Genomic DNA, 72,089 nt, shown 5'->3' with positions numbered 1-72,089 from the left:
GGCCCTCATGACATGCGGCATGCATTTGGGGCCCCCATGACATGTGGAATGCCTGCGGGGCCCCTATGACATGCGGCATGCATTTGTGGGCCCCAAGACATGCGGCATGCATGTGGGGCACCCATGACATGCACCAGGCACGCGGGGCCCCTATGACATGCGGCATGAATTTTGGGCCCCCAATAAATGCGGCATGCACGTGGGGCCCCCCTGATATGCGGCATGCATTTGGGGCCCCCATGACTTGATGCATGCATTTGGGGCCCCCATGACATGCGGCATGCATGTGGGGCCCCTTGAAATGCACCATGCACGTGGGGCCCCTATGACATGTGGCATGAATTTGGGGCCCCCAATAAATGCGGCATGCACGTGAGGCCCCCATGATATGCGGCATGCATTTGGGGCCCCCATGACTTGAGGCATGCATTTGGGGCCCCCATGACATGCGGCATGAACATGGAGCCCCATGACAAGCGGCATGCACGTGGGGCCCCCATGATATGCAGCATGCATGTGAGGCCCCCATGACTGGCGGCATGCATTTGGGGCCCCCATGACATGTGGCATGCATGTGGGACCCCCATGACATGCGGCATGCATGCGGGGCCCCCATGACATGCGGCATGCACATGGAGCCCCATGACAAGCGGCATGCACGTGGGGCCCCCATGATATGCAGCATGCATGTGAGGCCCCAATGACATGCGGCTTGCATTTATGGAACCCATGACATGTGGCAAGCATTTGGGCCCCCATGAAATGCGGCATGCATGTTGGGCCCCCATGACTTGCGCCATGCACGTGGGGCCCCTTTGACATGCGGCATGAATTTGGGGGCCCCATTACATGTGGCATGCATGTGGGGCCCCCATGACATGCGTCATGCATTTGGGCCCCCATGACATGCGGCATGCATGTGGGGCCCCTATGACATGCGGCATGCATTTGGGGCCTCCATGACATGCGGCATGCATTTGGGGGGCCACATGACATGCGGCATGCACGTGTTGCCCCTTTGACATGCAGCATGAATTTGGGGGCCCCATTACATGCGGCACGCATGTGGGGCCCCCATGACATGCGTCATGCATTTGGGCCTCCATGACATGCGGCATGCATTTGGGGCCTGCATAACATGCTGCATGCATTTGGGGTACCTGAGACATGCGGCATGCACGTGGGGCCCCCATAACATGCTGCATGCATTTGGGGTGCCCGAGACATGCGGCATGCACGTGGGGCCCCTATGACATGCAGCATGCATTTGGGGCCCCCATTACATGTGGCATGCACATGGGGCCCTCATGACATGCGGCATATGCTTGGGGCCCCAATGACATGCGACATGAGTTTGGATCCCCCATGACATGTGGCATGCACGTGGGACCCCCATGACATGAGTCATGCATTTGGGGCAGCCATGACATCAGGCATGCATTTGGGCCCCCCATGAAATGCGGCATGCATGTGGGGCCCCCATGACATGTGGCATGCATGTGGGGCCCCATGATATGCGGCATGCAGCTGGGGCCCCCAATACATGCGACATGCACGTTGGGCACCCATGACATGCGGCATGCATTTATGGCCCTCATGACATGCGGCATGCATGTGGGGCCCCCATGACATGTGGCATGCATGTGGGGCCCCCATGACATGCGGCATGCATATGCGGGCCCCATGACATGTGTTATGCACGTGGGGCCCCTATGACATGCCGCATGCATTTGGACCCTCATGACATGCGGCATGCATGTGGGACCCCCATGACATGCGTCATGCATTTGGATCCCCCATTACATGCTGCATGCAAGTGGGGCCCACATGACATGCGGCAAGCACGTGGGGCCCCAATGACATGCAGTATGTACGTTGGGCACCCATGACATGCGGCATGCATGTAGGGCCCCCAAGGAATGTGCCATGCATGTGGTGCCCCTATGACATGCGGCATGCATTTGTGGGCCCCAAGACATGTGGCATGCACGTGGGGCCCCCATGACATGCTGCATGCATTTGTGGCCCCCATGATATGCGGCACGCATTTGGGGCCCCCATGACATGCGGCATGAATGTGGGGCCCCCATGAAATAAGCCATGCATGTGGGGCCCCTATGACATGCGGCATGCATTTGTGGGCCCCAAGACATGCTGCATGCATTTGGGGGGCCCCATGACATGCGGCATGCAATTGGGGCCCCGATGACATGCGGCATGCATGTGGGGCACCCATGACATGCGCATTGTACGTGGTGCCCCTATGACATGCGGCATGCACGTGGGGCCCCAATGACATGAAGCATGCACGTGGGGCCCCCATGACATGCGGCATGCATGTAGGGCCCCCATGAAATGTGCCATGCATGTTTGGCACCTATGACATGCGGCATGCATTTGTAGGCCCCAAGACATGTGGCATGCACGTGGGGCCCCTATGACATGCGGCATGCATTTGATGGCCCCAAGACATGCGGCATGCATGTGGGGCACCCATGACATGCGCCATGTACGTGGTGCCCCTATGACATGCGGCATGCACGTGGGGCCCCAATGACATGCGGCATTCACGTGGGGCCCCCATGACATGCAGCATGCATTTGAATCCCCCATTACATGACGGATGCACGTGGGGCCCCCATGACATGCGGCTTGCATTTGGGGCCCCCATGACATGCGGAATGCCTGCGGGGCCCCCATGACATGCGGCATGCATGCGGGGCCCTCATGACATGCGGCATGAATTTGAGGCCCCCATGACATGTGGCATGCATTTGGGTGCCCTTGACATGTTGCATGCATTGGGGGCCCCCATGACATGCGGCATGAATGTTGGTCCCATGACATGCGGCATGCATTTGGGCCCCCATGACATGCGGCATGCATTTGGGGCCTGCATAACATGCTGCATGCATTTGGGGTACCTGAGAGATGCGGCATGTATGTGGGGCCCCTATGACATGCCGCATGCATTTGGGGCCCCCATTACATGCGGCATGCACATGGGGCACCCGTGACACGCGGCATACGCTTGGGGCCCCAATGACATGCGGCATGCGTTTGGGTCCCCCATGACATGCGGCATGCAGGTGGGGCCCCCATGACATGAGTCATGCATTTGGGGCCCCCGTGACATGCGGCATGCACGTGGGGCCCCGTTGACATGCGGCATGCATTTGGGGCACCCATGACTTGCACCATGCACACGGGGCCCCTTTGACATGCCGCATGAATTTGGGGGCCCCATTACATGCGGCATGCACGTGGAGCCCCCATGACATGCGGCATGCATTTGGGGCCCCATGACATGTGCCATGCATTTGGGGCCTGCATAACATGCTGCATGCATTTGGGGTACCTGAGACATGCGGCATGCATTTGGGGCCCCAATGACATGCGGCATGTCTGTTGGGCCCCCATGACATGCGGCATGCATTTGGGGGCCCCATGACATGCGGCATGCACGTGGGGCCCTCATGACATGCAGCATGCATTTGGGGCCACTATGACATGCGGCATGCATTTGGGGCCCCCATTACATGCGGCATGCACGTGGGGCCCCCATGACATGCGGCATGCATTTGGGGCCCACATGACATGCGGAATGCCTGTGGGGCCCCCATGACATGCGGCATGAATTTGGGGCCCCAATACATGCGGCATGCACGTTGGGCCCCCATGACATGTGGCATGCATTTGGGCCCCCATGACATGCGGCATGCATGTGGGGCCCCCATGACATGTGGCATGCATTTGCGGGCCCCATGACATGTGTTATGCACGTGGGGCCCCTATGACATGCGGCATGCACGTTGGGCCCCCATGACATGTGGCATGCATTTGGGCCCCCATGACATGCATCATGCATTTGGGGCCACTATGACATGCGGCATGCATTTGGGGCCCCCATGACATGCGGCATGCATGTGGGACCCCCATGATATGCGGCATGCATGTGGGACCCCCATGATATGCGGCATGCATTTGGGGCCTCCATGACTTGAGGCATGCATTTGGGGCCCCCATGAAATGCGCCATGCATGTGGGCCCCTATGACATGCGGCATGCATTTGTGGGCCCCAAGACATGCGGCATGCACGTGGGGCCCCCATGACTTGCAGCATGCACGTGGGGCCCCCATGACATGTGACATGCATTTAGGGCCCCCATGACATGTGGCATGCACGTGGGGTCTCCATGACATGCGGGATGCACGTGGGCCCCCATTATATGCAGCATGCATGTGTGCCCCATGACATCCAGCATGCATTTGGGGTACCCTTGAAATGCGGCATGCAAGTGGGGCCTCCATGACATTTGGCATGCAGTTGGTGCTCCCCATGACATGCTTCATGCATTTGGGGCCCCCATGAATAGCTGCATGCATTTGGGGCCCCCATGACATGCTTTATGCATTTGGGGCACCCATGACATGCTGCATGCACATGGGACCACCATGACAAGCGGCATGCACGTGGGGCACCCATGACTTTCGGCATGCATTTGTGGCCCCCATGACTAGCTGCATGTATTTGAGGCCACCAAGACATGCGGCATGCATTTGGGGTCCCCATGACATGTGGCATGCACGTGGGCCCCCATGATATGCAGCATGCATGTGTGCCCCATGACATGCAGCATGCATTTGGGGGTACCCTTGACATGCGCCATGCACTTGGGGTCGCCTTGAAATGCGGCATGCACGTGGGGCCCTCATGACTTGCCGCATACACTTGGAGCCCCGATGACATGCGGCATGCTTTTGGGGCCTCAAAGACATGCAGCATGCATTTGTGGCCCCCATGACATGCGGCATGCACGCGGGGCCCCTATATCATGCGGCATTCATTTGGGGACCTCATGACATGCCGCATGCACTTGGGAATCCCATGACTTGGTACATTCATTTGGGACCCCTATGACATGCGGCATGCATGTGGGGCCCCCCATGACATGTGGCATGCACAATGGGCCCTCATGACATCCAGCATACATTTGGGGCCCCCGTGACATGCGGCATGCATTTGGGGCACCCATGACATTCGTCATGCATTTGGGGCCCACATGACATGCGGCATGCATTTGGAGCCCCCATGACATGCGTCTTGCACGTGGGGCCCCCATGACATGCGGCATGCATTTGGGGCCCACATGACATGCGACATGCAAGTGGACCCCCATGAAATGCGGTATGCATGTGGGGCCCCCATGTCTTGCGGCATGCAAGTGGGGCCCCCATGACATGCCGCATGCCGTTGGGACTCCCATGAAATGCGGTATGCATGTGGGGCCTCCTTGACATGTGGCTTGCACGTGGGGCCCCCATGACATGCCGCATGCATTTGGGGCCCTCATGACATGCGGCATGCTCATGGGGCCCCCATGACATGCGGAATTCATTTGGGGACCTCAAAACATGTGGCATGCACGTGGGATCCCCAAGACATGCGACATGCATTTGGGACCCCCAATGCATGTGGCGTGTATGGGGGGCCCCATCACATGTTTCAAGCAAGTTGGGCCCCCATGACATGCGGCATGCATTTGAAGCCTCCATGAAATGCGGCATGCGTTCGGGGCCCCATGACATGCAGCATGCACTTGGGGCCGCCATGACATGTGGCATGCACGTGTGGCCCCCAATGACATTTGTTATGCATTCAAGGCCCCCATGACATGCGGCATGCATGTGGGTCCCCCATGACATGTGGCACGTATTTGGGGCCCCCATGTCATGCGGCATGCATGTGGTTCCCAAATGACATGTGGCATGCATGTGGGGCCCCCATGACATGTGGCATGCATTTCGGGTAGCAATGACATGCGGCATGCACGTGGGGCAACCAACACATGAGGCATGCACAAATTCATTTGGGGACCTCAAGACATGCGGCATGCATTTAGGGCCCACATGACATGCGGCAGGCATTTGGGGACCTCATGACATGCCGCATGCATTTGGGACCCCATGACATGTGGCATGCATGTGGGGCCCCCCATGACATGTGGCATGCACGTTGGGCCCCCATGACATCCAGCATACATTTGGGGCCCCCGTGACATGCGGCATGCATTTGGGGCCCCCATGACATTCGTCATGCATTTGGGGCCCACATGACATACGGCATGCATTTGGAGCCCCCATGACATGCATCTTGCACGTGGGGCCCCCATGACATGCGGCATGCATTTGGGGCCCACATGACATGCGACATGCAAATGGGCCCCCCATGAAATGCGGCATGCATGTGGGCCCCCATGTCTTGCGGCATGCACGTGGGGCCCCCATGACATGCGGCATGCCATTGGGACTCCCATGAAATGCGGTATGCATGTGGGGCCCCATGACATTCGGCATGCATTTGGAGCCCCCATGACATTTGGAATGCATTTGGGGCCTCATGACATGCACCATGCATTTGGGGCACCCCATGACATGCGGCATACGTTTGGGCTCCCCATGACATGTGGCATGCACGTGGGGCCCCCATGACATGCGGCATGCATTTGTGGCCCCCACGACATGCGGCATGCACGTGGGGCCCCCATGACATGCGGCATGCACGTGGGGCTCCCATGACATGCGGCATGCACGTGGGCCCTCATGACATGCGGCACGTCTTTGGGGCCCCATGACATGCTGCATGCATTTCGGTTCCCCATGACATGCGGCATGCACGTGGGGCCCCCATGACATGCGGCATGTACGTGGGGAACCCATGACATGAGTCATGCATTTGGGGTACCCATGACATGAGGCATGCACGTGGTACCCCCATGACATGCGCAATGCATGTTGGGCCCCATGAAATTCGCCATGCATGTGGGGCCCCCATGACATGCGGCAAGCACGTGGGGCCCCTATGACATGCCGCATGCATTTGGGGCCCCCATTACATGTGGCATGCACGTGGGGCCCCCTTAACATGCTGCATGCATTTGGGGTGCCCGAGACATACGGCATGAGTTTGGATCCCCCATGACATGCGGCATGCACGTGGGGCCCCCATGACATGTGGCATGCATGTGGGGCCCCCAGGACATGCAGCATGCACGTGGGGCCCCCATGACATGTGGAATGCACGTGAGGCCCCCATGACATGCGGCATGCACGTGGGGCCTGCATAACATGCTGCATGCATATGGGGTACCTGAGACATTCGGCATGCACGTGGAGCCCCCATGACATGCGGCATGCATTTGGGGCCCCTATGACATGCGGCATGCATTTGTGGGCCCCAAGACATGCAGCATGCATTTGGGGCCCCCATGACTTGAGGATGCATTTGGGCCCCAATGACATGTGGCATGCATGTGGGGCCCCCATGAAATGCGCCATGCATGTGGGGCCCCTATGACATGCGGCAGGCATTTGTGGGCCCCAAGACATGCTGCATGCATTTGGGGGCCCCATTACATGCGGCATGCACGTGGAGCCCCATGACACGCGGCATGCATTTGGGGCACCCATGACATGTGGCATGCATGTGGGGCCCCCATGACATGCGGCATGCATTTGGGCCCCCATGACATGTGGCATGTATTTGGGGCCTGCATAACATGCTGCATGCATTTGGGGTACCTGAGACATGCGGCATGCACGTGGGCCCCCATAAAATGCTGCATGCATTTGGGATGCCCGAGACAAGCGGCATGCACGTGGGGCCCCTATGACATGCCGCATGCATTTGGGCCCCCTATGACATGCGGCATGCATGTGGGACCCCCATGAGATGCGGCATGCATTTGGATCCCTCATAACATGCTGCATGCAAGTGGGGCCCCACATGACATGCGCCATGCATGTGGGGCCTCTATAACATGCGGCATGCTTGTGGGGCCCCCATGACATGCAGCATACATTTGGGGCCCCCGTGACATGCGGCATGCAAGTGGGGCCCCCATGACATGCAGCATGCATGTGAATCCCCCATTACATGCCGGATGCACGTGGGGCCCCATGACATGCGGCATGCATTTGGGGCCCCCATGACATGCGGAATGCCTGCGGGGCCCCCATGACATGCGGCATGCATGTGGGTCCCATGATATGCGGCATGCATTTGGTCACCCATGACATGCGGCATGCATTTGGGGCCTGCATAACATGCTGCATGCATTTGGGGTACCTGAGACATGCGGCATGCATGTGGGGCCCCCATCACATGCTGCATGCATTTGGGGTGCCCGAGACATGCGGCATGCACGTGGGGCCCCTATGACATGCCGCATGCATTTGGGGCCCCCATTACATGCGGCATGCACATGGGGCCCCCATGACACGCGGCATACTCTTGGGGCCCCAATGACATGCGGCATGAGTTTGGATTCTCCATGACATGCGGCATGCACGTGGGGCCCCCATGACATGAGTCATGCATTTGGGGCCCCTGTGACACGCGGCATGCACGTGGGGCCCCCATGACATGCAACATGCATTTGGGGCCCCCATGTCATGCGGAATGCACATGAGGCCCCCTTGACATGTGGAATGCATGTGGGGCCCTCATGACATGCGGCATGCATTTGGGGCCCCCATGACATGTGGAATGCCTGCGGGGCCCCTATGACATGCGGCATGCATTTGTGGGCCCCAAGACATGCGGCATGCATGTGGGGAACCCATGACATGCACCAGGCACACGGGGCCCCTATGACATGCGGCATGAATTTTGGACCCCCAATAAATGCGGCATGCACGTGGGGCCCCCCTGATATGCGGCATGCATTTGGGGCCCCCATGACTTGATGCATGCATTTGGGGCCCCCATGACATGCGGCATGCATGTGGGGCCCCTTGAAATGCACCATGCACGTGGGGCCCCTATGACATGTGGCATGAATTTGGGGCCCCCAATAAATGCGGCATGCACGTGAGGCCCCCATGATATGCGGCATGCATTTGGGGCCCCCATGACTTGAGGCATGCATTTGGGGCCCCCATGACATGCGGCATGAACATGGAGCCCCATGAAAAGCGGCATGCACGTGGGGCCCCCATGATATGCAGCATGCATGTGAGGCCCCCATGACAGGCGGCATGCATTTGGGGCCCCCATGACATGTGGCATGCATGTGGGACCCCCATGACATGCGGCATGCATGCGGGGCCCCCATGATATGCAGCATGCATGTGAGGCCCCCATGACAGGCGGCATGCATTTGGGGCCTCCATGACATGTGGCATGCATGTGGGACCCCCATGACATGCGGCATGCATGCGGGGCCCCCATGACATGCGGCATGCACATGGAGCCCCATGACAAGCGGCATGCACGTGGGGCTCCCATGATATGCAGCATGCATGTGAGGACCCAATGACATGCGGCTTGCATTTATGGAACCCATGACATGTGGCAAGCATTTGGGCCCCCATGAAATGCGGCATGCATGTTGGGCCCCCATGACTTGCGCCATGCATGTGGGGCCCCTTTGACATGCGGCATGAATTTGGGGGCCCCATTACATGCGGCATGCATGTGGGGCCCCCATGACATGCGTCATGCATTTGGGCCCCCATGACATGCGGCATGCATTTGGGGCCTGCATAACATGCTTCATGCATTTGGAGTACCTGAGACATGCGGCATGCACGTGGGGCCCCGATGACATGCGGCATGCATTTGGGGGCCCCATGACATGCGGCATGCATGTGGGGCCCCTATGACATGCGGCATGCATTTGGGGCCTCCATGACATGCGGCATGCATTTGGGGGGCCCCATGACATGCGGCATGCACGTGTTGCCCCTTTGACATGCGGCATGAATTTGGGGGCCCCATTACATGCGGCATGCATGTGGAGCCCCCATGACATGCGTCATGCATTTGGGCCCCCATGACATGCGGCATGCATTTGGGGCCTGCATAACATGCTGCATGCATTTGGGGTACCTGAGACATGCGGCATGCACGTGGGGCCCCATTACATGCGTCATACGCTTTGGGCCCCAATGACATGCGGCATGAGTTTGGATCCCCCATGACATGCGGCATGCACATGGGGCCCCAATGACATGCAGCATGCACGTGGGCCCCCATGCCATGCGGAATGCAAGTGAGGCCCCCATGACATGCGGCATGCATTTGGGGCCCCCAATATATGCGGCATGCACGTGGGGCCACCATGATATGTGGCATGCATTTGGGGCCCCCATGACATGAGCCATGCATTTGAGGCCCCCATGACATGCGGCATGCACGTGGGGCCCTCATGACATGCAGCATGCATTTGGGGCCACTATGACATGCGGCATGCATTTGGGGCCCCCATTACATGCGGCATGCATTTGGGGCCCCCATGACATGCGGAATGCATGTGGGGCCCCCATGACATGCGCCATGCATTTGGGGTGCCCGAGACATGCGGCATGCACGTGGGCCCCCATAACATGCTGCATGCATTTGGGGTGCCCGAGACATGCGGCATGCACGTGGGGCCCCTATGACATGCCGCATGCATTTGGGGCCCCCATTACATGTGGCATGCACATAGGGCCCTCATGACATGCGGCATATGCTTGGGGCCCCAATGACATGCGACATGAGTTTGGATCCCCCATGACATGTGGCATGCACGTGGTACCCCCATGACATGAGTCATGCATTTGGGGCAGCCATGACATCAGGCATGCATTTGGGCCCCCCATGAAATGCGGCATGCATGTGGGGCCCCCATGACATATGGCATGCATGTGGGGCCCCATGATATGCGGCATACAGTTGGGGCCCCCAATACATGCGACATGCACGTTGGGCACCCATGAAATGCGGCATGCATTTATGGCCCTCATGACATGTGGCATGCATGTGGGGCCCCCATGACATGCGGCATGCATGTGGGGCCCCCATGACATGCGGCATGCATATGCGGGCCCCATGACATGTGTTATGCACGTGGGGCCCCTATGACATGCCGCATGCATTTGGACCCCCATGACATGCGGCATGCATGTGGGACCCCCATGACATGAGTCATGCATTTGGATCCCCCATTACATGCTGCATGCAAGTGGGGCCCCCATGACATGCGGCACGCATGTGGGCCCCCCATGGCATGCGCCATGCATGAGGGGCCCCCATGACATGCGGCATGCATGTGGGACCCCCATGGCATGCGGCATGCACGTGGGGCCCCATGACATGCGGCATGCATGTGGGGCCCCCATGACATGCCGCATACATTTGTGGCCCCCATGACATGAGGCATGCACGTGGGGCCCCCATGACATGCGGCAAGCACGTGGGGCCCCAATGACATGCAGCATGCATTTGGGGCCCCTATGACATGTTGCATGCATTTGGGGCCCCCATGACTTGAGGCATGCATTTGGGGCCCCCCAGACATGCGGCATGTATATATGGCCCCCATGACATGCGGCATGCATTTTGGGGCCCCCAAGACTTGAGGCATGCAAGTGGGGCCCCCATGACATGCACCATGCATGTGGGGCCCCTATGACATGCTGCATGCATTTGGGGCCCCTATGACATGCTGCATGCATTTGGGGCCCACATGACATGCGGCATGCATTTGGGGCCCCCATGACATGTGATATGCATATGGGGCCCCCATGACATGTGGCTTGCATGTGGCGCCCCCATGACATGCGGCATGCATTTGGGGCCCCCAAGTCATGCGGTATGCACGTGGGGCCTACATGACATTTGGCATGCATTTGGGGCCCCCATGACATGCTTCATGCATTTGGGACACCCATGACATGCTGCATGCACATGGGACCACCATGACAAGCGGCATGCACGTGGGGCACCCATGACTTTCGGCATGCATTTGTGGCCCCCATGAATAGCTGCATGTATTTGAGGCCACCAAGACATGCGGCATGCATTTGGGGTCCCCATGACATGTGGCATGCACGTAGGCCCCCATGATATGCAGCATGCATGTGTGCCCCCATGACATGCAGCATGCATTTGGGGGTACCCTTGACATGCGCCATGCACTTGGGGTCGCCTTGAAATGCGGCATGCACATGGGGCCCTCATGACTTGCCGCATACACTTGGAGCCCCGATGACATGCGGCATGCATTTGGGGCCTCAAAGACATGCAGCATGCATTTGTGGCCCCCATGACATGCGGCATGCACGCGGGGCCCCTATATCATGCGGCATTCATTTGGGGACCTCATGACATGCCGCATGCACTTGGGAATCCCATGACTTGCGACATTCATTTGGGACCCCTATGACATGCGGCATGCATGTGGGGCCCCCCATGACATGTGGCATGCACAATGGGCCCCCATGACATCCAGCATACATTTGGGGCCCCCGTGACATGCGGCATGCATTTGGGGCACCCATGACATGCGGCATGCATTTGGAGCCCCCATGACATGCGTCTTGCACGTGGGGCCCCCATGACATGCGGCATGCATTTGGGGCCCACATGACATGCGACATGCAAGTGGACCCCCATGAAATGCGGTATTCATATGGGGCCCCCATGTCTTGCGGCATGCAAGTGGGGCCCCCATGACATGCCGCATGCCGTTGGGACTCCCATGAAATGCGGTATGCATGTGGGGCCTCCTTGACATGTGGCTTGCACGTGGGGCCCCCATGACATGCCGCATGCATTTGGGGCCCTCATGACATGCGGCATGCTCATGGGGCCCCCATGACATGCGGAATTCATTTGGGGACCTCAAAACATGCGGCATGCACGTGGGGCCCCATGACATGCGGCATGCATGTGGGGCCCCCATGACATGCCGCATACATTTGTGGCCCCCATGACATGAGGCATGCACGTGGGGCCCCCATGACATGCGGCAAGCACGTGGGGCCCCAATGACATGCAGCATGCATTTGGGGCCCCTATGACATGTTGCATGCATTTGGGGCCCCCATGACTTGAGGCATGCATTTGGGGCCCCCCAGACATGCGGCATGTATATATGGCCCCCATGACATGCGGCATGCATTTTGGGGCCCCCAAGACTTGAGGCATGCAAGTGGGGCCCCCATGACATGCACCATGCATGTGGGGCCCCTATGACATGCTGCATGCATTTGGGGCCCCTATGACATGCTGCATGCATTTGGGGCCCACATGACATGCGGCATGCATTTGGGGCCCCCATGACATGTGATATGCATATGGGGCCCCCATGACATGTGGCTTGCATGTGGCGCCCCCATGACATGCGGCATGCATTTGGGGCCCCCAAGTCATGCGGTATGCACGTGGGGCCTACATGACATTTGGCATGCATTTGGGGCCCCCATGACATGCTTCATGCATTTGGGACACCCATGACATGCTGCATGCACATGGGACCACCATGACAAGCGGCATGCACGTGGGGCACCCATGACTTTCGGCATGCATTTGTGGCCCCCATGAATAGCTGCATGTATTTGAGGCCACCAAGACATGCGGCATGCATTTGGGGTCCCCATGACATGTGGCATGCACGTAGGCCCCCATGATATGCAGCATGCATGTGTGCCCCCATGACATGCAGCATGCATTTGGGGGTACCCTTGACATGCGCCATGCACTTGGGGTCGCCTTGAAATGCGGCATGCACATGGGGCCCTCATGACTTGCCGCATACACTTGGAGCCCCGATGACATGCGGCATGCATTTGGGGCCTCAAAGACATGCAGCATGCATTTGTGGCCCCCATGACATGCGGCATGCACGCGGGGCCCCTATATCATGCGGCATTCATTTGGGGACCTCATGACATGCCGCATGCACTTGGGAATCCCATGACTTGCGACATTCATTTGGGACCCCTATGACATGCGGCATGCATGTGGGGCCCCCCATGACATGTGGCATGCACAATGGGCCCCCATGACATCCAGCATACATTTGGGGCCCCCGTGACATGCGGCATGCATTTGGGGCACCCATGACATGCGGCATGCATTTGGAGCCCCCATGACATGCGTCTTGCACGTGGGGCCCCCATGACATGCGGCATGCATTTGGGGCCCACATGACATGCGACATGCAAGTGGACCCCCATGAAATGCGGTATTCATATGGGGCCCCCATGTCTTGCGGCATGCAAGTGGGGCCCCCATGACATGCCGCATGCCGTTGGGACTCCCATGAAATGCGGTATGCATGTGGGGCCTCCTTGACATGTGGCTTGCACGTGGGGCCCCCATGACATGCCGCATGCATTTGGGGCCCTCATGACATGCGGCATGCTCATGGGGCCCCCATGACATGCGGAATTCATTTGGGGACCTCAAAACATGTGGCATGCACGTGGGATCCCCAAGACATGCGACATGCATTTGGGACCCCCAATGCATGTGGCGTGTATGGGGGGCCCCCATCACATGTGGCAAGCATGTTGGGCCCCCATGACATGCGGCATGCATTTGGGGCCTCCATGAAATGCGGCATGCGTTCGGGGCCCCATGACATGCGGCATGCACTTGGGGCCGCCATGACATGTGGCATGCAGTTGGGGCCCCCATGACTTGCGGCATGCACGTGTGGCCCCCAATGACATTTGTTATGCATTCAAGGCCCCCATGAGATGCGGCATGCATGTGGGTCCCCCATGACATGTGGCACGTATTTGGGGCCCCCATGTCATGCGGAATGCATGTGGTTCCCAAATGACATGTGGCATGCATGTGGGGCCCCCATGACATGTGGCATGCATTTCGGGTAGCAATGACATGCGGCATGCACGTGGGGCAACCAACACATGAGGCATGCACAAATTCATTTGGGGACCTCAAGACATGCGGCATGCATTTAGGGCCCACATGACATGCGGCAGGCATTTGGGGACCTCATGACATGCCGCATGCATTTGGGACCCCCATGACATGTGGCATGCATGTGGGGCCCCCCATGACATGTGGCATGCACGTTGGGCCCCCATGACATCCAGCATACATTTGGGGCCCCCGTGACATGCGGCATGCATTTGGGGCCCCCATGACATTCGTCATGCATTTGGGGCCCACATGACATACGGCATGCATTTGGAGCCCCCATGACATGCATCTTGCACGTGGGGCCCCCATGACATGCGGCATGCATTTGGGGCCCACATGACATGCGACATGCAAATGGGCCCCCCATGAAATGCGGCATGCATGTGGGCCCCCATGTCTTGCGGCATGCATTTGGGGCCCCCATGACATTTGGAATGCATTTGGGGCCTCATGACATGCACCATGCATTTGGGGCACCCCATGACATGCGGCATACGTTTGGGCTCCCCATGACATGTGGCATGCACGTGGGGCCCCCATGACATGCGGCATGCATTTGTGGCCCCCACGACATGCGGCATGCACGTGGGGCCCCCATGACATGCGGCATGCACGTGGGGCTCCCATGACATGCGGCATGCACGTGGGGCACTCATGACATGCGGCACGTCTTTGGGGCCCCATGACATGCTGCATGCATTTCGGTTCCCCATGACATGCGGCATGCACGTGGGGCCCCCATGACATGCGGCATGTACGTGGGGAACCCATGACATGAGTCATGCATTTGGGGTACCCATGACATGAGGCATGCACGTGGTACCCCCATGACATGCGCAATGCATGTTGGGCCCCATGAAATGCGCCCTGCATGTGGGGCCCCCATGACATGCGGCAAGCACGTGGGGCCCCTATGACATGCCGCATGCATTTGGGGCCCCCATTACATGTGGCATGCACGTGGGGCCCCCTTAACATGCTGCATGCATTTGGGGTGCCCGAGACATGCGGCATGAGTTTGGATCCCCCATGACATGCGGCATGCACGTGGGCCCCCCATGACATGTGGCATGCATGTGGGGCCCCCAGGACATGCAGCATGCACGTGGGGCCCCCATGACATGCGGAATGCACGTGAGGCCCCCATGACATGCGGCATGCACGTGGGGCCTGCATAACATGCTGCATGCATATGGGGTACCTGAGACATTCGGCATGCACGTGGAGCCCCCATGACATGCGGCATGCATTTGGGGCCCCTATGACATGCGGCATGCATTTGTGGGCCCCAAGACATGCAGCATGCATTTGGGGCCCCCATGACTTGAGGATGCATTTGGGCCCCCATGACATGTGGCATGCATGTGGGGCCCCCATGAAATGCGCCATGCATGTGGGGCCCCTATGACATGCGGCAGGCATTTGTGGGCCCCAAGACATGCTGCATGCATTTGGGGGCCCCATTACATGCGGCATGCACGTGGAGCCCCATGACATGCGGCATGCATTTAGGGCACCCATGACATGCGGCATGCATGTGGGGCACCCATGACATGCGGCATGCATTTGGGCCCCCATGACATGCGGCATGTATTTGGGGCCTGCATAACATGCTGCATGCATTTGGGGTACCTGAGACATGCGGCATGCACGTGGGGCCCCCATAAAATGCTGCATGCATTTGGGATGCCCGAGACATGCGGCATGCACGTGGGGCCCCTATGACATGCCGCATGCATTTGGCCCCCCTATGACATGCGGCATGCATGTGGGACCCCCATGAGATGCGGCATGCATTTGGATCCCTCATAACATGCTGCATGCAAGTTGGGCCCCCCATGACATGCGGCATGCACGTGGGGCTCCCATGACATGCGGCATGCACGTGGGGCACTCATGACATGCGGCACGTCTTTGGGGCCCCATGACATGCTGCATGCATTTCGGTTCCCCATGACATGCGGCATGCACGTGGGGCCCCCATGACATGCGGCATGTACGTGGGGAACCCATGACATGAGTCATGCATTTGGGGTACCCATGACATGAGGCATGCACGTGGTACCCCCATGACATGCGCAATGCATGTTGGGCCCCATGAAATGCGCCCTGCATGTGGGGCCCCCATGACATGCGGCAAGCACGTGGGGCCCCTATGACATGCCGCATGCATTTGGGGCCCCCATTACATGTGGCATGCACGTGGGGCCCCCTTAACATGCTGCATGCATTTGGGGTGCCCGAGACATGCGGCATGAGTTTGGATCCCCCATGACATGCGGCATGCACGTGGGCCCCCCATGACATGTGGCATGCATGTGGGGCCCCCAGGACATGCAGCATGCACGTGGGGCCCCCATGACATGCGGAATGCACGTGAGGCCCCCATGACATGCGGCATGCACGTGGGGCCTGCATAACATGCTGCATGCATATGGGGTACCTGAGACATTCGGCATGCACGTGGAGCCCCCATGACATGCGGCATGCATTTGGGGCCCCTATGACATGCGGCATGCATTTGTGGGCCCCAAGACATGCAGCATGCATTTGGGGCCCCCATGACTTGAGGATGCATTTGGGCCCCCATGACATGTGGCATGCATGTGGGGCCCCCATGAAATGCGCCATGCATGTGGGGCCCCTATGACATGCGGCAGGCATTTGTGGGCCCCAAGACATGCTGCATGCATTTGGGGGCCCCATTACATGCGGCATGCACGTGGAGCCCCATGACATGCGGCATGCATTTAGGGCACCCATGACATGCGGCATGCATGTGGGGCACCCATGACATGCGGCATGCATTTGGGCCCCCATGACATGCGGCATGTATTTGGGGCCTGCATAACATGCTGCATGCATTTGGGGTACCTGAGACATGCGGCATGCACGTGGGGCCCCCATAAAATGCTGCATGCATTTGGGATGCCCGAGACATGCGGCATGCACGTGGGGCCCCTATGACATGCCGCATGCATTTGGGCCCCCTATGACATGCGGCATGCATGTGGGACCCCCATGAGATGCGGCATGCATTTGGATCCCTCATAACATGCTGCATGCAAGTTGGGCCCCCCATGACATGCGCCATGCATGTGGGGCCTCTATAACATGCGGCATGCTTGTGGGGCCCCCATGACATGCAGCATACATTTGGGGCCCCCGTGACATGCGGCATGCAAGTGGGGCCCCCATGACATGCAGCATGCATGTGAATCCCCCATTACATGCCGGATGCACGTGGGGCCCCATGACATGCGGCATGCATTTGGGGCCCCCATGACATGCGGAATGCCTGCGGGGCCCCCATGACATGCGGCATGCATGTGGGTCCCATGACATGCGGCATGCATTTGGTCCCCCATGACATGCGGCATGCATTTGGGGCCTGCATAACATGCTGCATGCATTTGGGGCCCAATGACATGCGGCATGAGTTTGGATTCTCCATGACACACGTGGGGCCCCCATGACATGAGTCATGCATTTGGGGCCCCCATGACATGCGGCATACATGTGGTGCCCCTATGACAAGCGGCTTGCACGTGGGACCCCCATGACATTCGGCATGTATGTGGGGCTCCTATGACATGCGGCATGCACGTGGGACCCCCATGACATTTGGCATGCATTTGGGGCCCCCATGACATGCGAAATGCCTGCAGGGCCCCCATGACATGCGGCATGACATGCTGCATGCAAGTGGGGCCCCCATGACATGCGGCATGCACGTGGGACCCCCATGACATTCGGCATGTATGTGGGGCCCCTATGACATGCGGCATGCACGTGGGGCCCCTATTACATGCCGCATGCATTTGGGGCCCCCATGACATGCGGCATGCATGTGGGACCCCCATGACATGCGTTATGCATTTGGATCCCCCATTACATGCTGCATGCAAGTGGGGCCCCCATGACATGCCGCATACATTTGTGGCACCGTGACATGAGGCATGCACGTGGGGCCCCCATAACATGCGACAAGCACGTGGGGCCCCAATGACATGCAGCATGTACGTTGGGCACCCATGACATGCGGCATGCATTTATGGCCCCCATGGCATGCGGCATGCATTTGGGGCCCCATGACTTGAGGCAAGCATGTGGGGCCCCCATGACATGCACCAAGCATGTGGGGCCCCTATGACATGCTGCATGCATTTGGGGCCCCCAAGACTTGAGGCATGCATTTGGGGCCCCCATGAAATGAGCCATGCATGTGGGGCCCCTATGACATGCGGCATGCATTTGTGGGCCCCAAGACATGCTGCATGCATTTGGGGGGCCCCATGACATGCAGCATGCATGTGGGGCCCCCATGAAATGCGGCATGCATTTGGGGCCCCCATGACATGCGGCATGCATTTAGGGGCCCCATGACATGCGGCATGCATGCGGCACCCTCATGACATGCGGCATGCATTTGTGGCCCCCAATACATGCGGCATGCACGTGGGGCCCCCATGATATGCGGCATGCATTTGGGGCCGCCATGACATGCTGCATGCATTTGGGGCCCCCATAACATGCGACATGCATTTGGGCCCCCCATGAAATGCGGCAAGCATGTGGGGCCCCCATGACATGTGGCATGCACGTGGGGCCTCCATGACATGAGTCATGCATTTGGGGCCGCCATGACATGCTGCATGCATTTGGGGCCCCCATAACATGCGGCATGCATTTGGGCCCCCCATGAAATGCGGTATGCATGTGGGGCCCCATGACATTCGGCATGCATTTGGGGCCCCCATGACATTTGGAATGCATTTGGGGCCTCATGACATGCACCATGCATTTGGGGCACCCCATGACATGCGGCATACGTTTGGGCTCCCATGACATGCGGCATGCACGTGGGGCACTCATGACATGCGGCACGTCTTTGGGGCCCCATGACATGCTGCATGCATTTCGGTTCCCCATGACATGCGGCATGCACGTGGGGCCCCCATGACATGCGGCATGTACGTGGGGAACCCATGACATGAGTCATGCATTTGGGGTACCCATGACATGAGGCATGCACGTGGTACCCCCATGACATGCGCAATGCATGTTGGGCCCCATGAAATGCGCCCTGCATGTGGGGCCCCCATGACATGCGGCAAGCACGTGGGGCCCCTATGACATGCCGCATGCATTTGGGGCCCCCATTACATGTGGCATGCACGTGGGGCCCCCTTAACATGCTGCATGCATTTGGGGTGCCCGAGACATGCGGCATGAGTTTGGATCCCCCATGACATGCGGCATGCACGTGGGGCCCCCATGACATGTGGCATGCATGTGGGGCCCCAAGGACATGCAGCATGCACGTGGGGCCCCCATGACATGCGGAATGCACGTGAGGCCCCCATGACATGCGGCATGCACGTGGGGCCTGCATAACATGCTGCATGCATATGGGGTACCTGAGACATTCGGCATGCACGTGGAGCCCCCATGACATGCGGCATGCATTTGGGGCCCCTATGACATGCGGCATGCATTTGTGGGCCCCAAGACATGCAGCATGCATTTGGGGCCCCCATGACTTGAGGATGCATTTGGGCCCCCATGACATGTGGCATGCATGTGGGGCCCCCATGAAATGCGCCATGCATGTGGGGCCCCTATGACATGCGGCAGGCATTTGTGGGCCCCAAGACATGCTGCATGCATTTGGGGGCCCCATTACATGCGGCATGCACATGGAGCCCCATGACATGCGGCATGCATTTAGGGCACCCATGACATGCGGCATGCATGTGGGGCACCCATGACATGCGGCATGCATTTGGGCCCCCATGACATGCGGCATGTATTTGGGGCCTGCATAACATGCTGCATGCATTTGGGGTACCTGAGACATGCGGCATGCACGTGGGGCCCCCATAAAATGCTGCATGCATTTGGGATGCCCGAGACATGCGGCATGCACGTGGGGCCCCTATGACATGCCGCATGCATTTGGATCCCTCATAACATGCTGCATGCAAGTTGGGCCCCCCATGACATGCGCCATGCATGTGGGGCCTCTATAACATGCGGCATGCTTGTGGGGCCCCCATGACATGCAGCATACATTTGGGGCCCCCGTGACATGCGGCATGCAAGTGGGGCCCCCATGACATGCAGCATGCATGTGAATCCCCCATTACATGCCGGATGCACGTGGGGCCCCATGACATGCGGCATGCATTTGGGGCCCCCATGACATGCGGAATGCCTGCGGGGCCCCCATGACATGCGGCATGCATGTGGGTCCCATGACATGCGGCATGCATTTGGTCCCCCATGACATGCGGCATGCATTTGGGGCCTGCATAACATGCTGCATGCATTTGGGGCCCAATGACATGCGGCATGAGTTTGGATTCTCCATGACACACGTGGGGCCCCCATGACATGAGTCATGCATTTGGGGCCCCTGTGACATGCAGCATGCACGTGGGGCCCCCATGACATGCAACATGCATTTGGGGCCCCCATGTCATGCGGAATGCACATGAGGCCCCCTTGACATGTGGAATGCATGTGGGGCCCTCATGACATGCGGCATGCATTTGGGGCCCCCATGACATGTGGAATGCCTGCGGGGCCCCTATGACATGCGGCATGCATTTGTGGGCCCCAAGACACGCGGCATGCATGTGGGGAACCCATGACATGCACCAGGCACGCGGGGCCCCTATGACATGAGGCATGAATTTTGGACCCCCAATAAATGCAGCATGCACGTGGGGTCCCCCTGATATGCGGCATGCATTTGGGGCCCCCATGACTTGATGCATGCATTTGGGGCCCCCATGACATGCGGCATGCATGTGGGGCCCCTTGAAATGCACCATGCACGTTGGGCCCCTATGACATGTGGCATGAATTTGGGGCCCCCAATAAATGCGGCATGCACGTGAGGCCCCCATGATATGCGGCATGCATTTGGGGCCCCCATGACTTGAGGCATGCATTTGGGGCCCCCATGACATGCGGCATGAACATGGAGCCCCATGAAAAGCGGCATGCACGTGGGGCCCCCATGATATGCAGCATGCATGTGAGGCCCCCATGACAGACGGCATGCATTTGGGGCCCCCATGACATGTTTCATGCATGTGGGACCCCCATGACATGCGGCATGCATGCGGGGCCCCCATGACATGCGGCATGCACATGGAGCCCCATGACAAGCGGCATGCACGTGGGGCTCCCATGATATGCAGCATGCATGTGAGGACCCAATGACATGCGGCTTGCATTTATGGAACCCATGACATGTGGCAAGCATTTGGGCCCCCATGAAATGCGGCATGCATGTTGGGCCCCCATGACTTGCGCCATGCACGTGGGGCCCCTTTGACATGCGGCATGAATTTGGGGGCCCCATTAAAGCGGCATGCATGTGGGGCCCCATGACATGCGGCATGCATGTGGGGCCCCTATGACATGCAGCATGCATTTGGGGCCTCCATGACATGCGGCATGCATTTGGGGGGCCCCATGACATGCGGCATGCACGTGTTGCCCCTTTGACATGCGGCATGAATTTGGGGGCCCCATTACATGCGGCATGCATGTGGGGCCCCATTACATGCGTCATACGCTTTGGGCCCCAATGACATGCGGCATGAGTTTGGATCCCCCATGACATGCGGCATGCACATGGGGCCCCAATGACATGCAGCATGCACGTGGGCCCACATGACATGCGGAATGCAAGTGAGGCCCCCATGACATGCGGCATGCATTTGGGGCCCTCATGACATGCAGCATGCACGTGGGGCCCCTCTGACATGCCGCATGCATTTGGGTCCCCCATTACATGTGGCATGCACATGGGGCCCTCATGACATGCGGCATATGCTTGGGGCCCCAATGACATGCGACGTGAGTTTGTATCCCCCATGACATGTGGCATGCACGTGGGACCCCCATGACATGAGTCATGCATTTGGGGCAGCCATGGCATCAGGCATGCATTTGGGCCCCCCATGAAATGCGGCATGCGTGTGGGGCCCCCATGACATATGGCATGCATGTGGGGCCCCATGATATGCGGCATACAGTTGGGGCCCACAATACATGCGACATGCACGTTGGGCACCCATGACATGCGGCATGCATGTGGGGCCCCCATGACATGCGGCATGCATATGCGGGCCCCATGACATGTGTTATGCACGTGGGGCCCCTATGACATGCCGCATGCATTTGGACCCCCATGACATGCGGCATGCATGTGGGACCCCCATGACATGCGTCATGCATTTGGATCCCCCATTACATGCTGCATGCAAGTGGGGCCCCCATGACATGCGGCACGCATGTGGGCCCCCCATGACATGCGCCATGCATGTGGGGCCCCCATGACATGCGGCATGCATGTGGGACCCCCATGGCATGCGGCATGCACGTGGGGCCCCCATGACATGCGGCATGCATGTGGGGCCCCCATGACATGCCGCATACATTTGTGGCCCCCATGACATGAGGCATGCACGTGGGGCCCCCATGACATGCGGCAAGCACGTGGGGCCCCAATGACATGCAGCATGCATTTGGGGCCCCTATGAAATGCTGCATGCATTTGGGGCCCCCATGACTTGAGGCATGCATTTGGGGCCCCCCAGACATGCGGCATGTATATATGGCCCCCATGACATGCGGCATGCATTTTGGGGCCCCCATGACTTGAGGCATGCAAGTGGGGCCCCCATGACATGCACCATGCATGTGGGGCCCCTATGACATGCTGCATGCATTTGGGGCCCCTATGACATGCTGCATGCATTTGGGGCCCCCATGACTTGAGGCATGCATTTGGGGCCCCCATGACATGCGGCATGCATGTAGGGCCCCCAAGAAATGTGCCATGCATGTGGTGCCCCTATGACATGTGGCATGCATTTGTGGGCCCCAAGACATGTGGCATGCACGTGGGGCCCCCATGACATGCTGCATGCATTTGTGGCCCCCATGATATGCGGCACGCATTTGGGGCCCCCATGACATGAGGCATGCATGTGGGGCCTCTATAACATGTGGCATGCTTGTGGGGCCCCCATGACATGCAGCATACATTTGGGGCCCCTGTGACATGCGGCATGCACGTGGGGCCCCCATGACATGCAGCATGCATTTGAATCCCCCATTACATGACGGATGCACGTGGGGCCCCCATGACATGCGGCATGAATGTGGGTCCCATGACATGCGGCATGCATTTGGGCCCCCATGACATGCGGCATGCATTTGGGGCCTGCATAACATGCTGCATGCATTTGGGGTACCTGAGAGATGCGGCATGCATGTGGGGCCCCTATGACATGCCGCATGCATTTGGGGCCCCCATTACATGCGGCATGCACGTGGGTCCCCGATGACATGCTTCATGCATTTTGGGCACCCATGACTTGCACCATGCACGCGGGGCCCCTTTGACATGCCGCATGAATTTGGGGGCCCCATTACATGCGGCATGCACGTGGAGCCCCCATGACATGCGGTATGCATTTGGGGCCCCATGACATGCGGCATGCATGTGGGGCCCCCATGACATGCGGCATGCATTTGGGCCCCCATGACATGTGGCATGCATTTGGGGCCTGCATAACATGCTGCATGCATTTGGGGTACCTGAGACATGCGGCATGCATTTGGGGCCCCAATGACATGCGGCATGCCTGTTGGGCCTCCATGACATGCGGCATGCATTTTGGGGCCCCATGACATGCGGCATGCACGTGGGGCCCTCATGACATGCAGCATGCATTTGGGGCCACTATGACATGCGGCATGCATTTGGGGCCCCATGACATGCGGAATGCCTGTGGGGCCCCCATGACATGCGGCATGAATTTGGGGGCCCCCATGACATGCGGCATGCATGTGGGGCCCCCATGACATGTGGCATGCATTTGCGGGCCCCATGACATGTGTTATGCACGTGGGGCCCCTATGACATGCCGCATGCATTTGGGGCCCCCATGACATGCGACATGCATGTGGGACCCCCATGACATGCCGCATACATTTGTGGCACCGTGACATGAGGCATGCACGTGGGGCCCCCATGACATGCGACAAGCACATGGGGCCCCAATGACATGCAGCATGTACGTTGGGCACCCATGACATGCGGCATGCATTTATGGCCCCCATGACATGCGGCATGCATTTGGGGCCCCCATGACTTGAGGCAAGCATGTGGGGCCCCCATGACATGCACCATGCATGTGGGGCCCCTATGACATGCTGCATGCATGTGGGGCCCCCAAGACTTGAGGCATGCATTTGGGGCCCCCATGACATGCGGCATGCATGTAGGGCCCCCATGAAATGTGCCATGCATGTGGGACCCCTATGACATGTGGCATGCATTTGTGGGCCCCAAGACATGTGGCATGCACGTGGGGCCCCCATGACATGCTGCATGCATTTGTGGCCCCCATGATATGCGGCACGCATTTGGGGCCCCCATGACATGAGGCATGCATGTGGGGCCCCGATGAAATGAGCCATGCATGTGGGGCCCCTATGACATGCGGCATGCATTTGTGGGCCCCAAGACATGCTGCATGCATTTGGGGGCCCCATGACATGCAGCATGCACGTGGGGCCCCCATGAAATGCGGCATGCATTTCGGGCCCCCATGACATGCGGCATGCATTTAGGACCCCATGACATGCGGCATGCATGCGGCGCCCTCATGACATGCGGCATGCATTTGGGGCCCCCAATACATGCGGCATGCACGTGAGGCCCCCATGATATGCGGAATGCCTGTGGGGCCCCCATGACTTGAGGCATGCATTTGGGGCCCCCATGACATGCGGCATGAACATGGAGCCCCATGACAAGCGGCATGCACGTGGGGCTCCCATGACATGTGGAATGCCTGTGGGGCCCCCATGACATGCGCCATGCATTTGGGGTGCCCGAGACATGCGGCATGCACGTGGGGCCCCCATAACATGCTGCATGCATTTGGGGTGCCCGAGACATGCGGCATGCACGTGGGGCCCCTATGACATGCCGCATGCATTTGGGGCCCCCATTACATGTGGCATGCACATGGGGCCCTCATGACATGCGGCATATGCTTGGGGCCCCAATGACATGCGACATGAGTTTGGATCCCCCATGACATGTGGCATGCACGTGGGACCCCCATGACATGAGTCATGCATTTGGGGCAGCCATGACATCAGGCATGCATTTGGGCCCCCCATGAAATGCGGCATGCATGTGGGGCCCCCATGACATGTGGCATGCATGTGGGGCCCCATGATATGCGGCATGCAGCTGGGGCCCCCAATACATGCGACATGCACGTTGGGCACCCATGACATGCGGCATGCATTTATGGCCCTCATGACATGCGGCATACATGTGGGGCCCCCATGACATGCGGCATTCATGTGGGGCCCCCATGACATGCGGCATGCATATGCGGGCCCCATGACATGTGTTATGCACGTGGGGCCCCTATGACATGCCGCATGCATTTGGACCCTCATGACATGCGGCATGCATGTGGGACCCCATGACATGCATCATGCATTTGGATCCCCCATTACATGCTGCATGCAAGTGGGGCCCACATGACATGCGGCACGCATGTGGGCCCCCCATGACATGCGCCATGCATGTGGGGCCCCCATGATATGCGGCATGCATGTGGGACCCCCATGACATGCGGCATGCACGTGGGGCCCCCATGACATGCGGCATGCATGTGGGGCCCCCATGACATGCCGCATACATTTGTGGCCCCCATGACATGAGGCATGCACGTGGGGCACCCATGACATGCGGCAAGCACGTGGGGCCCCAATGACATGCAGTATGTACGTTGGGCACCCATGACATGCGGCATGTATTTATGGCCCCCATGACATGCGGCATGCATTTGGGGCCCCCATGACTTGAGGCATGCAAGTGGGGCCCCATGACATGCACCATGCATGTGGGGCCCCTATGACATGCTGCATGCATTTGGGGCCCCTATGACAGGCTGCATGCATTTGGGGCCCCCATGACTTGAGGCATGCATTTGGGGCCCCCATGACATGCGGCATGCATGTAGGGCCCCCAAGAAATGTGCCATGCATGTGGTGCCCCTATGATATGCGGCATGCATTTGTGGGCCCCAAGACATGTTGCATGCACGTGGGGCCCCCATGACATGCGGCATGCATTTGGGGCCCCATGACATGTGGCATGCATTTGGGGCCTGCATAACATGCTGCATGCATTTGGGGTACCTGAGACATGCGGCATGCATTTGGGGCCCCAATGATATGCGGCATGCCTGTTGGGCCCCCATGACATGCGGCATGCATTTGGGGGCCCCATGACATGCGGCATGCATGTGGGGCCCTCATGACATGCAGCATGCATTTGGGGCCACTATGACATGCGGAATGCCTGTGGGGCCCCCATGACATGCGGCATGAATTTGGGGCCCCAATACATGCGGCATGCACGTTGGGCCCCCATGACATGCGGCATGCATGCGGGGCCCTCATGACATGCGGCATGAATTTGAGGCCCCCATGACATGTGGCATGCATTTGGGTCCCCATGACATGTGGCATGCATTGGGGGCCCCCATGACATGCGGCATGAATGTGGGTCCCATGACATGCGGCATGCATTTGGGCCCCCATGACATGCGGCATGCATTTGGGGCCTGCATAACATGCTGCATGCATTTGGGGTACCTGAGAGATGCGGCATGCATGTGGGGCCCCTATGACATGCCGCATGCATTTGGGGCCCCCATTACATGCGGCATACACATGGGGCACCCGTGACACGCGGCATACGCTTGAGGCCCCAATGACATGCGGCATGCATTTGGGCCCCCATGACATGTGGCATGCATTTGGGGCCTGCATAACATGCTGCATGCATTTGGGGTACCTGAGACATGCGTCATGCATTTGGGGCCCCAATGACATGCGGCATGCCTGTTGGGCCCCCATGACATGCGGCATGTATTTGGGGGCCCCATGACATGCGGCATGCACGTGGGGCCCTCATGACATGCAGCATGCATTTGGGGCCACTATGACAAGCGGCATGCATTTGGGGCCCCCATTACATGCGGCATGCACATGGGGCACCCGTGACACGCGGCATACGCTTGGGGCCCCAATGACATGCGGCATGCATTTGGGCCCCCATGACATGTGGCATGCATTTGGGGCCTGCATAACATGCTGCATGCATTTGGGGTACCTGAGACATGCGGCATGCATTTGGGGCCCCAATGACATGCGGCATGCCTGTTGGGCCCCCATGACATGCGGCATGCATTTGGGGGCCCCATGACATGCGGCATGCACGTGGGGCCCTCATGACATGCAGCATGCATTTGGGGCCACTATGACATGCGGCATGCATTTGGGGCCCCCATTACATGCGGCATGCACGTGGGGCCCTCATGACATGCAGCATGCATTTGGGGCCACTATGACATGCGGCATGCATTTGGGGCCCCCATTACATGCGGCATGCACGTGGGGCCCCATGACATGCGGCATGCATTTGGGGCCCCCATGACATGCGGAATGCCTGTGGGGCCCCCATGACATGCGGCATGAATTTGGGGCCCCCATGACATGTGGCATGCATTTGCGGGCCCCATGACATGTGTTATGCACGTGGGGCCCCTATGACATGCGTTATGCATTTGGATCCCCCATTACATGCTGCATGCAAGTGGGGCCCCCATGACATGCCGCATACATTTGTGGCACCGTGACATGAGGAATGCACGTGGGGCCCCCATGACATGCAACAAGCACGTGGGGCCCCAATGACATGCAGCATGTACGTTGGGCACCCATGACATGCGGCATGCATTTATGGCCCCCATGACATGCGGCATGCATTTGGGGCCCCCATGACTTGAGGCAAGTATGTGGGGCCCCCATGACATGCACCATGCATGTGGGGCCCCTATGACATGCTGCATGCATTTGGGGCCCCCAAGACTTGAGGCATGCATTTGGGGCCCCCATGACATGCGGCATGCATGTAGGGCCCCCATGAAATGTTCCATGCATGTGGGACCCCTATGACATGTGGCATGCATTTGTGGGCCCCTAGACATGTGGCATGCACGTGGGGCCCCCATGACATGCTGCATGCATTTGTGGCCCCCATGATATGCGGTACGCATTTGGGGCCCCCATGACATGAGGCATGCATGTGGGGCCCCCATGAAATGAGCCATGCATGTGGGGCCCCTATGACATGCGGCATGCATTTGGGGCCCCCAATACATGCGGCATGCACGTGGGGCCCCCATGATATGCTGCATGCTTTTGGGGCCCCATGACTTGAGGCATGCATTTTGTGCCCCCATGACATGCGGCATGCACATGGGGCCCCCATTACATGCGGCATGCACATGGGGCCCCCATGACATGCGGCATACTCTTGGGGCCCCAATGACATGCGGCATGAGTTTGGATTCTCCATGACATGCGGCATGCACGTGGGGCCCCCATGACATGAGTCATGCATTTGGGGCCCCTGTGACACGCGGCATGCACGTGGGGCCCCCATGACATGCAACATGCATTTGGGGCCCCCATGTCATGCGGAATGCACGTGAGGCCCCCTTGACATGTGGAATGCATGTGGGGCCCCCATGACATGCAACATGCATTTGGGGCCCCCATGACATGTGGAATGCCTGCGGGGCCCCTATGACATGCGGCATGCATTTGTGGGCCCCAAGACATGCGGCATGCATGTGGGGCACCCATGACATGCACCAGGCACGTGGGGCCCCTATGACATGCGGCATGATTTTTGGGCCCCCAATAAATGCGGCATGCACGTGGGGCCCCCCTGATATGCAGCATGCATTTGGGGCCCCCATGACTTGATGCATGCATTTGGGGCCCCCATGACATGCGGCATGCATGTGGGGCCCCTTGAAATGCACCATGCACGTGGGGCCCCTATGACATGTGGCATGAATTTGGGGCCCCCAATAAATGCGGCATGCACGTGAGGCCCCCATGATATGCGGCATGCATTTGGGGCCCCCATGACTTGAGGCATGCATTTGGGGCCCCCATGACATGCGGCATGAACATGGAGCCCCATGACAAGCGGCATGCACGTGGGGCCCCCATGACATGCGGATTGCCTGTGGGGCCCCCATGACATGCGCCATGCATTTGGGGTGCCCGAGACATGCGGCATGCACGTGGGGCCCCCATAACATGCTGCATGCATTTGGGGTGCCCGAGACATGCGGCATGCATGTGGGGCCCCTATGACATGCCGCATGCATTTGGGGCCCCCATTACATGTGGCATGCACATGGGGCCCTCATGACATGCGGCATATGCTTGGGGCCCCAATGACATGCGACATGAGTTTGGATCCCCCATGACATGTGGCATGCACGTGGGACCCCCATGACATGAGTCATGCATTTGGGGCAGCCATGACATCAGGCATGCATTTGGGCCCCCCATGAAATGCGGCATGCATGTGGGGCCCCCATGACATGTGGCATGCATGTGGGGCCCCATGATATGCAGCATGCAGCTGGGGCCCCCAATACATGCGACATGCACGTTGGGCACCCATGACATGCGGCATGCATTTATGGCCCTCATGACATGCGGCATGCATGTGGGGCCCCCATGACATGCGGCATGCATGTGGGGCCCCCATGACATGCGGCATGCATATGCGGGCCCCATGACATGTGTTATGCACGTGGGGCCCCTATGACATGCCGCATGCATTTGGACCCTCATGACATGCGGCATGCATGTGGGACCCCCATGACATGCGTCATGCATTTGGATCCCCCATTACATGCTGCATGCAAGTGGGGCCCACATGACATGGAGCACGCATGTGGGCCCCCCATGACATGCGCCATGCATGTGGGGCCCCCATGACATGCGGCATGCATGTGGGACCCCCATGACATGCGGCATGCACGTGGGGCCCCCATGACATGCGGCATGCATGTGGGGCCCCCATGACATGCCGCATACATTTGTGGCCCCCATGACATGAGGCATGCACGTGGGGCCCCAATGACATGCAGTATGTACGTTGGGCACCCATGACATGCGGCATGTATTTATGGCCCCCATGACATGCGGCATGCATTTGGGGCCCCCATGACTTGAGGCATGCATGTGGGGCCCCCATGACATGCACCATGCATGTGGGGCCCCTATGACATGCTGCATGAATTTGGGGCCCCTATGACATGCTGCATGCATTTGGGGCCCCCATGACTTGAGGCATGCATTTGGGGCCCCCATGACATGCGGCATGCATGTACGGCCCCCAAGAAATGTGCCATGCATGTGGTGTCCCTATGACATGCGGCATGCATTTGTGGGCCCCAAGACATGTGGCATGCACGTGGGGCCCCATGACATGCTGCATGCATTTGTGGCCCCCATGATATGCGGCACGCATTTGGGGCCCCCATGACATGCGGCATGCATGTGGGGCCCCCATGAAATAAGCCATGCATGTGGGGCCCCTATGACATGCGGCATGCATTTGTGGGCCCCAAGACATGCTGCATGCATTTGGGGGGCCCCATGACATGTGGCATGCACGTGGGGCCCCCATGATATGCGACATGCATTTAGGGCCCCCATGACATGCGGCATGCATTTGGGGCCCCCATGACATGCTGCATGCATGTGGGGCACCATGACATGCGCCATGCATGTGGGGCCCCTTGAAATGCACCATGCACGTGGGGCCCCTATGACATGTGGCATGAATTTGGGGCCCCCAATAAATGCGGCATGCACGTGAGGCCCCCATGATATGCGGCATGCATTTGGGGCCCCCATGACTTGAGGCATGCATTTGGGGCCCCCATGACATGCGGCATGAACATGGAGCCCCATGACAAGCGGCATGCACGTGGGGCCCCCATGATATGCAGCATGCATGTGAGGCCCCCATGACAGGCGGCATGCATTTGGGGCCCCCATGACATGTGGCATGCATGTGGGACCCCCATGACATGCGGCATGCATGCGGGGCCCCCATGACATGCGGCATGCACATGGAGCCCCATGACAAGCGGCATGCACGTGGGGCCCCCATGATATGCAGCATGCATGTGAGGCCCCAATGACATGCGGCTTGCATTTATGGAACCCATGACATGTGGCAAGCATTTGGGCCCCCATGAAATGCGGCATGAATGTTGGGCCCCCATGACTTGCGCCATGCACGTGGGGCCCCTTTTTACATGCGGCATGAATTTGGGGGCCCCATTACATGCGGCATGCATGTGGGGCCCCCATGACATGCGTCATGCATTTGGACCCCCATGACATGCGGCATGCATGTGGGGCCCCTATGACATGCGGCATGCATTTGTGGCCTCCATGACATGCGGCATGCATTTGGGGGGCCCCATGACATGCGGCATGCACGTGTTGCCCCTTTGACATGCGGCATGAATTTGGGGGGCCCATTACATGCGGCATGCATGGGCCCCCATGACATGCGTCATGCATTTGGGCCCCCATGACATGCGGCATGCATTTGGGGCCTGCATAACATGCTGCATGCATTTGGGGTACCTGAGACATGCGGCATGCACGTGGGGCCCCCATTAAATGCGGCATGCATTTGGGGCCCCCATGACATGCGGAATGCCTGTGGGGCCCCCATGACATGCGCCATGCATTTGGGGTGCCCGAGACATGTGGCATGCACGTGGGGCCCCCATAACATGCTGCATGCATTTGGGGTGCCCGAGACATGCGGCATGCACGTGGGGCCCCTATGACATGCCGCATGCATTTGGGGCCCCCATTACATGTGGCATGCACATGGGGCCCTCATGACATGCGGCATATGCTTGGGGCCCCAATGACATGCGACATGAGCTGGATCCCCCATGACATGTGGCATGCACGTGGGACCCCCATGACATGAGTCATGCATTTGGGGCAGCCATGACATCAGGCATGCATTTGGGCCCCCCATGAAATGCGGCATGCATGTGGGGCCCCCATGACATGTGGCATGCATGTGGGGCCCCATGATATGCAGCATGCAGCTGGGGCCCCCAATACATGCGACATGCACGTTGGGCACCCATGACATGCGGCATGCATTTATGGCCCTCATGACATGCGGCATACATGTGGGGCCCCCATGACATGCGGCATGCATGTGTGGCCCCCATGACATGCGGCATGCACGTGGGACCCCCATGACATGAGTCATGCATTTGGGGCAGCCATGAAATCAGGCATGCATTTGGGCCCCCCATGAAATGCGGCATGCATGTGGGGCCCCCATGACATGTGGCATGCATGTGGGGCCCCATGATATGCAGCATGGAGCTGGAGCCCCCAATACATGCGACATGCACGTTGGGCACCCATGACATGCGGCATGCATTTATGGCCCTCATGACATGCGGCATACATGTGGGGCCCCCATGACATGCGGCATGCATGTGGGGCCCCCATGACATGCGGCATGCATATGCGGGCCCCATGACATGTGTTATGCACGTGGGGCCCCTATGACATGCCGCATGCATTTGGACCCTCATGACATGCGGCATGCATTTGGGACCCCCATGACATGCGTCATGCATTTGGATCCCCCATTACATGCTGCATGCAAGTGGGGCCCACATGACATGCGGCACGCATGTGGGCCCCCCATGACATGCGCCATGCATGTGGGGCCCCCATGACATGCGGCATGCATGTGGGACCCCCATGACATGCGGCATGCACGTGGGGCCCCCATGACATGCAGCATGCATGTGGGGCCCCCATGACATGCCGCATACAATTGTGGCCCCCATGACATGAGGCATGCACGTGGGGCACCCATGACATGCGGCAAGCACGTGGGGCCCCAATGACATGCAGTATGTACGTTGGGCACCTATGACATGCTGCATGCATTTGGGGCCCCCATGACTTGAGGCATGCATTTGGGGCCCCCATGACATGCGGCATGCATGTAGGGCCCCCAAGAAATGTGCCATGCATGTGGTGCCCCTATGACATGCGGTATGCATTTGTGGGCCCCAAGACATGTGGCATGCACGTGGGGCCCCATGACATGCTGCATGCATTTGTGGCCCCCATGATATGCGGCACGCATTTGGGGCCCCCATGACATGCGGCATGCATGTGGGGCCCCCATGAAATAAGCCATGTATGTGGGGCCCCTATGACATGCGGCATGCATTTGTGGGCCCCAAGACATGCTGCATGCATTTGGGGGGGCCCATGACATGCGGCATGCACGTGGGGCCCCCATGATATGCGACATGCATTCAGGGCCCCCATGACATGCGGCATGCATTTGGGGCCCCCATGACATGCTGCATGCATGTGGGGCACCATGACATGCGCCATGCATGTGGGGGCCCCTATGACAAGAAGCATGCACGTGGGGCCCCAATGACATGAAGCATGCACGTGGGGCCCCCATGACATGCGGCATGCATGTAGGGCCCCCATGAAATGTGCCATGCATGTTTGGCACCTATGACATGCGGCATGCATTTGTAGGCCCCAAGACATGTGGCATGCACGTGGGGCCCCTATGACATGCGGCATGCATTTGTGGGCCCCAAGACATGCGGCATGCATGTGGGGCACCCATGACATGCGCCATGTACGTGGTGCCCCTATGACATGCGGCATGCACGTGGGGCCCCAATGACATGCGGCATGCACGTGGGGCCCCCATGACATGCAGCATGCATTTGAATCCCCCATTACATGACGGATGCACGTGGGGCCCCCATGACATGCGGCATGCATTTGGGGCCCCCATGACATGCGGAATGCCTGCGGGGCCCCCATGACATGCGGCATGCATGCGGGGCCCTCATGACATGCGGCATGAATTTGAGGCCCCCATGACATGTGGCATGCATTTGGGTCCCCTTGACATGTGGCATGCATTGGGGGCCCCCATGACATGCGGCATGAATGTGGGTCCCATGACATGCGGCATGCATTTGGGCCCCCATGACATGCGGCATGCATTTGGGGCCTGCATAACATGCTGCATGCATTTGGGGTACCTGAGAGATGCGGCATGCATGTGGGGCCCCTATGACATGCCGCATGCATTTGGGCCCCCATTACATGCGGCATGCACATGGGGCACCCGTGACACGCGGCATACGCTTGGGTCCCCCATGACATGCGGCATGCAGGTGGGGCCCCCATGACATGAGTCATGCATTTGGGGCCCCCGTGACATGCGGCATGCACGTGGGGCCCCGTTGACATGCGGCATGCATTTGGGGCACCCATGACTTGCACCATGCATGCGGGGCCCCTTTGACATGCCGCATGAATTTGGGGGCCCCATTACATGCGGCATGCACGTGGAGCCCCCATGACATGCGGCATGCATTTGGGGCCCCATGACATGTGGCATGCATTTGGGGCCTGCATAACATGCTGCATGCATTTGGGGTACCTGAGACATGCGGCATGCATTTGGGGCCCCAATGACATGCGGCATGCCTGTTGGGCCCCCATGACATGCGGCATGCACGTGGGGCCCTCATGACATGCGGCATGCATTTGGGGCCACTATGACATGCGGCATGCATTTGGGGCCTCCATGACATGCGGCATGCATTTGGGGCCCACATGACATGCGGAATGCCTGTGGGGCCCCCATGACATGCGGCATGAATTTGGGGCCCCAATACATGCGGCATGCACGTTGGGCCCCCATGACATGTGGCATGCATTTGGGCCCCCATGACATGAGGCATGCATGTGGGGCCCCCATGACATGTGGCATGCATTTGCGGGCCCCATGACATGTGTTATGCACGTGGGGCCCCTATGACATGCCGCATGCATTTGGGGCCCCCATGACATGCGACATGCATGTGGGACCCCCATGACATGCGTTATGCATTTGGATCCCCCATTACATGCTGCATGCAAGTGGGGCCCCCATGACATGCCGCATACATTTGTGGCACCGTGACATGAGGCATGCACGTGGGGCCCCCATGACATGCGACAAGCACGTGGGGCCCCAATGACATGCAGCATGTACGTTGGGCACCCATGACATGCGGCATGCATTTATGGCCCCCATGACATGCGGCATGCATTTGGGGCCCCCATGACTTGAGGCAAGCATGTGGGGCCCCCATGACATGCACCATGCATGTGGGGCCCCTATGACATGCTGCATGCATTTGGGGCCCCCAAGACTTGAGGCATGCATTTGGGGCCCCCATGACATGAGGCATGCATGTAGGGCCCCCATGAAATGTGCCATGCATGTGGGACCCCTATGACATGTGGCATGCATTTGTGGGCCCCAAGACATGTGGCATGCACGTGGGGCCCCCATGACATGAGGCATGCATGTGGGCCCCCCATGAAATGAGCCATGCATGTGGGGCCCCTATGACATGCGGCATGCATTTGTGGGCCCCAAAACATGCTGCATGCATTTGGGGGGCCCCATGACATGCAGCATGCACGTGGGGCCCCCATGAAATGCGGCATGCATTTCGGGCCCCCATGACATGCGGCATGCATTTGGGGCCCCCATGACATGCGGCATGCATGTGTCGCCCTCATGACATGCGGCATGCATTTGTGGCCCCCAATACATGCGGCATGCACATGGGGCCCCATGACTTGAGGCATGCGTTTGGGGGCCCCATGACATGCGGCATGCATGTGGGACACCATGACATGCGCCATGTATGTGGGGCCCCTATGACATGCGGCTTGCAATTGGGGCCCCGATGACATGCGGCATGCACGTGGGGCCCCCATGACATGCTGCATGCATTTGGTGTGCCCGAGACATGCGGCATGCACGTGGGGCCCCTATGACATGCCGCATGCATTTGGGGCCCCCAATACATGCGGCATGCACATGGGGCCCCCATGACATGCGGCATACACTTGTGGCCCCAATGACATGCGGCATGAGTTTGGATCCCCCATGACATGTGGCATGCACGTGGGGCCTCCATGACATGAGTCATGCATTTGCGGCCGCCATGACATGCTGCATGCATTTGGGGCCCCCATAACATGCGGCATGCATTTGGGCACCCCATGAAATGCGGCATGCATGTGGGGCCCCCATGACATGTGGCATGCATGTGGGGCCCCATGATATGCGGCATGCAGTTGGGGCCCCCAATACATGCGGCATGCACGTTGGGCACCCATGACATGCGGCATGCATTTATGGCCCCCATGATATGCGGCATGCATTTGGGCCCCCATGACATGCGGCATGCACGTGGGGCCCCAATGACATGCGGCATGCATTTGGGCCCCCATGACATGCGGCATGCACGTGGGGCCCCAATGACATGAAGCATGCACGTGGGGCCCCCATGACATGCGGCATGCATGTAGGGCCCCCATGAAATGTGCCATGCATCTTTGGCACCTATGACATGCGGCATGCATTTGTAGGCCCCAAGACATGTGGCATGCACGTGGGGCCCCTATGACATGCGGAATGCATTTGTGGGCCCAAGACATGCTGCATGCATGTGGGGCATCTATAACATGCGGAATGCCTGCGGGGCCCCCATGACATGCGGCATGCATGCGGGGCCCTCATGACATGCGGCATGAATTTGAGGCCCCCTGACATGTGGCATGCATTTGGGTCCCCATGACATGCGGCATGCACGTGGGGCCGCCATGATATGCGGCATGCATTTGGAGCCCCCATGACTTGAGGCATGCATTTTGGGCCCCCATGACATGCGCAATGCATGTGGGGCCCCTATGACATGCGGCATTCAATTGGGGACCCGATGACATGCGGCATGCATGTGGGGCACCCATGACATGCGCCATGTACGTGGGGCCCCTATGACATGCGGCATGCATGCGGGGCCCCCATGACATGCTCCATGCATGTTGGGCCCCTATGACATGCGGCATGCATTTGGGGGGCCCCATGACATGCGGCATGCACGTGGGGCCCCCATGAAATGTGCCATGCATGTGGGGCCCCTATGCCATGTGGCATGCATTTGGGGCCCCCATGACTTGAGGCATGCATTTGGGGCCCCCATGACATGCGGCATGCATGTAGGGCCCCCATGAAATGTGCCATGCATGTGGGGCCCCTATGCCATGCGGCATGCATTTGTGGGCCCCAAGACATGTGGCATGCACGTGGGGCCCCCATGACATGCTAAATGCATTTGTGGCCGCCATGATATGTGGCACGCATTTGGGCCCCCATGACATGCGGCAAGCACGTGGGGCCCCAATGACATGCAGCATGCACGTGGGGCCCCCATGACATGCGGAATGCATGTGAGGCCCCCATGAAATGTGGCATGAATTTGGGGCCCCCATGACATGCGGAAGGCCTGCGGGGCCCCCATGACATGAGGCATGCACGTGGGGCCCCAATGACATGGGGCATGCACGTGGGGCCCCCATTACATGCGGCGTGCATTTGGGGCCCCCATGACATGCGGCATGCATTTGGGGCCCCCATGACATGCGACATGCACGTGGGGCCCCCATTACATGCGGCGTGCATTTGGGGCCCCCATGACATGCGGCATGCATTTGGGGCCCCCATGACATGCGGCATATATGTGGGGCACCATGACATGCGCCATGCATGTGGGGCCCCTATTACATGCGGCATGCAACTGGGGCCCCATGACATGCGGCATGCACGTGGGGCCCCCATGAAATGCGGCATGCATTTGGGTCCCCCATGACATGCGGAATGCCTGCGGGGCCCCCATGACATGCGGCATGCATTTTGGGCCCCCATGACATGCGGCATGCATGTGGGGCACCCATGACATGCGCCATGCACGTGGGGCCCCTATGACATGTGGCATGCATTTGGGGGCCCCATTACATGCGGCATGCATTTGGATCCCTCATTCCATGCTGCATGCAAGAGGGGCCCCCATGACATGCGGCATGCATGTGGACCCCCATGACATGCGCCATGCATGTGGTGCCCCCATAAAATGCTGCATGCATTTGGAATGCCCGAGACATGCGGCATGCACGTGGGGCCCCTATGACATGCCGCATGCATTTGGGGCCCCCATGACATGCGGCATGCATTTGGATCCCTCATTCCATGCTGCATGCAGGAGGGGCCCCCATGACATGCGGCATGCATGTGGACCCCCATGACATGCGCCATGCCTGCGGGGCCCCCATGACATGCGGCATGAAATGCTGCATGCAAGTGGGGCCCCCATGACATGCGCCATGCATGTGGTGCCCCTATGACATGCGGCATGCACGTGGGACCCCCATGACATTCGGCATGTATGTGGGGCCCCTATGACATGCGGCATGCACGTGGGGCCCCTATGACATGCCGCATGCATTTGGGGCCCCCATGACATGCGGCATGCATGTGGGACCCCCATGACATGCGTTATGCATTTGGATCCCCCATTACATGCTGCATGCAAGTGGGGCCCCCATGACATGCCGCATACATTTGTGGCATCGTGACATGAGGCATGCACGTGGGGCCCCCATGACATGCGACAAGCACGTGGGGCCCCAATGACATGCAGCATGTACGTTGGGCACCCATGACATGCGGCATGCATTTATGGCCCCCATGACATGCGGCATGCATTTGGGGCCCCCATGACTTGAGGCAAGCATGTGGGGCCCCCATGACATGCACCAAGCATGTGGGGCCCCTATGACATGCTGCATGCATTTGGGGCCCCCAAGACTTGAGGCATGCATTTGGGGCCCCCATGACATGCGGCATGCATGTAGGGCCCCCATGACATGAGGCATGCATGTGGGGCCCCCATGAAATGAGCCATGCATGTGGGGCCCCTATGACATGCGGCATGCATTTGTGGGCCCCAAGACATGCTGCATGCATTTGGGGGGCCCCATGACATGCAGCATGCAAGTGGGGCCCCCATGAAATGCGGCATGCTTTTGGGGCCCCCATGACATGCGGCATGCATTTAGGGCCCCCATGACATGCGGCATGCATGCGGCGCCCTTGTGACATGCGGCATGCATTTGTGGCCCCCAATACATGCGGCATGCACGTGGGGCCCCCATGATATGCGGCATGCATTTGGGGCCCCATGACTTGAGGCATGCATTTTGGGCCGCCATGACATGCTGCATGCATTTGGGGCCCCCATAACATGCGGCATGCATTTGGGCCCCCCATGAAATGCGGCATGCATTTGGGCCCCCATGACATGTGGCATGCAAGTGGGGCCCCAATGACATGAAGCATGCACGTGGGGCCCCCATGACATGCGGCATGCATGTAGGGCCCCCATGAAATGTGCTATGCATCTTTGGCACCTATGACATGCGGCATGCATTTGTAGGCCCCAAGACATGTGGCATGCACGTGGGGCCCCTATGACATGCGGAATGCATTTGTGGGCCCAAGACATGCTGCATGCATGTGGGGCATCTATAACATGCGGCATGCTTGTTGGGCCCCCATGACATGCAGCATACATTTGGGGCCCCCGTGACATGCGGCATGCACGTGGGGCCCCCATGACATGCAGCATGCATTTGAATCCCCCATTACATGAAGGATGCACGTGGGGCCCCCATGACATGCGGCATGCATTTGGGGCCCCCATGACATGCGGAATGCCTGCGGGGCCCCCATGACATGCGGCATGCATGCGGGGCCCTCATGACATGCGGCATGAATTTGAGGCCCCCTGACATGTGGCATACATTTGGGTCCCCATGACATGCGGCATGCATGTGGGGCCCCCATGACATGCGGCATGCATTTGGGCCCCCATGACATGTGGCATGCATTTGGGGCCTGCATAACATGCGGCATGCATTTGGGGCCCCCATGACATGCGGAATGACTGTGGGGCCCCCATGACATGCGGCATGCATGCGGGGCCCTCATGACATGCGGCATGAATTTGAGGCCCCCATGACATGTGGCATGCATTTGGGTCCCCATGACATGTGGCATGCATTGGGGGCCCCCATGACATGCGGCATGAATGTGGGTCCCATAACATGCTGCATGTATTTGGGGCCCCTATGACATGCCGCATGCATTTGGGGCCCCCATTACATGCGGCATGCACATGGGGCACCCGTGACACGCGGCATACGCTTGGGGCCCCAATGACATGCGGCATGCGTTTGGGGCCCCAATGACATGTGGCATGCATTTGGGCCCCCATGACATGTGGCATGCATTTGGGGCCTGCATAACATGCTGCATGCATTTGGGGTACCTGAGACATTCGGCATGCATTTGGGGCCCCAATGACATGCGGCATGCCTGTTGGGCCCCCATGACATGCGGCATGCATTTGGGGGCCCCATGACATGCGGCATGCATGTGGGGCCCTCATGACATGCAGCATGCATTTGGGGCCACTATGACATGCGGCATGCATTTGGGGCCCCCATTACATGCGGCATGCACGTGGGGCCCCCATGACATGCGGCATGCATTTGGGGGCCCCATGACTTGAGGCAAGCATGTGGGGCCCCCATGACATGCACCATGCATGTGGGGCCCCTATGACATGCTGCATGCATTTGGGGCCCCCAAGACTTGAGGCATGCATTTGGGGCCCCCATGACATGCGGCATGCATGTAGGGCCAACATGAAATGTGCCATGCATGTGGGACCCCTATGACATGTGGCATGCATTTGTGGGCCCCAAGACATGTGGCATGCACGTGGGGCCCCCATGACATCCTGCATGCATTTGTGGCACCCATGATATGCGGCACGCATTTGGGGCCCCCATGACATGAGGCATGCATGTGGGGCCCCCATGAAATGAGCCATGCATGTGGGGCCCCTATGACATGCGGCATGCATTTAGGGCCCCCATGACATGCGGCATGCATGCGGCGCCCTCATGACATGCGGCATGCATTTGGGGCCCACAATACATGCGGCATGCACGTGGGGCCCCCATGATATGCGGCATGCATTTGGGGCCCCATGACTTGAGGCATGCATTTTGGGCCCCCATGACATGCGGCATGCACATGGGGCCCCCATGACATGCGGCATGCACGTGGGGCCCCCATTACATGCGGCGTGCATTTAGGGGCCCCATGACATGCAACATGCATTTGGGGCCCCCATGACATGAGGCATGCATGTGGGACACCATGACATGCGGCATGCATGTGGGGCCCCTATGACATGCGGCTTGCAATTGTGTCCCCGATGACATGCGGCATGCACGTGGTGCCCCCATGACATGCTGCATGCATTTGGTGTGCCCGTGACATGCGGCATGCACGTGGGGCCCCCATGACATGCGGCAAGCACGTGGGGCCCCAATGACATGCAGCATGTACGTTGGGCACCCATGACATGCGGCATACATTTATGGCCCCCATGACATGCGGCATGCATTTGGGCCCCCATGACATGCGGCAAGCATGTGGGGCCCCAATGACATGAAGCATGCACGTGGGGCCCCCATGACATGCGGAATGCACGTGAGGCCCCCATGACATGCGGAATGCCTGTGGGGCCCCAATGACATGCGGCATGCATGCGGGGCCCTCATGACATGCGGCATGCATTTGGGGCCCCCAATATATGCGGCATGCACGTGGGGCCCCCATGATATGTGGCATGCATTTGGGGCCCCCATGACTTGAGGCATGCATTTGGGGCCCCCATGACATGCGGCATGCATGTAGGGCCCCCATGAAATGTGCCATGCATGTGGGGCCCCTATGCCATGCGGCATGCATTTGTGGGCCCCAAGACATGTGGCATGCACGTGGGGCCCCCATGACATGCTGCATGCATTTGTGGCCCCCATGATATGTGGCACGCATTTGGGCCCCCATGACATGCGGCAAGCACGTGAGGCCCCAATGACATGCAGCATGCACGTGGGGCCCCCATGACATGCGGAATGCATGTGTGGCCCCCATGAAATGTGGCATGCATTTGGGGCCCCATGACATGCGGAATGCCTACGGGGCCCCCATGACATGAGGCATGCATTTGGGGCCCCCATGACATGCGGCATGCATTTGGGGCCCCCATGACATGCGGCATGCATTTGGGGCCCCCATGACATGCGGCATACATGTGGGGCACCATGACATTCGCCATGCATGTGGGGCCCCTATTGCACGCGGCATGCAATTGGGGCCCCATGACATGCGGCATGCACGTGGGGCCCCCATGAAATGCGGCATGCATATGGGTCCCCCATGACATGCCGAATGCCTCTGGGGCCCCCATGACATGTGGCATGCATGTGGTGCCCTCATGACATGCGGCATGCATTTGGGGCCCCAATACATGCGGCATGCACGTGGGCACCCTTGATATGCGTCATGCATTTGGAGCCCCCATGACTTAAGGCATGCATTTGGGGCCCCCATGAAATGCGCCATGCATGTGGGGCCCCTATGAAATGCCGCATGCATTTGTGGGCCCCAAGACATGCGGCATGCATGTGGGGCCCTCATGACATGCGGCATGCATGTGGGGCACCCATGACATGCGCCATGCACGTGGGGCCCCTATGACATGTGGCATGCATTTGGGGGCCCCATTACATGCGGCATGCACGTGGAGCCCCCAAGACACGCGGCATGCATTTGGGGCCTGCATAACATGCTGCATGCATTTGGGGTACCTGAGTCATGCGGCATGCACGTGGGGCCCCATAAAATGCTGCATGCATTTGGAATGCCCGAGACATACGGCATGCACGTGGGGCCCCTATGACATGCCGCATGTATTTGGGGCCCCCATGACATGCGGCATGCATTTGGATCCCTCATTCCATGCTGCATGCAAGTGGGGCCCCCATGACATGCGGCATGCATGTGGACCCCATGACATGCGCCATGCATGTGGTGCCCCTATGACATGCGGCATGCACGTGGGACCCCCATGACATTCGGCATGTATGTGGGGCCCCTATGACATGCGGAATGCCTGCGGGGCCCCATGACATGCGGCATGCATGCGGTGCCCTCATGATATGCGGCATGAATTTGGGGCCCCCAATATATGCAGCATGCACGTGGGGCCCCCATGATATGCGCCGTGCATGTGGGGCCCCTATGACATTCGGCATGCATTCTTGGGCCCCAAGACATGTGGCATGCATTTGGGGGCCCCATTACATGCGGCATGCATGTGGAGCACCCATGACATGCGGCATGCATTTGGGGCACCCATGACATACGGCATGCATGTGGGCCCCCATGACATGCGACATGCATTTGGGCCCCCATGACATGCGGCATGCATTTGGGGCCTGCATAACATGCTGCATGCATTTGGGGTACCTGAGACATGCGGAATGCACGTGGGGCCCCCATAAAATGCTGCATGCATTTGGGATGCCCGAGACATGCGGCATGCACCTGGGGCCCCCATTTGGGGCCCCCATGACACGCGGCATGCATGTGGGACCCCCATGAGATGCAGCATGCATTTGGATCCCTCATTACATGCTGCATGCAAGTGGGGCCCCCCATGACATGCGGCATGCATGTGGGACCCCCATGACATGCTGCATGCATTTGTGGCCCCCATGATATGCGGCACGCCTTTGGGGCCCCCATGACATGAGGCATGCATGTGGGGCCCCTATGACATTCGGCATGCATTTGTGGGCCCCAAGTCATGCTGCATGCATTTGGGGCCCCCATGACATGTGGCATGCATTTTAGGCCCCCATAACATGCAGCATGCATGCGTTGCCCTCATGACATGCGGCATGCATTTGGGGCCCCCAATACATGCGGCATGCACGTGGGGCCGCCATTATATGCGGCATGCATTTGGAGCCCCCATGACTTGAGGCATGCATTTTGGGCCCCCATGACATGCGCAATGCATGTGGGACCCCTATGACATGCGGCATGCAATTGGGGACCCGATGACAAGCGGCATGCATGTGGGGCACCCATGACATGCGCCATGTACGTGGGGCCCCTATGACATGCGGCATGCATGCGGGGCCCCCATGACATGCTCCATGCATGTTGGGCCCCTATGACATGCGGCATGCATTTGGGGGGCCCCATGACATGCGGCATGCACGTGGGGCCCCCATGACATGACACATACATTTGTGGCCCCAGTGACATGAGGCATGCACGTGGGGCCCCCATGACATGCGGCAAGCACGTGGGGCCTTATTGACATGCAGCATGTACGTTGGGCACCCATGACGTGCGGCATGCATTTATGGCCCCCATGACATGCGGCATGCATTTGGGCCCCCATGACATGCGGCAAGCACGTGGGGCCCCAATGACATGAAGCATGCACGTGGGGCCCCCATGACATGCGGCAAGCACGTGGGGCCCCAATGACATGAAGCATGCACGTGAGGCCCCCATGACACGCGGAATGCCTGTGGGGCCCCAATGACATGCGGCATGCATGCGGGGCCCTCATGACATGCGGCATGCATTTGGGGCCCCCAATATATGCGGCATGCACGTGGGGCCCCCATGATATGTGGCATGCATTTGGGGCCCCCATGACTTGAGGCATGCATTTGGGGCCCCCATGACATGCGGCATGCATGTAGGGCCCCCATGAAATGCGCCATGCATGTGGGGCCCCTATGCCATGCGGCATGCATTTGTGGGCCCCAAGACATGTGGCATGCACGTGGGGCCGCCATGACATGCTAAATGCATTTGTGGCCGCCATGATATGTGGCACGCATTTGGGCCCCCATGACATGCGGCAAGCACGTGGGGCCCCAATGACATGAAGCATGCACGTGGGGCCCCCATGACATGCGGAATGCACGTGAGGCCCCCATGACATGCGGAATGCCTGTGGGGCCCCAATGACATGCGGCATGCATGCGGGGCCCTCATGACATGCGGCATGCATTTGGGGCCCCCAATATATGCAGCATGCACGTGGGGCCCCCATGATATGTGGCATGCATTTGGGGCCCCCATGACTTGAGGCATGCATTTGGGGCCCCCATGACATGCGGCATGCATGTAGGGCCCCCATGAAATGTGCCATGCATGTGGGGCCCCTATGCCATGCGGCATGCATTTGTGGGCCCCAAGACATGTGGCATGCACGTGGGGCCCCCATGACATGCTGCATGCATTTGTGGCCCCCTTGATATGCGTCATGCATTTGGAGCTCCCATGACATAAGGCATGCATTTGGGGCCCCCATGAAATGCGCCATGCATGTGGGGCCCCTATGAAATGCCGCATGCATTTGTGGGCCCCAAGACATGCGGCATGCATGTGGGGCCCTCATGACATGCGGCATGAATTTGGGGCCCCAATACATGCGGCATGCACGTGGGGCCCCGATGACATGCGGCATGCATGTGGGGTACCCATGACATGCGCCATGCACGTGGGGCCCCTATGACATGTGGCATGCATTTGGGGGCCCCATTACATGCGGCATGCACGTGGAGCCCCCAAGACATGTGGCATGCATTTGGGGCCTGCATAACATGCTGCATGCATTTGGGGTACCTGAGTCATGCGGCATGCACGTGGGGCCCCATAAAATGCTGCATGCATTTGAAATGCCCGAGACATACGGCATGCACGTGGGGCCCCTATGACATGCCGCATGCATTTGGGGCCCCCATGACATGCGGCATGCATTTGGATCCCTCATTCCATGCTGCATGCAAGTGGGGCCCCCATGACATGCGGCATGCATGTGGACCCCATGACATGCGCCATGCATGTGGTGCCCCTATGACATGCGGCATGCACGTGGGACCCCCATGACATTCGGCATGTATGTGGGGCCCCTATGACATGCGGCATGCACGTGGGACCCCCATGACATTTGGCATGCATTTGGGGCCCCCATGACATGCGGAATGCCTGCGGGGCCCCATGACATGCGGCATGCATGTGGTGCCCTCATGATATGCGGCATGAATTTGGGGCCCCCAATATATGCAGCATGCACGTGGGGCCCCCATGATATGCGCCGTGCATGTGGGGCCCCTATGACATTCGGCATGCATTCTTGGGCCCCAAGACATGTGGCATGCATTTGGGGGCCCCATTACATGCGGCATGCATGTGGAGCACCCATGACATGCGGCATGCATTTGGGGCACCCATGACATACGGCATGCATGTGGGGCCCCCATGACATGCGGCATGCATTTGGGCCCCCATGACATGCGGCATGCATTTGGGGCCTGCATAACATGCTGCATGCATTTGGGGTACCTGAGACATGCGGAATGCATGTGGGGCCCCCATAAAATGCTGCATGCATTTGGGATGCCCGAGACATGCGGCATGCACCTGGGGCCCCCATTTGGGGCCCCCATGACATGCGGCATGCATGTGGGACCCCCATGAGATGCAGCATGCATTTGGATCCCTCATTACATGCTGCATGCAAGTGGGGCCCCCCATGACATGCGGCATGCATGTGGGACCCCCATGACATGCTGCATGCATTTGTGGCCCCCATGATATGCGGCACGCCTTTGGGCCCCCATGACATGAGGCATGCATGTGGGGCCCCCATGAAATGAGCCATGCATGTGGGTCCCCTATGACATTCGGCATGCATTTGTGGGCTCCAAGTCATGCTGCATGCATTTGGGGCCCCCATGACATGCGGCATGCATTTTAGGCCCCCATAACATGCGGCATGCATGCGTTGCCCTCATGACATGCGGTATGCATTTGGGGCCCCCAATACATGCGGCATGCACGTGGGGCCACCATTATATGCGGCATGCATTTGGAGCCCCCATGAGTTGAGGCATGCATTTTGGGCCCCCATGACATGCGCAATGCATGTGGGGCCCCTATGACATGCGGCATGCAATTGGGGACCCGATGACAAGCGGCATGCATGTGGGGGGCCCCATGACATGCGGCATGCACGTGGGGCCCCCATGACATGACACATACATTTGTGGCCCCCGTGACATGAGGCATGCACGTGGGGCCCCCATGACATGCGGCAAGCACGTGGGGCCCCATTGACATGCAGCATGTACGTTGGGCACCCATGACATGCGGCATGCATTTATGGCCCCCATGACATGCGGCATGCATTTGGGCCCCCATGACATGCGGCAAGCACGTGGGGCCCCAATGACATGAAGCATGCACGTGGGGCCCCCATGACATGCGGCAAGCACGTGGGGCCCCAATGACATGAAGCATGCACGTGAGGCCCCCATGACATGCGGAATGCCTGTGGGGCCCCAATGACATGCGGCATGCATTTGGGGCCCCCAATATATGCGGCATGCACGTGGGGCCCCCATGACATGCGGAATGCCTGTGGGGCCCCAATGACATGCGGCATGCATGTAGGTCCCCCATGAATTGCGCCATGCATGTGGGGCCCCTATGCCATGCGGCATGCATTTGTGGGCCCCAAGACATGTGGCATGCACGTGGGGCCCCCATGACATGCTAAATGCATTTGTGGCCGCCATGATATGTGGCACGCATTTGGGCCCCCATGACATGCGGCAAGCACGTGGGGCCCCAATGACATGCAGCATGCACGTGGGGCCCCCATGACATGAGGCATGCACGTGGGGCCCCCATGACATGTGGCATGCACGTGGGGCCCCCATTACATGCGGCGTGCATTTGGGGCCCCCATGACATGCGGCATGCATTTGGGGCCCCCATGACATGCGGCATACATTTGGGGCACCATGACATGCGCCATGCATGTGGGGCCCCTATTACATGCGGCATGCAATTGGGGCCCCATGATATGCGGCATGCACGTGGGGCCCCCATGAAATGCGGCATGCACGTGGGGCCCCCATGAAATGCGGAATGCCTGCGGGGCCCACATGACATGCGGCATGCATGCGGTGCCCTCATGACATGCGGCATGCATTTGGGGCCCCAATACATGCGGCATGCACGTGGGCCCCCATGATATGCCGCATGCATTTGGGCCCCCCATGACTTAAGGCATGCATTTGGGGCCCCCATGAAATGCGCCATGCATGTGGGACCCCTTTGAAATGCCGCATGCATTTGTGGGCCCCAAGACATGCGGCTTGCATGTGGGGCCCTCGTGACATGCGGCATGAATTTGGGGCCCCAATACATGCGGCATGCACGTGGGGCCCCGATGACATGCGGCATGCATGTGGGGCACCCATGACATGCGCCATGCACGTGGGGCCATTATGACATGTGGCATGCATTTGGGGGCCCATTACATGCGGCATGCATTTGGATCCCTCATTCCATGCTGCATGCAAGAGGGGCCCCCATGACATGCGGCATGCATGTGGACCCCCATGACATGCGCCATGCCTGCGGGGCCCCCATGACATGCGGCATGACATGCTGCATGCAAGTGGGGCCCCCATGACATGCGCCATGCATGTGGTGCCCCTATGACATGCGGCATGCACGTGGGACCCCCATGACATTCGGCATGTATGTGGGGCCCCTATGACATGCGGCATGCACGTGGGGCCCCTATGACATGCCGCATGCATTTGGGGCCCCCATGACATGCAGCATGCATTTGGATCCCTCATTCCATGCTGCATGCAAGAGGGGCCCCCATGACATGCGGCATGCATGTGGACCCCCATGTCATGCGCCATGCCTGCGGGGCCCCCATGACATGCGGCATGACATGCTGCATGCAAGTGGGGCCCCCATGACATGCGGCATGCATGTGGACCCCCATGACATGCGCCATGCATGTGGTGCCCCTATGACATGCGGCATGCACGTGGGACCCCCATGACATTCGGCATGTATGTGGGGCCCTTATGACATGCGGCATGCACGTGGGGCCCCTATGACATGCCGCATGCATTTGGGGCCCCTATGACATGCCGCATGCATGTGGGACCCCCATGACATGCGTTATGCATTTGGATCCCCCATTACATGCTGCATGCAAGTGGGGCCCCCATGACATGCCGCATACATTTGTGGCACCGTGACATGAGGCATGCACGTGGGGCCCCCATGACATGCGACAAGCACGTGGGGCCCCAATGACATGCAGCATGTACGTTGGGCACCCATGACATGCGGCATGCATTTATGGCCCCCATGACATGCGGCATGCATTTGGGGCCCCCATGACTTGAGGCAAGCATGTGGGGCCCCCATGACATGCACCAAGCATGTGGGGCCCCTATGACATGCTGCATGCATTTGGGGCCCCCAATACTTGAGGCATGCATTTGGGGCCCCCATGACATGCGGCATGCATGTAGGGCCCCCATGAAATGCGCCATGCATGTGGGACCCCTATGACATGCGGCATGCATTTGTGGCCCCCAATACATGCGGCATGCACGTGGGGCCCCCATGATATCCGGCATGCATTTGGGGCCCCATGACTTGAGGCATGCATTTTGGGCCCCCATGACATGCGGCATGCACATGGGGCCCCCATGACATGCGGCATGCACGTGGGGCCCCCATTACATGCGGCATGCATTTAGGGCCCCCATGACATTCGACATGCATTTGGGGCCCCCATGACATGCGGTATGCATGTGGGACACCATGACATGCGCCATGCATGTGGGGCCCCTATGACATGCGGTTTGCAATTGGGGCCCCGATGACATGCGGCATGCACGTGGGGCCCCCATGACATGCTGCATGCATTTGGTGTACCCGAGACATGCGGCATGCACGTGGGGCCCCTATGACATGCCGCATGCATTTGGGGCCCCCATTACATGCGACATGCACATGGGGCCCCCATGACATGCGGCATACGCTTGGGGCCCCAATGACATGCGGCATGACTTTGGATCCCCCTTGACATGTGGCATGCACGTGGGGCCTCCATGACATGAGTCATGCATTTGGGGCACCATTACATGCTGCATGCATTTGGGGCCCCCATAACATGCGGCATGCATTTGGGCCCCCATGAAATGCGGCAAGCATGTGGGGCCCCCATGACATGTGGCATGCACGTGGGGCCTCCATGACATGAGTCATGCATTTGGGGCCCCCATGACTTGAGGCATGCATGTGGGGCCCCCATGACATGCACCATGCATGTGGGGCCCCTATGACATGCTGCATGCATTTGGGGCCCCTATGACATGTTGCATGCATTTGGGGCCCCCATGACTTGAGGCATGCATTTGGGGCCCCGATGACATGCGGAATGCATGTAGGGACCCCAAGAAATGTGCCATGCATGTGGTGCCCCTATGACATGCGGCATGCATTTGTGGGCCCCAAGACATGTGGCATGCACGTGGTGCCCCCATGACATGCTGCATGCATTTGTGGCCCCCATGATATGCGGCATGCATTTGGGCCCCCCATGACATGCGGCATGCATGTGGGGCCCCCATGAAATAAGCCATGCATGTGGGGCCCCTATGACATGCGGCATGCATTTGTGGGCCCCAAGACATGCTGCATGCATTTGGGGGGCCCAATCACATGCGGCATGCACGTGGGGCCCCCATGATATGCGACATGCATTTGGGGCCCCCATGATTGAGGCATGCATTTTGGGCCCCCATGACATGCGGCATGCACATGGGGCCCCCAAGACATGCTGCATGCACGTGGGGCCCCCATGACATGCGGCATGCATTTGGGGCCCCCATGACATGCTGCATGCATGTGGGGCACCATGACATGCGCCATGCATGTGGGGCCCCTATGACATGCGGCATGCAATTGGGGCCCCGATGACATGCGGCATGCATGTGGGGCACCCATGACATGCGCCATGTACGTGGTGCCCCTATGACATGCGGCATGCACGTGGGGCCCCCATGACATGCGGCATGCATTTGGGGCCCCCATGACATGCTGCATGCATGTGGGGCACCATGACTTGAGGCAAGCATGTGGGGCCCCCATGACATGCACCATGCATGTGGGGCCCCTATGACATGCTGCATGCATTTGGGGCCCCCAATACATGCGGCATGCACGTCGGGCCCCCATGATATGCGGCATGCATTTGGGGCCCCATGACTTGAGGCATGCATTTTGGGCCCCGATGACATGCGGCATGCACATGGGGCCCCCATGACATGAGTCATGCATTTGGGGCCGCCATGACATCAGGCATGCATTTGGGCCCCCCATGAAATGCGGCATGCATGTGGGGCCCCCATGACATGTGGCATGCATGGGGGGCCCCATGATATGCGGCATGCAGTTGGGGCCCCCAATACATGCGGCATGCACGTTGGGCACCCATGACATGCGGCATGCATTTATGGCCCCCATGACATGCGGCATGCATTTGGGCCCCCATGACATGCGGCATGCATGTGGGGCCCCCATGACATGTGGCATGCATTTGCGGGCCCCATGACATGTGTTATGCACGTGGGGCCCCTATGACATGCCGCATGCATTTGGGGCCCCCATGACATGCGGCACGCATTTGGGGCCCCCATGACATGAGGCATGCATGTGGGGCCCCCATGAAATGAGCCATGCATGTGGGGCCCCTATGACATGTGGCATGCATTTGTGGGCCATAAGACATGCTGCATGCATTTGGGGGGCCCCATGACATGCAGCATGCACGTGGGGCCCCCATGAAATGTGGCATGCATTTGGGGCCCCCATGACATGCGGCATGCATTTAGGGCCCCCATGACATGCGGCATGCATGCGGCGCCCTCATGAAATGCGGCATGCATTTGGGGCCCCCAATACATGAGGCATGCATGTGGGGCCCCCATGATATGCGGCATGCTTTTGGGGCCCCATGAGTTGAGGCATGCATTTTGGGCCCCCATGACATGCGGCATGCACATGGGGCCCCCATGACATGCGGCATGCACGTGGGGCCCCCATTACATGTGGCATGCATTTAGGGCCCCCATGACATGCGACATGCATTTGGGGCCCCCATGACATGCGGCATGCATGTGGGACACCATGACATGCGCCATGCATGTGGGGCCCCTATGACATGCGGCTTGCAATTGGGGCCCCGATGACATGCGGCATGCACGTTTGGCCCCCATGACATGCTGCATGCATTTGGTGTGCCCGAGACATGTGGCATGCACGTGGGGCCCCTATGACATGCCGCATGCATTTGGGGCCCCCATTACATGCGGCATGCACATGGGGCCCCCATGACATGCGGCATACGCTTGTGGCCCCAATGACATGCGGCATGAGTTTGGATCCCCCATGACATGTGGCATGCACGTGGGGCCTCCATGACATGAGTCATGCATTTGGGGCCGCCATGACATGCTGCATGCATTTGGGGCCCCCATAACATGCGGCATGCATTTGGGCCACCCATGAAATGCGGCATGCATGAGGGGCCCCCATGACATGTGGCATGCATGTGGGGCCCCATGATATGCGGCATGCCCGTGGTTCCGCAATGACATGAATCATGCATGTAGGGCCCCCATGAAATGTGCCATGCATCTTTGGCACCTATGACATGCGGCATGCATTTGTAGGCCCCAACACATGTGGCATGCACGTGGGGCCCCTATGACATGTGGCATGCATTTGTGGGCCCCAAGACATGCTGCATGCATGTGGGGCCTCTATAACATGCGGCATGCTTGTGGGGCCCTCATGACATGCAGCATATATTTGGGGCCCCCGTGACATGCGGCATGCACGTGGGGCCCCCATGACATGCAGCATGCATTTGAATCCCCCATTACATGACGGATGCACGTGGGGCCCCCATGACATGCGGCATGCATTTGGGGCCCCCATGACATGCGGAATGCCTGCGGGGCCCCCATGACATGCGGCATGCACGTGGGGCCCCCATTACATGCGGCATGCATGTGGGGCCCCCATGACATGTGGCATGCATTTGCGGGCCCCATGACATGTGTTATGCACGTGGGGCCCCTATGACATGCCGCATGCATTTGGGACCCCCATGACATGCTCCATGCATGTTGGGCCCCTATGACATGCGGCATGCATTTGGGGGGACCCATGACATGCGCAATGCATGTGGGGCCCCTATGACATGCGGCATGCAATTGGGGCCCGATGACAAGCGGCATGCATGTGGGGCACCCATGACATGCGCCATGTACGTGGGGCCCCTATGACATGCGGCATGCATGCGGGGCCCCCATGACATGCTCCATGCATGTTGGGCCCCTATGACATGCGGCATGCATTTGGGGGGCCCCATGACATGCGGCATGCACGTGGGGCCCCCATGACATGACAAATACATTTGTGGCCCCCGTGACATGAGGCATGCACGTGGGGCCCCCATGACATGCAGCATGTACGTTGGGCACCCATGACATGCGGCATGCATTTATGGCCCCCATGACATGCGCATGCATTTGGGCCCCCATGACATGCGGGAAGCACGTGGGGCCCCCATTACATGCGGCATGCATTTGGGGCCCCCATGACATGCGGCATGCATTTGGGGCCCCCATGACATGCGGCATGCATTTAGGGCCCCCATGACATGCGGCATGCATGCGGCACCCTCATGACATGCGGCATGCATTTGGGGGCCCAAATACATGCGGCATGCACGTCGGGCCCCCATGATATGCGGCATGCATTTGGGGCCCCATGACTTGAGGCATGCATTTTGGGCCCCCATGACATGCGGCATGCACATGGGGCCCCCATGACATGCGGCATATGCTTGTGGCCCCAATGACATGCGGCATGAGTTTGGATCCCCCATGACATGTGGCATGCACGTGGGGCCCCATGACATGAGTCATGCATTTGGGGCCGCCATGACATCAGGCATGCATTTGGGCCCCCCATGAAATGCGGCATGCATGTGGGGCCCCCATGACATGTGGCATGCATGTGGGGCCCCATGATATGCGGCATGCAGTTGGGGCCCCCAATACACGCGGCATGCACGTTGGGCACCCATGACATGCGGCATGCATTTATGGCCCCCATGACATGCGGCATGCATTTGGGCCCCCATGACATGCGGCATGCATGTGGGGCCCCCATGACATGTGGCATGCATTTGCGGGCCCCATGACATGTGTTATGCATTTGGATCCCCCATTACATGCTGCATGCAAGTGGGGCCCCCATGAAATGCGGCATACATTTGTGGCACCGTGACATGAGGCATGCACGTGGGGCCCCCATGACACATGACATGCGACAAGCACGTGGGGCCCCAATGACATGCAGCATGTACGTTGGGCCCCCATGAAATGCGCCATGCATGTGGGACCCGTATGACATGCGGCATGCATTTGTGGGCCCCAAGACATGTGGCATGCATGTGCCCCATGACATGCTGCATGCATTTGTGGCCCCCATGATATGCGGCACGCATTTGGGGCCCCCATGACATGAGGCATGCATGTGGGGCCCCCATGAAATGAGCCATGCATGTGGGGCCCCAATGACATGCGGCATGCATTTGTGGGCCCTAAGACATGCTGCATGCATTTGGGGGGTCCCATGACATGCAGCATGCACGTGGGGCCCCCATGAAATGCGGCATGCATTTGGGGCCAACATGACATGCGGCATGCATGCGGCGCCCTCATGACATGCGGCATGCATTTGGGGCCCCCAATACATGCGGCATGCATGTGGGGCCCCATGATATGCGGCATGCATTTGGGGCCCCATGACTTGAGGCATGCATTTTGGGGCCCCATGACATGCGGCATGCACATGGGGCCCCCATGACATGCGGCATGCACGTGGGGCCCCAATTACATGCGGCATGCATTTAGGGCCCCCATGACATGCGGCATGCATGTGGGACACCATGACATGCGCCATGCATGTGGGGCCCCTATGACATGCGGTTTGCAATTGGGGCCCCGATGACATGCGGCATGCACGTGGGGCCCCCATGACATGCTTCATGCATTTGGTGTGCCCGAGACATGTGGCATGCACGTGGGGCCCCTATGACATGCCGCATGCATTTGGGGCCCCCATTACATGCGGCATGCACATGGGGCCCCCATGACATGCGGCATACGCTTGGGGCCCCAATGACATGCGGCATGAGTTTGGATCCCCCATGACATGTGGCATGCACGTGGGGCCTCCATGACATGAGTCATGCATTTGGGGCCGCCATGACATGCTGCATGCATTTAGGGGCCCCATAACATGCAGCATGCATTTGGGCCCCCCATGAAATGCGGCATGCATGTGGGGCCCCCATGACATGTGGCATGCATGTGGGGCCCCATGATATGCGGCATGCAGTTGGGGCCCCCAATACATGCGGCATGCACGTTGGGCACCCATGACATGCGGCATGCATTTATGGCCCCCATGACATGCGGCATGCATTTGGGCCCCCATGACATGCGGCATGCATGTGAGACCCCCATGACATGCGACATGCAATTGGATCCCCCATTACATGCTGCATGCAAGTGGGGCCCCCATGACATGCGGCACGCATGTGGGCCCCCCATGACATGCGCCATGCATGTGGGGCCCCTATGACATGCGGCATGCATGTGGGACCCCCTTGACATGCGGCATGCACGTGGGGCCCCCATGACATGGGGCATGCATGTGGGGCCCCCATGACATGCCACATACATTTGTGGCCCCTGTGACATGAGGCATGCACGTGGGGCCCCCATGACATGCGGCAAGCACGTGGGGCCCCAATGACATGCAGCATGTACGTTGGGCACCCATGACATGCGGCATGCATTTATGGCCCCCATGTCATGCGGCATGTATTTGGGGCCCCCATGACTTGAGGCATGCATGTGGGGCCCCCATGACATGCACCATGCATGTGGGGCCCCTATGACATGCTGCATGCATTTGGGGCCCCTATGACATGCTGCATGCATTTGGGGCCCCCATGACTTGAGGCATGCATTTGGGGCCCCCATGACATGCGGCATGCATGTAGGGCCCCCAAGAAATGTGCCATGCATGTGGTGCCCCTATGACATGCGGCATGCATTTGTGGGCCCCAAGACATGTGGCATGCACGTGGGGCCCCCATGACATGCTGCATGCATTTGTGGCCCCCATGATATGCGGCCCCCATTTGGGGCCCCCATGACATGCGGCATGCATGTGGGGCCCCCATGAAATAAGCCATGCATGTGGGGCCCCTATGACATGCGGCATGCATTTGTGGGCCCCAAGACATGCTGCATGCATTTGGGGGGCCCCATGACATGCGGCATGCACGTGGGGCCCCCATGATATGCGACATGCATTTGGGGCCCCCATGATTGAGGCATGCATTTTGGGCCCCCATGACATGCGGCATGCACATGGGGCCCCCAATACATGCGGCATGCACGTGGGGCCCCCATTAAATGCGGCATGCATTTAGGGCCCCCATGACATGCCGCATGCATTTGGGGCCTGCATAACATGCTGCATGCATTTGGGGTACCTGAGACATGCGTCATGCAGTTGGGGCCCCCATGACATGCGGCATGCACGTGAGGCCCCCATGACATGCGGAATGCCTGCGGGGCCCCCATCATATGCGGCATGCATTTGGGGCCCCATGACATGAGGCATGCATGTGGGACCCTCATGACATGTGGCATGCATTTGAATCCCCCATTACATGCGGCATGCAGGTGGTTCCCCCATGACATGCGGCATGCAGGTGGGAGCCCTATGACATGCGGCATGCATTTGAGGGCACCAAGACATGCTGCATGCATTTGGGGGGCCCCATGACATGCGGCATACACGTGGGGCCCCCATGAAATGCGGCATGCATTTGGGGCCCCCATGACATGCGGAATGCCTGCGGGGCCCCCATGACATGCAGTATGCACGTGGGACCCCTATGACATGTGGCATGCATTTGTGGGCCCCAAGACATGCTGCATGCATTTGGCGGCCCCATGACATGCGGCATGCATTTGCGTCCCCCATGAAATGCGGCATGCACGTGGGGCCCCCTGTACATGCGGCATGCATTTGGGGCCCCAATGACATGCGGAATGCACGTGGGGCCCCCTTGACATGCGACATTCATTTGGGGCCCCCATGACATGTGGCATGCATGGGGGCTCCCATTACATGCGGCATGCAGTTGGGGCCTCCATGACATGCGGTATGAATGTGGGGGCCCCATGACATGCGTCATGCATGTGGGGCCCCTATGACATGCGGCATGCATTCGTGGCCCCCGTAACATGAGGCATGCACGTGGGGCCCCCATGACAAGCGTCAAGCACGTGGGGCCCCAATGACATGAAGCATGCACGTGGGACCCCAATGACATGCGGAATGCACGTGAGGCCCCCATGACATGCGGAATGCCTACGGGGCCCCAATGACATGCGGCATGCATGCGGGGCCCTCATGACATGCGGCATGCAATTGGGGCCCCCAATATATGCGGCATGCATGTGGGGCCCCCATGATATGTGGCATGCATTTGGGGCCCCCGTGACTTGAGGCATGCATGTGGGGCCCCCATGACATGCACCATGCATGTGGGGCCCCTATGACATGCTGCATGCATTTGGGGCCCCATGACTTGAGGCATGCATTTGGGGCCCCCATGACATGCGGCATGCATGTAGGGCCCCCATGAAATGTGCCATGCATGTGGGGCCCCTATGACATGCGGCATGCATTTGTGGGCCCCAAGACATGTGGCATGCACATGGGGCCCCAATGACATGCGGCATGCATGCGGGGCCCTCATGACATGCGGCATGCAATTGAGGCCCCTATGACATGCTGCATGCATTTGGGGCCCCCATGACTTGAGGCATGCATTTGGGGCCCCCATGACATGCGGCATGCATGTAGGGCCCCCATGAAATGCGCCATGCATGTGGGGCTCCTACGGCATGCGGCATGCATTTGTGGGCCCCAAGACATGTGGCATGCACATGGGGCACCCATGAAATGCGGCATTTATTTGGGGCCCCCATGACATGTGGAATGCCTGCGGGGCCCCCGTGACATGCGGCATGCACGTTGGGCACCCATGACATGTGACATGCATTTATGGCCTCATGACATGCGGCATGCATTTGGGCCCTCATGAAATGTGCCATGCAGGTGGGGCCCCATGGCATGCGCCATGCATGTGGGGCCCAAATGCTTGCCGCATGTCATGGAGGCCTCCATGACATGCGGCTTGCATGTGGGTCCCCCTTGACATGCGACATTCATTTGGGGCCCCCATGACATGTGGCATGCATGTGGAGCTCCTATGACATGCCGCATGCATTTGGGGCCCCCATGACATGCTCCATGCATGTGGGGCACCTATGACATGCCGCATGCATTTGGGGCCCCCATGACATGCTCCATGCATGTGGGGCACCTATGACATGCGGCATGCATTCGTGGCCCCCGTAACATGAGGCATGCACGTGGGGCCCCCATGACATGCGGCAAGCACGTTGGGCCCCAATGACATGCAGCATGCACGTGGGACCCCCATGACATGCGGAATGCACGTGAGGCCCCCATGACATGCAGAATGCCTGCGGGGCCCCAATGACATGCAGCATGCATGCGGGGCCCTCATGACATGCGGCATGCATTTGAGGCTCCCAATATATGTGGCATGCACGTGGGGCCCCCATGATATGTGGCATGCATTTGGGGCCCCCATGACTTGAGGCATGCATGTGGGGCCCCCATGACATGCACCATGCATGTGGGGCCCCTATGACATGCTGCATGCATTTGGGGCCCCCATGACTTGAGGCATGCATTTGGGGCCCCCATGACATGCGGCATGCATGTAGGGCCCCCATGAAATGCACCATGCATGAGGGACCCCCATGACATGCGGCATGCATTTGAATCCCTCATTACATGCGGCATGCACGTGGGGCCCCCATGACATGCGGCATGCATTTGGGGCCCCCATGTCATGCGGAATGCACTTGGGGCCCCTATGACATGCGACATGAATTTGGGAGCCCCATTACATGCGGCATGCACGTGGAGCCCCCATGACATGCGTCATGCATTTGGGCCCCCATGACATGCGGCATGCAATTGGGGCCTGCATAACATGCTGCATGCATTTGGGGTACCTGAGACATGCGGCATGCAAGTTGGGGCCCCCAATACATGCGGCATGCACGTGAGGCCTCCATGACATGCGGCATGCACGTGAGGCCCCCATGACATGCGGAATGCCTGCGGGGCCCCATGATATGCGGCATGCATTTGGGGCCCCCATGACATGCAGCATGCATGTGTGACCCCCATGACATGCGGCATGCATTTGAATCCCCCATTACATGCGGCATGCAGGTGGTTCCCCCATGACATGCGGCATGCAGGTGGTTCCCCCATGACATGCTGCATGCATTTGGGGCCCCCAATACATGCGGCATGCACGTTGGGCCCCCATGACATGCTGCATGCATTTGGGGTCCCCATGATATGGGGCATGCATTTGGGGCCCCCATGACATGCGCATGCATGTGGGACCCCCATGAAATGCGCCATGCATGTGGGACCCCTATGACATGCGGCATGCATTTGTGGGCCCCAAGACATGCTGCATGCATTTGGGGGGCCCCATGAAATGCGGCATGCATTTGGGGCCCCCATGACATGCGGCATGCATTTGGGGCCCCATGACATGCAGCATGCACGTGGGCCCCCCAGTACATGCGGCATGCATTTGGGGCCCCCATGACATGTGGTATGCACGTGGGGCCCCTATGACATGCCGCATGCATTTATGCCCCATGCATTTATGGCCCCCATGACATGCGGCATGCACGTGGGGCCCCCTTGACATGCGACATTCATTTGGCGCCCCCATGACATGTGGCATGCATGGGGGCTCCCATTACATGCGGCATGCATGTGGGGTCTCCATGACATGCGGTATGAATGTGGGGCACCCATGACATGCGGCATGCATGCAGGGCCCTCATGATATGCGGCATGAATTTGGGGCCCCAATACATGCGGCATGCACTTTGGGCCCCCTTGACATGCGACATTCATGTGGGGCTCCCATGACATGCGGCATGCATTTATGGCCCCCATGACATGCGGCAAGCTTTTGGGCCCCATGACATGCGGCATGCATGTGGGGCCCCCATGACATGCGACATGCATTTATGGCCTCATGACATGCGGCATGCATTTGGGCCCTCATGAAATGCGCCATGCATGTGGGGCCACTATGACATGCGGCATGCATGCGGCGCCCTCATGACATGCGGCATGCATTTTGGGCCCCCACGACATGCTCGTGGGGCCCCCATGACATGCGGCATTTAAATGGGGCCCCCATGACATGCGGCATGCATTTGGGGCCCCCATGACATGCAGCATGCACGTGGGGCCCTCATGACATGCGGCATGCATTTGGGGATCCCATGACATGCGGCATGCATTTGGGTCCCCCATGAAATGTGTCATGCATGTGGGGCCCCCAGGACATGCGGCATGCATTTGGTTCCCCCATGACATGTGGTATGCATGTGGGACCCCCATGACATGCGTCATGCATTTGGATCCCCCATTACATGCTGCATGCAAGTGGTGCCCCCATGACATGCGGCATGCATGTGGGGCCCCCATGACATCCGGCATGCACGTGGGACCCCCATGACATGCGTCATGCATTTGGATCCCCATTACATGCTGCATGCAAGTGGGGCCCCCATGACATGCGGCATGCATTTGGGGCCCCCATGAAATGTGCCATGCATGTGGGGCCCCTATGACATGCGGCATGCATTTGTGGGCCCCATGTCATGCGGAATGCACGTGGGGCCCCTATGACATGCGACATGAATTTGGGAGCCCCATTACATGCGGCATGCACGTGGAGCCCCCATGACATGCATCATGCATTTGGGCCCCCATGACATGCGGCATGCATTTGGGGCCTGCATAACATGCTGCATGCATTTGGGGTACCTGAGACATGCGTCATGCAGTTGGGGCCCCCATTACATGCGGCATGCATGTGAGGCCCCCATGACATGCGGCATGCACGTGAGGCCCCCATGACATGCGGAATGCCTGCGGGGCCCCCAATACATGTGGCATGCACGTTGGGCCCCCATGACATGCGGCATGCATGTGGGACCCCTATGACATGCGACATGTATTTGAGGGCACCAAGACATGCTGCATGCACGTGGGGCCCCCCAGTACATGCGGCATGCATTTGGGGCCCCCATGACATGTGGTATGCACGTGGGGCCCCCTTGACATGCGACATTCATTTGGGGCCCCCATGACATGTGGCATGCATGGGGGCTCCCATTACATGCGGCATGCATTTTGGGGCCTCCATGACATGCGCCATGCATGTGGGGCCCCTATGACATGCGGCATGCATTTGGGGCCCCCATGAAATGCGCCATGCATGTGGGACCCCCATGAAATGCGCCATGCATGTGGGACCCCTATGACATGTGGCATGCATTTGTGGGCCCCAAGACATGCTGCATGCATTTGGGGGGCCCCATGACATGCGGCATGCATTTGGGGCCCCCGTGAAATGCGCCATGCATGTGGGACCCCCATGAAATGCGCCATGCATGTGGGACCCCTATGACATGTGGCATGCATTTGTGGGCCCCAAGACATGCTGAATGCATTTGGGGGGCCCCATGACATGCGGCATGCATTTGGGGCCCCCGTGACATGCGGCATGCATTTGGGGCCCCCATGACATGCGGCATGCACGTGGGGCCCCCTTGACCTGCGACATTCATTTGGGGCCCCCATGACATGTGGCATGCATGTGGGGCTCCCATGACATGCGGCATGCATTTATGGCCCTCATGACATGCGGCAAGCATTTGGCCCCCCATGACATGCGGCATGCATGTGGGGACCCCAAATGCATGCCGCATGTCATGGGGGCCTCCATGACATGCGGCATGCACGTGGGGCCCCCTTGACATGCGACATTCATTTGGGGCCCCCATGACATGTGGCATGCATGTGGGGCCCCCATGACATGCGGCATGCATTTGGGGCCCTCATGACATGTGGTATGCACGTGGGGCCCCTATGACATGCGGCATGCATTCGTGGCCCCCGTAACATGAGGCATGCACGTGGGGCCCCCATGACAAGCGGCAAGCACTTGAGGCCCCAATGACATGAAGCATGCACGTGGGACCCCCATGACATGCGGAATGCACGTGAGGCCCCCATGACATGCGGAATGTCTACGGAGCCCCAATGACATGCGGCATGCATGCGGGGTCCTCATGACATGCGGCATGCAATTGAGGCCCCGAATATATGCGGCATGCATGTGGGGCCCCCATGATATGTGGCATGCATTTGGGGCCCCCGTGACTTGAGGCATGCATGTGGGGCCCCCATGACATGCACCATGCATGTGGGGCCCCTATGACAGGCTGCATGCATTTGGGGCCCCATGACTTGAGGCATGCATTTGGGGCCCCCATGACATGCGGCATGCATGTAGGGCCCCCATGAAATGCGCCATGCATGTGGGGCCCCTATGATATGCGGCATGCATTTGTGGGCCCCAAGACATGTGGCATGCACATGGGGCCCCCATGAAATGCTGCATTTATTTGGGGCCCCATGACATGTGGAATGCCTGCGGGGCCCCCGTGACATGCGGCATGCACGTGGGGCCCCCACGAAATGCGGCATTTATTTGGGGCCCCCATGACATGTGGAATGCCTGCGGGCCCCCGTGACATGAGGCATGCACTTTGGGCACCCATGACATGCGACATGCATTTATGGCCTCTTGACATGCGGCATGCATTTGGGCCCTCATGAAATGCGCCATGCACGTGGGGCCCCCATGACATGCGGCATGCATTTGGGGGCCCCATGACATTTGGCATGCATGTGGGGCTCCCATGACATGCGGCATGCATTTATGGCCCTCATGACATGCGGCAAGCATTTGGGCCCCCATGACATGCGGCATGCATGTGGGGCCCCCAAATGCATGCCGCATGTCATGGGGGCCTCCATGACATGCGGCATGCATGTGGGTCCCCATGACATGCGTCATGCACGTGGGGCCCCCTTGACATGCGACATTCATTTGGGGCCCCCATGACATGTGGCATGCATGTGGGGACCCCATGACATGCGGCATGCATTTGGGGCCCCCATGACATGTGGTATGAACGTGGGGCCCCTATGACATGCCGCATGCATTTGGGGCCCCCATGACATGCGGCATGCATTTGGATCCCTCATTCCATGCTGCATGCAAGTGGGGCCCCCATGACATGCGGCATGCATGTGGACCCCATGACATGCGCCATGCATGTGGTGCCCCTATGACATGCGGCATGCACGTGGGACCACCATGACATTCGGCATGTATGTGGGGCCCCTATGACATGCGGCATGCACGTGGGACCCCCATGACATTTGGCATGCATTTGGGGCCCCCATGACATGCGGAATGCCTGCGGGGCCCCATGACATGCGGCATGCATGCGGTGCCCTCATGATATGCGGCATGAATTTGGGGCCCCCAATATATGCAGCATGCACGTGGGGCCCCCAAGATATGCGCCGTGCATGTGGGGCCCCTATGACATTCGGCATGCATTCTTGTGCCCCAAGACATGTGGCATGCATTTGGGGGCCCCATTACATGCGGCATGCATGTGGAGCACCCATGACATGCGGCATGCATTTGGGGCACCCATGACATACGGCATGCATGTGGGGCCCCCATGACATGCGGCATGCATTTGGGCCCCCATGACATGCGGCATGCATTTGGGGCCTGCATAACATGCTGCATGCATTTGGGGTACCTGAGACATGCGGAATGCACGTGGGGCCCCCATAAAATGCTGCATGCATTTGGGATGCCCGAGACATGCGGCATGCACCTGGGGCCCCCATTTGGGGCCCCCATGACATGCGGCATGCATGTGGGACCCCCATGAGATGCAGCATGCATTTGGATCCCTCATTACATGCTGCATGCAAGTGGGGCCCCCCATGACATGCGGCATGCATGTGGGACCCCCATGACATGCTGCATGCATTTGTGGCCCCCATGATATGCGGCACGCCTTTGGGGCCCCCATGACATGAGGCATGCATGTGGGGCCCCCATGAAATGAGCCATGCATGTGGGGCCCCTATGACATTCGGCATGCATTTGTGGGCCCCAAGTCATGCTGCATGCATTTGGGGCCCCCATGACATGCGGCATGCATTTTAGGCCCCCATAACATGCGGCATGCATGCGTTGCCCTCATGACATGCGGTATGCATTTGGGGCCCCCAATACATGCGGCATGCACGTGGGGCCGCCATTATATGCGGCATGCATTTGGAGCCCCCATGAGTTGAGGCATGCATTTTGGGCCCCCATGACATGCGCAATGCATGTGGGGCCCCTATGACATGCGGCATGCAATTGGGGACCCGATGACAAGCGGCATGCATGTGGGGGGCCCCATGACATGCGGCATGCACGTGGGGCCCCCATGACATGACACATACATTTGTGGCCCCCGTGACATGAGGCATGCACGTGGGGCCCCCATGACATGCGGCAAGCACGTGGGGCCCCATTGACATGCAGCATGTACGTTGGGCACCCATGACATGCGGCATGCATTTATGGCCCCCATGACATGCGGCATGCATTTGGGCCCCCATGACATGCGGCAAGCACGTGGGGCCCCAATGACATGAAGCATGCACGTGGGGCCCCCATGACATGCGGCAAGCACGTGGGGCCCCAATGACATGAAGCATGCACGTGAGGCCCCCATGACATGCGGAATGCCTGTGGGGCCCCAATGACATGCGGCATGCATGCGGGGCCCTCATGACATGCGGCATGCATTTGGGGCCCCCAATATATGCGGCATGCACGTGGGGCCCCCATGATATGTGGCATGCATTTGGGGCCCCCATGACTTGAGGCATGCATTTGGGGCCCCCATGACATGCGGCATGCTTGTAGGGCCCCCATGAAATGCGCCATGCATGTGGGGCCCCTATGCCATGCGGCATGCATTTGTGGGCCCCAAGACATGTGGCATGCACGTGGGGCCCCCATGACATGCTAAATGCATTTGTGGCCGCCATGATATGTGGCACGCATTTGGGCCCCCATGACATGCGGCGTGCATTTGGGGCCCCCATGACATGCGGCATGCATTTGGGGCCCCCATGACATGCGGCATACATTTGGGGCACCATGACATGCGCCATGCATGTGGGGCCCCTATTACATGCGGCATGCAATTGGGGCCCCATGACATGCGGCATGCACGTGGGGCCCCCATGAAATGCGGCATGCACGTGGGGCCCGGATGAAATGCGGAATGCCTGCGGGGCCCCCATGACATGCGGCATGCATGCGGTGCCCTCATGACATGCGGCATGCATTTGGGGCCCCAATACATGCGGCATGCACGTGGGCCCCCATGATATGCGGCATGCATTTGGGCCCCATATGACTTAAGGCATGCATTTGGGGCCCCCATGAAATGCGCCATGCATGTGGGACCCCTATGAAATGCCGCATGCATTTGTGGGCCCCAAGACATGCGGCATGCATGTGGGACCCTCATGACATGCGGCATGAATTTGGGGCCCCAATACATGCGGCATGCACGTGGGGCCCCGATGACATGCGGCATGCATGTGGGGCACCCATGACATGCGCCATGCACGTGGGGCCCCTATGACATGTGGCATGCATTTGGGGGCCCCATTACATGCGGCATGCATTTGGATCCCTCATTCCATGCTGCATGCAAGAGGGGCCCCCATGACATGCGGCATGCATGTGGACCCCCATGACATGCGCCATGCATGTGGTGCCCCCATAAAATGCTGCATGCATTTGGAATGCCCGAGACATGCGGCATGCACGTGGGGCCCCTATGACATGCCGCATGCATTTGGGGCCCCCATGACATGCGGCATGCATTTGGATCCCTCATTCCATGCTGCATGCAAGAGGGGCCCCCATGACATGCGGCATGCATGTGGACCCCCATGTCATGCGCCATGCCTGCGGGGCCCCCATGACATGCGGCATGACATGATGCATGCAAGTGGGGCCCCCATGACATGCGGCATGCATGTGGACCCCCATGACATGCGCCATGCATGTGGTGCCCCTATGACAAGCGGCATGCACGTGGGACCCCCATGACATTCGGCATGTATGTGGGGCCCCTATGACATGCGGCATGCAAGTGGGGCCCCTATGACATGCCGCATGCATTTGGGGCCCCCATGACATGCGGCATGCATGTGGGACCCCCATGACATGCGTTATGCATTTGGATCCCCCATTACATGCTGCATGCAAGTGGGGCCCCCATGACATGCCGCATACATTTGTGGCACCGTGACATGAGGCATGCACGTGGGGCCCCCATGACATGCGACAAGCACGTGGGGCCCCAATGACATGCAGCATGTACGTTGGGCACCCATGACATGCGGCATGCATTTATGGCCCCCATGACATGCGGCATGCATTTGGGGCCCCCATGACTTGAGGCAAGCATGTGGGGCCCCCATGACATGCACCAAGCATGTGGGGCCCCTATGACATGCAGCATGCATTTGTGGGCCCCAAGACATGCTGCATGCATTTGGGGGGCCCCATGACATGCGGCATGCACGTGGGGCCCCCATGATATGCGACATGCATTTGGGGCCCCCATGATTGAGGCATGCATTTTGGGCCCCCATGACATGCGGCATGCACATGGGGCCCCCAAGACATGCGGCATGCACGTGGGGCCCCCATTAAATGCGGCATGCATTTAGGGCCCCCATGACATGCCGCATGCATTTGGGGCCTGCATAACATGCTGCATGCATTTGGGGTACCTGAGACATGCGTCATGCAGTTGGGGCCCCCATGACATGCGGCATGCATGTGAGGCCCCCATGACATGCGGAATGCCTGCGGGGCCCCCATGATATGCGGCATGCATTTGGGGCCCCCATGACATGAGGCATGCATGTGGGACCCTCATGACATGTGGCATGCAGGTGGTTCCCCCATGACATGCGGCATGCAGGTGGGACCCCTATGACATGCGGCATGCATTTGAGGGCACCAAGACATGCTGCATGCATTTGGGGGGCCCCATGACATGCGGCATACACGTGGGGCCCCCATGAAATGCGGCATGCATTTGGGGGCCCCATGACATGTGGAATGCCTGCGGGGCCCCCATGACATGCAGTATGCACGTGGGACCCCTATGACATGTGGCATGCATTTGTGGGCCCCAAGACATGCTGCATGCATTTGGCGGCCCCATGACATGCGGCATGCATTTGCGTCCCCCATGAAATGCGGCATGCACGTGGGGCCCCCTGTACATGCGGCATGCATTTGGGGCCCCCATGACATGCGGCATGCACGTGGGGCCCCCTTGACATGCGACATTCATTTGGGGCCCCCATGACATGTGGCATGCATGGGGGCTCCGATTACATGCGGCATGCAGTTGGGGCCTCCATGACATGCGGTATGAATGTGGGGCCCCCATGACATGCGCCATGCATGTGGGGCCCCTATGACATGCGGCATGCATTTGGGGCCCCCATGAAATGCGCCATGCATGTGGGACCCCCATGAAATGTGAAAAGGAATGTGGGACCCCTATGACATGCGGCATGCATTTGTGGGCCCCAAGACATGCTGCATGCATTTGGGGGGCCCCATGACATGCGGCATGCATTTGGGGCCCCCATGACATGCGGCATGCATTTGGGGCCCCCATGACATGCGGCATGCATGTAGGGCCCCCATGAAATGCGCCATGCATGTGGGACCCCTATGACAAGCGGCATGCATTTGTGGCCCCCAATACATGCGGCATGCACGTGGGGCCCCCATGATATGCGGCATGCATTTGGGGCCCCATGACTTGAGGCATGCATTTTGGGCCCCCATGACATGCGGCATGCACATGGGGCCCCCATGACATGCGGCATGCACGTGGGGCCCCCATTACATGCGGCATGCATTTAGGGCCCCCATGACATTCGACATGCATTTGGGGCCCCCATGACATGCGGTATGCATGTGGGACACCATGACATGCGCCATGCATGTGGGGCCCCTATGACATGCGGTTTGCAATTGGGGCCCCGATGACATGCGGCATGCACGTGGGGCCCCCATGACATGCTGCATGCATTTGGTGTACCCGAGACATGCGGCATGCACGTGGGGCCCCTATGACATGCCGCATGCATTTGGGGCCCCCATTACATGCGACATGCACATGGGGCCCCCATGACATGCGGCATACGCTTGGGGCCCCAATGACATGCGGCATGACTTTGGATCCCCCTTGACATGTGGCATGCATTTGAGGGCACCAAGACATGCTGCATGCATTTGGAGGGCCCCATGACATGCGGCATACACGTGGGGCCCCCATGAAATGCGGCATGCATTTGGGGCCCCCATGACATGCGGAATGCCTGCGGGGCCCCCATGACATGCAGTATGCACGTGGGACCCCTATGACATGTGGCATGCATTTGTGGGCCCCAAGACATGCTGCATGCATTTGGCGGCCCCATGACATGCGGCATGCATTTGCGTCCCCCATGAAATGCGGCATGCACGTGGGGCCCCCTGTACATGCGGCATGCATTTGGGGCCCCAATGACATGCGGAATGCACGTGGGGCCCCCTTGACATGCGACATTCATTTGGGGCCCCCATGACATGTGGCATGCATGGGGGCTCCCATTACATGCGGCATGCACTTGGGGCCTCCATGACATGCGGTATGAATGTGGGGGCCCCATGACATGCGTCATGCATGTGGGGCCCCTATGACATGTGGCATGCATTCGTGGCCCCCGTAACATGAGGCATGCACGTGGGGCCCCCATGACAAGCGTCAAGCACGTGGGGCCCCAATGACATGAAGCATGCACGTGGGACCCCCATGACATGCGGAATGCACGTGAGGCCCCCATGACATGCGGAATGCCTACGGGGCCCCAATGACATGCGGCATGCATGCGGGGCCCTCATGACATGCGGCATGCAATTGGGGCCCCCAATATATGCGGCATGCATGTGGGGCCCCCATGATATGTGGCATGCATTTGGGGCCCCCGTGACTTGAGGCATGCATGTGGGGCCCCCATGACATGCACCATGCATGTGGGGCCCCTATGACATGCTGCATGCATTTGGGGCCCCATGACTTGAGGCATGCATTTGGGGCCCCCATGACATGCGGCATGCATGTAGGGCCCCCATGAAATGTGCCATGCATGTGGGGCCCCTATGACATGCGGCATGCATTTGTGGGCCCCAAGACATGTGGCATGCACATGGGGCCCCAATGACATGCGGCATGCATGCGGGGCCCTCATGACATGCGGCATGCAATTGAGGCCCCTATGACATGCTGCATGCATTTGGGGCCCCCATGACTTGAGGCATGCATTTGGGGCCCCCATGACATGCGGCATGCATGTAGGGCCCCCATGAAATGCGCCATGCATGTGGGGCTCCTACGGCATGCGGCATGCATTTGTGGGCCCCAAGACATGTGGCATGCACATGGGGCACCCATGAAATGCGGCATTTATTTGGGGCCCCCATGACATGTGGAATGCCTGCGGGGCCCCCGTGACATGCGGCATGCACGTTGGGCACCCATGACATGTGACATGCATTTATGGCCTCATGACATGCGGCATGCATTTGGGCCCTCATGAAATGTGCCATGCAGGTGGGGCCCCATGGCATGCGCCATGCATGTGGGGCCCAAATGCTTGCCGCATGTCATGGAGGCCTCCATGACATGCGGCTTGCATGTGGGTCCCCCTTGACATGCGACATTCATTTGGGGCCCCCATGACATGTGGCATGCATGTGGAGCTCCCATGACATGCGGCATGCATTTGGGGCCCCCATGACATGTGGTATGCACGTGGGGCCCCTATGACATGCCGCATGCATTTGGGGCCCCCATGACATGCTCCATGCATGTGGGGCACCTATGACATGCGGCATGCATTCGTGGCCCCCGTAACATGAGGCATGCACGTGGGGCCCCCATGACATGCGGCAAGCACGTTGGGCCCCAATGACATGCAGCATGCACGTGGGACCCCCATGACATGCGGAATGCACGTGAGGCCCCCATGACATGCAGAATGCCTGCGGGGCCCCAATGACATGCAGCATGCATGTGGGGCCCTCATGACATGCGGCATGCATTTGAGGCTCCCAATATATGTGGCATGCACCTGGGGCCCCCATGATATGTGGCATGCATTTGGGGCCCCCATGACTTGAGGCATGCATGTGGGGCCCCCATGACATGCACCATGCATGTGGGGCCCCTATGACATGCTGCATGCATTTGGGGCCCCCATGACTTGAGGCATGCATTTGGGGCCCCCATGACATGCGGCATGCATGTAGGGCCCCCATGAAATGCGCCATGCATGAGGGACCCCCATGACATGCGGCATGCATTTGAATCCCTCATTACATGCGGCATGCACGTGGGGCCCCCATGACATGCGGCATGCATTTGGGGCCCCCATGTCATGCGGAATGCACTTGGGGCCCCTATGACATGCGACATGAATTTGGGAGCCCCATTACATGCGGCATGCACGTGGAGCCCCCATGACATGCGTCATGCATTTGGGCCCCCATGACATGCGGCATGCAATTGGGGCCTGCATAACATGCTGCATGCATTTGGGGTACCTGAGACATGCGGCATGCAAGTTGGGGCCCCCAATACATGCGGCATGCACGTGAGGCCTCCATGACATGTGGCATGCACGTGAGGCCCCCATGACATGCGGAATGCCTGCGGGGCCCCATAATATGCGGCATGCATTTGGGGCCCCCATGACATGCAGCATGCATGTGTGACCCCCATGACATGCGGCATGCATTTGAATCCCCCATTACATGCGGCATGCAGGTGGTTCCCCCATGACATGCGGCATGCAGGTGGTTCCCCCATGACATGCTGCATGCATTTGGGGCCCCCAATACATGCGGCATGCACGTTGGGCCCCCATGACATGCTGCATGCATTTGGGGTCCCCATGATATGGGGCACGCACTTGGGGCCCCCATGCCATGCGGCATGCATGTGGGACCCCTATGACATGCTGCATGCATTTGGGGCCCCTATGACATGCGGCATGCATTTGGGGCCCCCATGATATGCGGCATGCATTTGGGGCCCCCATGACATGCGCATGCATGTGGGACCCCCATGAAATGCGCCATGCATGTGGGACCCCTATGACATGCGGCATGCATTTGTGGGCCCCAAGACATGCTGCATGCATTTGGGGGGCCCCATGAAATGCGGCATGCATTTGGGGCCCCCATGACATGCGGCATGCATTTGGGGCCCCATGACATGCAGCATGCACGTGGGCCCCCCAGTACA

Source organism: Phyllobates terribilis, unplaced genomic scaffold, assembly GCF_046119375.1.
Source record: "Phyllobates terribilis strain yellow unplaced genomic scaffold, ASM4611937v1 Scaffold_4__5_contigs__length_816908805, whole genome shotgun sequence".
NCBI lineage: Eukaryota > Metazoa > Chordata > Amphibia > Anura > Dendrobatidae > Phyllobates > Phyllobates terribilis.
Note: the sequence above shows the minus strand (reverse complement) of the source record.